This window comes from Equus caballus, chromosome X, assembly GCF_041296265.1.
Source record: "Equus caballus isolate H_3958 breed thoroughbred chromosome X, TB-T2T, whole genome shotgun sequence".
Lineage (NCBI taxonomy): Eukaryota > Metazoa > Chordata > Mammalia > Perissodactyla > Equidae > Equus > Equus caballus.
In genome coordinates, this window is record NC_091715.1 from 19,976,838 (window position 1) to 20,048,926 (window position 72,089).

General features: G+C 39.1%; 1 pseudogene; it reads left to right on the plus strand.

Annotated features, from left to right (window-relative positions):
- Positions 1-29,172: 29,172 nt before the first annotated feature.
- On the plus strand, positions 29,173-51,920 carry LOC100061211 (aldehyde dehydrogenase, mitochondrial-like; annotated as a pseudogene).
- The last annotated feature ends 20,169 nt before the right edge of the window (positions 51,921-72,089 follow it).

A 72,089-nucleotide genomic window follows, 5' to 3' on the forward strand; every position in this document is an offset into this window, starting at 1 on the left:
TTGTTTTATCCCCTTAATAAGCCTATTGTTATGCTCATTTTCAATTTGAGGAAACTGAGACACAAAGAGATTTTGATAACTTGCCCATAGTTATACAGCTAGTACGAGGCAGACCTGGGAGTTAAATTTGACCAGTTTGGTTTTAGAATCTGCAAGTTTAACCACTGAATTATGCCTCTCTATTTATATTGTGCCTATATGACTAATGGATAGTAGCAGAAACTGTAATCATTAATTTTAAATATATTTAAATCATGTATGTGAATTTGAAAAGGCAAGAGAGAAGGCCAGGACAATTGAGGAGTGGATAAATATATTAAGATGGAATAGCACATAAAATGATGGTGGAGATATTTATGTGAAGCAATGTGTCAATTCTTGCATATTTTCTTAGAGAAGCACTGTCTAATAGAAATATAATGCAAACCACATATGTAAGTTTAATCTTTTTAATAGATTAAAAAAGTAAGAATAAAGAGGTAAAATAATTTTTTTAAAGATTTTATTTTTCCTTTTTCTCCCAAAGCCCCCTGGTACATAGTTGTGTATCCCTAGTTGTGGGTCCCTCTAGCTGTGGCATGGGGGATGCCTCCTCAGCATGGCTTGATGAGCAGTGCCGTGTCTGTGCCCAGGACTTGAACTGGCGAAACCCTGGGCCACCGCAGCGGAGCGCGTAAACCTAACCACTTGGCTATGGGGCTGGCCCCTAAAATAATTTTGGTAATACGTTTTATTTAGCCATATACATCCACTATGTTATTTTAACATGTAATCAATATACAGATTAGCAATGAGTTATTTTATATTCTATTTTTCATCCTAAGTCTTCAAAATCTGGTATATATTTTACATTTACAACACATATCAATTTGGACTGGCCACATTCCACGTGCTCAATAGGCACAGGTAGCTGGTGGCTGCCGTATTGGACAATGTGGGTGTAGCAGACTAAATGTCTTAGGAGTGACCCTCTTATTTTTTGTTTCCATGTGTTATTCTGAGTTTCTTTACTTTTTTTTTGTGTATACATTGTACACTGTCATTTAGTTCATCTAAAAGATTTGATGGGCTATTCCAATGCCTTATGAAACCTGTTGTGTTAATGGCAGAGCCCAGGAACTATGGACTTTCTGCTGCTTTTTGAAACTGTATAGATTTTGATTTTTCTATACGGTGAATCTGATCCTGTTTTTCGATGGATCACTTTTTGGAGTGCACACGGATGAATTTCTGAGTACTCTTTATTTTGTTTCAAAGCCTCTGCTTTCTTTCTTGCAAAGGGAGCCCATTTGGGCTAATGAACTGAATTCACTGATCTCTTTCCTCCTCCACAAAACACCTTAAAATCTAGTTCTACTTTCAGAGGAGTTTCAGCAAAATCGATGTCTGTTGTGATAGGTTCTCAGGGTCTGGGTAATTAACTTCTTTCCACTGAGCCTGAGGGATCCATATCTGGAGAGCAATTATTTTCTCCAAAGCTGTTATACTTCTGTGGTGTCTACTTGCCAGAGGTTAGACTGAAGTACATTTAGTGACTTAAAACTGAAATGAGAACAATGGTATCAAGTAGTGATAGAAACAGATTCCTGAAATAAAGTCTGGAAATCCATGAACATTGTATTGGTGTTGTGTAGTTCTCTTAGCCGTCAACTCAACAAGAGGTACAAATTTAGTTTAAATATATGTATTTAAAATATATATTATATAAATATATTTATAAGTATATACATAAAGAAAAAATATATAAAGGAAATATATAAAGAAAGCCTAATAATTACATTTCTCCACTTGAATTTTAGGAAGTGTTTGGTAATTGGAAGCAGTCAGGTGGTAAAACAGGTCAAATTAAATAACTTACTGAGAATCTAGGTAAATGTTGAAAGAATGTTATTTGTAAAATTAATTTAATAAGACTTTTCTGACTAATAGTTTCTCTTGCTGCAATGAGTGGCATTGACTTGGGAAGAAATTATAGCAACGTCTTGGTCAGTTAGACAAGATGCAACTTCGCTTTGTCTGTTAACTACTATAACAACAAAATAGATTGTTATCCGAAGGGACTTAAAATTGTATGATTCTCATACTAAGTGACCATGAATAAGCAAGAACATTTTTTAGGATATCCTAACCCTCATTCGTTGAGTTTACACAGAATTTTGGGGTTAATCTTGCTACCCACTGGATGTCACTGTTGCTGCACCAAAAATGTCAAGTTTTCAAGCGTTTTCTCAGTCCCCCAAAAGGCACATAAGGAAGCTTCAATTAGAGATATCAGTGATAATGCTGTGAGATGGAACAGAGAAGACCAATAGCTAGGTTTTCAGTTGATAATTAAAATGTTAGTCTGTATCATTCTTGATTTTCACCACAATGACAGTCGATAAAACACTTTCATGTTGAGACTAGAGACTTTTGTGGAGTGACCCAGAGCTGTCTTTGACATCACGGTGGTGTTTTCATCATTTTGAAGCAGGGCAGATGTTTTTACATCTGTTCCTTCTTGTCCCAATGAGGGTTGAAGGGAGTCTTGCTTGATTGAGTCCCCTTAGATAAGGAATATGGAAATTATATTTTTAACCTTGATGTGACTGGACTGCTAACTAACAAGTAGAGGAAAACATCTTTCTTTTGATTGTTTGTTTGTGAAAGCTTTCCACTCCAGTGGTATAGAATTCATCCGTATTAGAGCTGTCAAATTGTCTCAGGAATTAAGAATACATTTTTTGTTATTTTCATTTTTCTCATTTGTTTACATCTGGTCAGTTGAAATGCTGTCACTTATTGCTGTATAAAAGACATGATAAAGCATTGAGTTGACAAAAAAGTTATGGTCCTTGAAGTTTATTTCCAATTTCCAAGGAATTCAAAAAGTTATATGGAGTTTACAAAGGAGAAGATTTGGATTTAAAATATAAGAATTGGAAATGAATACATTTACCTTTATGTCATAAGATGATCTTGCCTGCCTAGTGTTGACATTATTTAGCTTTCAAACAATGTTATATTTAAGTGATTCAGGGGAATATTATACTTACTGCTAAACTCCCTGAGAGCATGTTGATGTTTTCTTGTTCCTTTCAGCATCTCCAGTGCTCAGTATGGTGCCGATTGTACAGTAGGTATTCAGTAATGTTGATTGGATTGGATTTGACAACATGCTAAGTGAGGGGCTGTTAAGACAGAATAGTAGATGTCTCTTGTAGCTTTAGGGAGCTCACGATCTAGATGAGAAGGCATACTGACAACAAACAGTAAAAGACCCCTCTTATAGCAGTACCATTCATAAGAGTACTATGATATTTACTTCATTAGTTTGTGGAACTTATCTGTGTGTCCGGTCATAGGGTGTTATAATTTAAAGAGAAACAACACGTTGAGAGGCAACCCTGGATGAAAACATCAAATTCATCTATTTTAAAATAGACAAAATATTTTAAAATGTCTTTGCTTTTGTGGGCTTCTTAATTTATTGTCTTTGCTTGACACCTTGAAGTTCCAAGAGGAGAGATGACTCATTTAGGGTCTTGCTACTCAAAGGGAGATCTGCAGACAGCAGCATTGGCATCGCTTGAGGGCTTGCCAGAAATGCAGAATCTCAGGTTCCATCTCAGACCTACTGAATCAGACTCTGCATTTTCCCAAGATTCCTGGGCAGTTCGTATGCTCATTAAAGTTTGAGAAGTACGGATTTGCGGCATCTGTTATGTTAGCAATAGGTCAAGGATATGTGGAAGCCTTTTTCTAGAAGGGGACAGAGGTTTATTGTCAGAACAATAAATACTTACAGTGTTGTTTACTAGAGAACGATTAATGAAGGGAAACAGTAGAAATGTTGTTAGTGAGATTTTTATGAAACAGTTTGGAAAAGGCTCACCAGCACATATAGGGAACTGTTCTGAATTGGCCAATAAATGGAAAAAGTGAGCAAGTCCAGACTGATCCTTGCCCCTCTCCAGCTGCTTAATTTTCATAGGGAGGCTGCTCTGTTGATTCTCCAAGATCAAATGAGCCTTGGTGATTTTTCCTTTTTATTCCCCTCAATCCTGAGGCAACAACAGCTAGAATTTTGCTTCATTGCAAGACACTTCTTCGGGAAAAGAGCTTGCTCACTTTATGTAGTATTTTACAGTCTAACTCACCTCCTCCCACAGATTACCTTCATAATGAGAGGACCAAGGACCTGTGGATTCTGCAGAACCTTCGTTTGACAAGATGCCTATGAATGGTGATGCACAGATGGGCTGAGATAAGCTTAATTCATTATAGCACACACACTGCAGCTTTGTTTATTATTAATGACACGGCAGACATTTTCCTTAGCTCTGGAACTGAATAAAGCAATAACCCCACCATAAGGGAGACAGGAATTGGAAGATAATAAATATTTATCACCAAATCTGTCTTTTTCCTAGCAACCACAAATGGAGGAGGAAATGAGCGTCTAATTTTTTTGAGAGCCAGTGCCAGGAAAACAAAAGCTTTAAAAAAAATTCATTAATCAAGCAGATTGATTGCTGTGGGTTCTAGAAATCTCAATACAGTTTTTTTAATAGAGGGAGATGCAATGATTGAGCACGGTTGAGACACTCTTTGAGACCTGCAATCTTGGCCAGATGCCACTTGCAAAAAATGACTATCATCTATCAGGAGTATTAAATAGTACAATCTGGTGGCTCTGTTCATGGAACAGCATTATTTTTTGTTTTCCTGGGCTAAATACACACTATAGCAACAAAGCCATAAAACTGCATTGTCTCACACAACAAGTTGAGTTCATTTCAAGAAATTTACTAACACATTGGAATTGTGTTTTAAAGATTATATATAAATAGAGAGTGTTATGGACATAATTTTTTTTCTTTTTCTGGTTTGGGATGGTGCCTTTGAAGGAGTCTGAGGTCTTCAAACTCTATCAGAAGGACAGCTCAGCTTCTCTAGGACCACGGACCAGTTTCCTCAATTTATTCATTTCATTGCCATTGTTTAATGCTAAAGAGGAAAAGACATAACTACTCTCGGCTTCTAATCATATCACTGCAACTGATAATCCACGTGACTTCGAACAAGTAGTTCTGTCCCTCGGGGCCTCAGCTTTCTCGTTTGATAAATGTAGGGATTAAAAATGGAGCTCCCTGAGGCCCCATCTTGTATTAGAATTCTGATTCTACAACTCCATTGCTAGCCTTGGTTTTCTCATCTGAATCCCTATCCTTGGCGACCCATATAACTTTGGCATCAAGACTGTTGCAAATGTATTTCTTATTTGTAATCTTATACCTCACTGTCCTCTTTTTTATTCAACCGAGCTGTATTTTCTTTGTTTTATATTATTTGACATTCATCAGTAAACCATGAAATAACTGATTTGGCATCTGTCTCAGTGGATATGTAATAACTTTAATTAAGGCAAACAGCACAGCTGCTACTGAGATCCCACTGAATTTTCTTTGTGGCCGTGTTTGTTGGGAGATGTTTTTACCTAGTTCATCCTTTGGGGCTAGGTCCTCACTGAATGAGAAAAGAATCTGGAGGAAATAATTCTGTAGCTTCCTCCACAAAGATGACTGATAGAGATGAGATAGCAACAAAATCCGTTAGTTCTAACCATCTCTTGTTCAATATTTGTGGTCTAATGTCTTTCCTAGGTGTTGTATATGGAAATGTCTACTAAAGAGAATATTTGTCTCAGTGCACCAGAGACAAAGGTATATACTGCACACATATTGTGTACCAAATTAATAATTCACAACACACTGGATTAAATAATCATTGGGCCAGATTTCATGGGGCGAATGAACTACTCTCAGCACAGCAGATAATGCATTTCCCATTTTCCTAAATTTGTTCCTGACCATTATAATGCTATTTAATGCCCTGGAGGTACAATTACTAAATGGCACACTAGTAGACTGAACAAGTTAATGCACCTCTCAAAATGTCTATCTTATACCCAGGGAGCAACTAAGTCCCCATATTACCGCATCCAATATATTACAGAAATGTTGATACGGCCATCACTATCAACGTTTCACTCTTAGAGCTTCTCTTCAACTTTGTTATACTGTTAAGATATGACTTCCTCAACCAAAAAAGAGGCTCATTTGTAGAAATAAACCATATCTATCCCTATGGATTGGTGTGAATTGAGCTAGATTTCTAATTTTTTAAAATGTACCTATTTCAATATCCAAACTATTCTTGAATTCAGTACCATAAAAGAGTATTTAGTAATATTATCAGTGATGATCATTGGACCAAAACACACATCTTTAATACTGCATTTTCTTGAGTGGTGATTTTAAATGAATTTATTCTCCAGCATTCATTCAAATACCTGTACGTTTCTGGGCCAGTATTCTGTGCAGCTCTTGCATTTTCAAGATTCATTTTCTAATCAGTGAAATCATTTACCTCTCTCAGATGCTAGGCCAGGAGTAATGGCACTGAGAGAGTCGTTAACTATAACATGCTGCTTTTTCTCTCATCTTTCTGGGAAAGGCAGAAAAAAGGATACTTTAGCATCATCTCTCTTCACCCAAAGAAGAAACCGACATTAATCAACATTCAATTCTGCTCCCAAATTCAGCAACTCAGTTGTCCATAGTGTCACAGTGCTGTCTGTCTCATGGACTTCTAATCATGAAGTCTTCTTAAAAGAATGGCAGTAGTACCTTTGGTATATCCCAGGTGTGATCTGGTACACTGCCCAGCACCTTATCATTTCTCCAAAAGGGAGAAATGATAATGATGGGCAAAGTGGTGGCATCTTTCTTTAAAATTCTCATCATACAGTGTGACTTAGAGCCTTGCAAAATGCCTGACCGTATGCTCTGCTTTTACGACGATAAAATCAATATGTTTGGGAAGATTTACATTTTGATCAAGGAAAGGAACATGGCAGAGCAGTGTTGGCAGAAATGATTTAAGGAATTGAAAAATCGCTGACCCTCTAAAATGCCTTAGGAGAGCAATATTAGAAAACCAGATGAAATAATAGTCTGTATTAATGTATAGTTGTCTAGCATTTGGGGAGTGCAATATGGAAGCCAAATTTTTGTGCATCTTTCTTTTAAGACATCTGTGCGTTGGTGAAAATGTATAAATTGGGAAGGGCAAGACCATGAAATTGACAATGTCTGTCTAATTCTAAGTTCAGTCTTGTCTTGTCTCATCTTTCCCATTAAATCTGACTGTTCCCAAATGTCTTTCACCAATTTTTAGTGGTAACCAAGGAAACGGTAAATGGGATTCATTTCTCTAGGGATTGGCACACTAGAATTTTTACTTCTGTTAGGATTTCTGTCTTCTCATCATTTCTTATGGTTAGATTAAAAGTTGACTTTTGATTTTCACCTATTGGAAAGACCATGAGAGGGCTTAAAGATTGTTTTAGAATAATTTTGATTTCGCCAAAGTACTCTTTCCTCAGGTTGATCGTTATCTGATGCTTTGGGAAGTTTGAGCAACTGTTTGTTATCCTAATATAAGGGAATAGAGACATAAATAATAGAAACCACAAATAACACACAGATTATTACAATTTGGTTTTGAATGAAAAATTACAGCATTTTCATTTAAAATATTGTAAGTGAGAGATCTGGACATCCACCAGTGCTTACAATATCTTTTTTTTTGTCGTTATAGGTTAGGTCTCCCTTTTTGGGTTTTTATAGCACTATACTCTCTATTCACCACTGTTGTATTTTTAATCTATCGATTATTGTTTGCCTTTCCCTCATGAGGGCAGGGACAGAGTCTGTTTCTATTCATTGTTGTGTCCCTTGTGGTCTCAAGCAGTGCCTGATACACAGTGGACTATCAACCCTTTGATGAATGAATGGAATGAACATTGTTTGTACGTCATCATATTTCATAACAATCTTGTTTTGAAATAGCAAAGTAAGACATACTTCTTGTAAAAATAGAAAAAAAAGTAATGTCTTCCTCTGATTGCAGAATGATTGAAGACATTTTGGGAAATATAAAAAACAATGCAGGGAAATAGAAATTACCCATGTTCTTACCATCCAGAGGTAATTGCTGCCAATTTTTGGTGTATATGCCTATAGTAACTTTTGTTTGCTGCATTCACCCATATCTAAACATATTTCTTCTCTCCCACCTGTATGAAAAATACCCTTGGTAAACTGCTTTTCATTCAAATAGTATATTGTCTTTCCCCATATATAATTATTATTCTATCACATTGTTTTATTTGTTGTAAAATCTTTCCTTAAATGGATTTGCTGTGATATATTTCGTGAATCTCTCCATAGTGGAATGTGTGTGCCACAGAGGGTGGTGTAGAGTAAAAATGTAGTTTCTATTTCTTTTTACTTTTATATAAAAATAAGAAAGAAATTAGGCTTTGTTATTATTTAATATACAAGTTGACATAGATGCATCCATTCAGTTTACATATGAGATGACTATGGGTTCTGTTTGGCCAAGCGGAATCTGGGAGAGAATTCCAAAGGGGCTTGATGGTGACTCATTTACTTGTTGTTTCAGTCTTTTGTGTATTTTCAGTTGATTTGCGCCCCATTTAGTGGATTTATGGATTGGATTATATCCAATCTGTATTAACTATATTATAGATTAACTAATCTGTTGGTTTCCAAATGGAGAAGGAATTTTGCCAAGGAATTGAGGATTATGAGACTACTCAGAATGCACATACAGGTGAACCACAAGAAAATGGCAGAGCTGACTCTTCTATCCCTTGTGTGAGTTCTTCCTTAGCTGCATTGTTGGGTATGAGCAATGATGCCTAATCAGATCTGACAGTAGAATACTTCCTAGTATTTATTCACACACAAGCACACACACACAATGTATATCTTCAATATGAAGTTGATGTTTTAACACTATGTGAGAAAGTAACTGATTTTCGAAAGAAACTTGTGTAATGGAGAGTGCATTTTAGGAACAGATGTTTGGGAATGTTTCTTTCCTCATGACAGTTTTGTCACTGAAAACCAGTGTCACATGTAATTCTCTCTCTCACACAAACACACACACATACACGTTGAAATTTTCTAACACCTGAAAAACTTCAAAAAAGAATTTGGGTGGGATTTGAAAAAGTTTGTTAAAGATTTAAAAATTCAGCACATTCTGGGGCCGGCCCCATGACCTAGTGGTTAAGTTTGGCATGCTTCGCTTCAGCAGCCCAGGTTTGGTTCCCAGGTGTGGACCTATACTGCTTGTTGGTGGCCATGCTGTGGTGGCGACCCACAGACAAAACAGAGGAAGATTGGCACAGATGTTAGCTCAGGGCGAATCTTCCTCAAGCAAAAAGAGGAAGATTGGTCACAGATGTCAGCTCAAGGTGAATTTTCCTCAGCAAAAAAAAAAAAAAAAAGGGCACATTCTGATTAGTTTGCAAGAATAACTGATGAGCCTTAAGGAAGATGGAAATTTACTGGCCTATTTGCCCCCAAATGGCAAATGTGAATGGTTATTGGGAATAGAAAGCAAGTATCATGATTTGCTAAGCATGGGCAATGATGTGTTTTTTCCATTTGGAAGTACATAGTTTTGTGATATGTCTTTTTCAGTTACAGCATTATTAAAACTAAGAATTGTAACAAACTGAACTTAGAACCCAAACTTCAAATTGCTACATTAGAGGGTGTTGAACTAAGATTTTAAAAGATCAAGCATATTCAATCACATTACTCTTCCTAGAACAGTGATAGCATGATATTTCTGGGTGAGAAAGAGGTTTCTGGTACCATTAAGAAATGACATGAAAATTACTTCAAAATATTGTTTTTATGATGTTTATTTCTTTTTAAATAATTTCTATTTTTGGGAAAGTTGTGACGTATATGACATTTTCAGTTATATACCTATATTATTTATAAATAAAATAAATATATTGAAGATACTATATATTTTTAATGATGAGTCTGCAATAAATATTTAGGATGACTTCCATACACAAAATGGAAATTAGGGTAGGAAATAAATGGGATAAAGACTGCCAAGGAAATTATAATTTGTAGCTATATGCAGGAACTAGTCACACTAATTCTCTTAAGAAAATGCCCTGCTAAGCAACTTTAAGTCTTCACAACTTAATAGCAACACACTGTATCTCTTTGGGAATTGGGACGAAATCCAGATACACCTTCGACCTTATCATCTTAAGACCTGGTCAACTCAAAGATCTTGATTTTGATCCCTCAGACCTCACCTCAACTGTAAATTCCTTCACTTTCCTACATTTGTGGAATGTGCTCTTCATCTGGTCTCTTATTCCCTTCTGTTTACACTTGGCTCCTTGTTCATCTAGACTCAGCTGCTTCAAAACATTCATAAACACCCTAAACCTCTGGCCTCTTTGACCAGTACCTGTCATGTCTTTTTCCAAGCCTCACTCATCCCCACTCCTGCTCCTAAACTAGAGAAGTTACAGTAAGTGTATGTTTCTATGAAGCTGCCAAACTGTTTTCCAGAGTGGTGGTACCATTTTGCATTCCCATTAGCAATACATGAGTTCCAGTTGCTTGCCTCCTTACTAGTACTTGGTATTGTCATTTTTTTTGTTTTAGTCATTCTTCATCCCCCCAGTTTTATTGAGATCTAATTGACATATAACGTTGTATAAGTTTAAGGTATACAACGTGATGATTTGATATACATATGCATTGCAAAATGATTACCACAATAAGGTTAGTTAACACATCCATCAGCTCATATAGCTACTATTTTTTTTGTAGTGAGAACATTTAAGATCTGCTCTGTTAGCAACTTTCAAGTATATGGTACAGTATTATTAACAATAGTCACCATGCTATGTATTAGACCCCCAAAACTTATTCATCTTACAACTGGAAATTTGTACCCTTTGACCGATGTCTCCCCATTTCCTGTATCCTCCAGCCCTTGGCAACCACCATTACTCTCCACTTTTATGAGTTCAGCTTTTTTTAGATTCCACATATAAGTGATATCCTACAGTATTTGTCTATCTCAGTCTGACTTATTTCACTTAGCATAATACCCTCAAGGTCCGTCTGCATTGTCACAAATTGCAGGATTTCCTTCTTTTTATGGTTGAATAATAATATGCTACATTTTGGTTATCCACTCATCCATTGATGAACATTCAGGTTGTTTCGATGCCTTGGCTATTGTGAATAAGGCTGCCAGTGAACATGAGGTGCAGATTTCTCTTTGAGATAGCGATTTCATTTCCTTCAGATATATATCCAGGAGTGGGATTGCTGGATCATATGTTAGTTGTATTTGTAATTTTTTGAGGAACTTCCATACTGTTTTCCATAGTGGCTGCACCAATTTACAGTCCCACAAACAGTGCACAAGGGGTCCCTCTTCTCCACATCCTCACGAACATTTGTTCTCTTAGTCTTTTTGATAATAGCCATCCACATAGGTATGAGGTGATATCTCATTGTGGTTTTGATTTGCATTTCCCTGATCATTAGTGATGTTGAGTATCTTTTCCTATTCCTATTGGCCATTTGTATGTCTTCTTTGGAAAAACATCTATTCAGGTCCTCTGCCCATTTTTTATCAGATTATGTCTTTTTGGCATGGTATTGAGTTCTAGGAGTTCCTTATATATTTTGGATATTAACCCCTTATCTGATAGATGGTTTGGAAATATCTTCTCCCATAGGTTGCCTCTTCATTTTGTTGATTGTTGCTTTTGCTGCATAGAAACTTTTTAGTTTGATACAATCCCACTCGGTTATTTTTGCTTTGTTGCTTGTAGTTTTGGTGTCACATCCAAAAAATCATTGCCAAGACCAATGTCAAGGAGCTTCTTATTGTAACCATTCCAATGGCTGTACAGTAGTATCTTCTGTTTTTGGGTGGAGTGCTTTATAAATGTCAGTTAGGTCAAGTTGATTGATAATGTTCACTTCGTCTGCATCCTAGCTGCTTTGGGTCTGTCCCACACATGCAGAGCTGAGAAGTCTACACACAAAGTTAAGGGATCCCATTCTCCAGCTCTTTCCTTTCCAGAATTGTTACTGTATTGTATGGATCTCAGATGTCCCTCTTCGTGGTCATTTTGCCAGAAAGATAGCATTTCTCTTGAAGTTTTAATTTCCTGTGCTGCTGCCATGCATTTTTGTGTGACTATCACTGCCGTTCGGACAAAGTGATGAGAGAGAGAGGGTGAGAGAGAGAGAGAGAGAGAGAGAGAGAAACCAAGCTAATTCCTCTGTTTAGAAAGACAGAGCTTCTCTCAGACTTTTGGCTGTCTGTGTTGCCAGTGCATAGTTCCATTACTGACGTCCTCCACAGAGAAAGGCAAGGAGAGAAAAAAAAGAAAAAAGGAATTCTCTTACACTCTTCCACTTGCAAGCACCCCTTTTCCTGAACCTCTGATGAGGAATATGGGGTTTCTCTCAGAGGTTTTGCTGCCTGGATCCACTGCACAGTTTTGTAATCGGTATCAAAGCTGGAGGTAAGAGGGAAAGATATGTGGAAAACTCACTACCGTATGGGCTACTGCTTTAAATTTTGACTTCTCTCCTAAATTTTCTTGCTGTTGTTTACTTTGCGGAGTCCTCAGGAAGTTGCCGTTTTTTCCCTCTCCAAAACCCCAGTACATAATTGTGTATCCTAGTTGTAAGTCATTCTAGTTCTTCTATGTGGGATGCCACCACAGCATGGCTTGATGAGCGGTGCCATGTCCACGACCAGGATCCAAACCGGCAAACCCTGGGATGCTGAAGTGGAGCACACGAACTTAGCCACTCGGCCACAGGGCCGGCCCCCAGGAAATTACCTTTTGTATTCAGAGTGTTTAGTTGTAATCACTGTATTACAAGTATTTAGTTCTAATCATTGGGAGAGAGGGACTGTAGTGGGCTTATTGCAACTTGGCCAGCACCAGAAGTCCTGATTTGTGTTTTGTGTTTTGAAAAGATCAATCTATAGAGCAAGGTAAGAGGGGATGCAGTGAGGTTAATGTGTAGGTCACTATAATAGTCTAGTTAACAAATGGTGATAACTTGGATTAGGAAGGTGGCAGCTGAAATGATGGGAAAGTTATGGTTTCAAGAGACGTGTTGGAGGGAAAATTAATTGGATTCACCAATAAGTTGGAAGCAGGGAATGAAGGGGAAATGTAAAAGGTGATTCCTATAATTCTGATTAGAGAAAACAGATGGATGGTAGTACCATTTGCTGAGATAGGAAATGCTTGAAGAGGACCCTGTTTGAGTGTGTGTTTGTGTGTAGAAGGAAGGGCATGGGAGGTTATGAGTTCAGTTTTGGACGTGTAGAGCTTGAGGTGCATTTGAGATAACTAAGCGAAATGTCAAGTAGGCAGATGTATACATATATACAGCTTTAGAACCTACAGGGGAGCTTTAGGCTGGAGACACAAATTTATGAATTATCTACATAAAGATGGTGAAGTCATGGTTATTATTTTACATAGAGAGTACTGGGAAGAAAAGAGTGTCCAAAACCATGTCTTGAAGAACTCAGACATTAACAGCTTGGTAGAGGATAAACTATGACAAGGAGACTTAGGAGGAATGAACAGAAATATAAGAGGAAAACTGGAGAAGGGGATCTGTTGTGGAAGCCAAGAACAGGGAGTATTAAGACAAATTGTGTTACAGCGTCAAATGTTCTTGATATCAAAGAAAATGAAGAGTGAAAAATCTCCCCTTTGAGTTTAGCAACGTGGGTGTCATTGGTAACTTTAGTACCAGCCCCTATGGTGGAGTGGAGAAGTGGTAACCGGGTTAGGATGAATTGGAGAATGACTAGGAGGTGAACAGATGGAGATCAGGGTAATGGGCAACTCTCAGGAGAAGTTTTGCTCTGAAGCAGGAGATAGAGATAAGTCACTATGTACTCTGAGATATGGGATGGAAGGAAGTATTTTTTTTAAATGGGAGAAACTTGAGCATGTTTAAAACTTATGGGAATGATCTAAGGGAGGAGGTTGAATATATAAGAGAAAGAAGGAATAATGAAAAAGTAAGTTTCTAGGGAAGGCCAGAGGAAAATGGGATCCAAAGTTTCAAGGAATTGGCCTTACATGGGAGGCAGCCTCAACCATATAAAAGGGTCAGGCTGGGGAGAGCACTCAAGATGGACACAGATTTATGTAGGTTTTTATGTTTGATAGCAGAAATTGAGGGAGCTCCTGTCTGGTGACCTCTATTTTGTATATTAAATAGTAGGTGGTATCATGTTCTGAGAGTTAAGGGGGAGGTAATAAGTGTTGGATTAGGGGACAGTCTGAAGTTTGAGGAAACTAATGCTATGGAGAGTGGGAGAATGAGCTGTTCAAGGAGGTGTAGGAAACCATGGCTCCTTTTAACTCCATGCATCAGACGTTTTGACCTTCTTTCAATTACTGCGCCCTACCATGCTCTCCTTCTCGTCTGAACTTTTACCTGTGTCATTACCCCTGCCTGGAACACTCCTCCTGCCACCTTTGTCCAGTGATTCCTGCTCATCCTTCAGGTCTCAATTTAGATGCACTTCCTCTAGGAAGCCTCTTCTACAATTAGGTAGAAGAGGTTAGCTCCCTGGGTATGTGCTTCCATGGCCACCCTTACCTTGTTCACCAGTCTCCGTTGTTGTAGTTGCTTGTCTAGCTGGCCATGTCTCCTACCAAACGGTCGGCTCTCTGACGTTCAGGGACCACATGATTAGGGATGACCATAACGTGATAATAGGGCCTGCCACCTGATAGGCACTTAAGATACAGCTGCTGAATGAAGGCAGTAAACTCACTGTGACAAGAGAATTGGTCACATGGCTAGAGGAGGGTGAGACTCTTCACAGTGGTCTGTCTGGATGAAAAGTGTAGTGTGTAAGAAGTGCTGTTTCATTAGCTCAGACATTGGCCACTTTGCAGCTGAGGCATGAAGGAAAACATCAGGGAGATATAAGACTAAGACTTATTTTTTCTACTGGCAGTTAGTTCTAGGGGGAACACTGACCCATGCTTCTCCCAGCTGCCCTAATAACCTGATAGTGCTGAAAGGGGGGCACTGTGGGTGCTAGAGGGTGGGGGCACTGGCTAAAAGGAATACCACTGTTCCGAATGAGGCTCTAATTTGCGCAAGACCAAATGTGGTCATGAGTCTTGGTGGCTGATTTCAACTCTGTTATTTAATGTTGCTCATTATTTCAGCAACCTGAGAATAACAGCTGGACTGTGTGGGATGAAAGTAACTTTTCAATGCAAGCAAACAGATCATAGCAGTTCTCTTGGAGAAATAGCACTTGTTAGTTTGCAAAAATAAATCCCCTTTTTTGTCCTCGTTCTTAAAAAGTGCCAAATTGCAAGATGTGCATGCGTGTGTGTAAGATGAGGCAAGTACAGATTTAAACTAGAGGAAATGCTTTGAAGCTAGGCTGGCTCCTTCTCTCTCAAAGGCTGATAAACTACAAATGCCATTTAGGCACTGGATTTATAGTTACTTTCGTGTATGCCCTGAAACTCACTTATCTTTGGGGGATACTAGTTCACGGAGAAAACAAGTTAGTACTGAGAAGTTCAATTACTCTCCTAAAATATCAATAGCATAGTGGTAAGAAAGCCAAAACAACACTCCCCATTTCTATATTGGATGTATTCTCAAGACATCTATAAAGGCTTGCTACAAACAGCAAGAAAGTAATAGCTGTAAATGTTACTCAGTGGAAGGGTTGGGAATGGGGGTCCCTCATCCTAGTCTCCAGTTTGAAACTGTGACTGGTGCTCCATCACTTCACGGCATGACCTGCTCTGCCTGTATTTTCCTTTCCCTTTGTTTTAATTATTTTTCATGGTGTATAGGATTTATGCTGTTTTCCATGTCTTTGGTATAAGATTTCTGTTTTGTCTTGTTTCTGGAGGGACTGTCTTCCTTTAGAAGACCCAGCTTTGGGTTTCCTGAAGGACACCTGCTGAGTCAGGGATTTTAGTATTTCCTGGTCTGCTTTAGTCCTCCTCAGTGGCACAGGAATGCAATCAGCTGAAGAATCCCCTAGGAGAGCTGCAATTTTAGGGTTTCTATTTCCGTCTAAGCTGCCTCATCTATTTTGGGGTGCATGGGGTTGATTATTGAAATCCTTTCTTTGGAGGTATCTGCCTTCATTGATACCTTTACAGCTCCTCAGTGCGTTTATAGAGTGTGGTGAGGACTTGTGTCTGGGATCACTTTGTCACAGGAGGCCAAAGTAACTGAAAAAGAGCTTGGCTTTGGTGAAGACCTACCTTTGACTTTGAGAATACATGGGTTGTTGAGTCTTTCTGCATGGCTAAAAGAAATTGATTCATAATATAAGAAAGGACACTAAATGTTGCCATTAATTCCTTTCAGATTTGAAAACAGAAAACGAGGAGAGCTGTGATGTCATCCACATGTCTGATATGCAGTTACATAGAACTCTGATATTTGAAAGAAATCCTTTACTGCAAAGAGCAGTTCCATGTAACAAGTCCTCATTTACAATCTATATATAAAGAGGAGGTGGTGTGTTACAGTGGTTGAGAAGAGTACTTTGGAGTCAGAAGGTCCAGGTTCTAGCTATTTGGACTTGGGTAAGCCATTTGACCCTCTTAAGCCTCTGTTTCCTTATCTGTAAAATGGAGAAAATAATAGTACTCCATGCATAGGGTTGTTATAAGGATAAATTGAGATCATGTGATTAAAATTTGGCACAGTGCCTGACAGTAAGTGCTCAATAATTATTCATGTAATGTAACACAACTTATTGCTGTTTTTTCAATTACCTTCCAAGGCAAGTAGATCCAGTTATATAAAGAGCTTCTTGTTCTGCTGCATACCTTGATAGTTTGGGGTAAGCAAATTTCAGATTAGAGGTGGTAGAGAGCTGTGTTCCTCTGCCCACCCCTTCCCTGTCACTATCCTCCTCCTCTGTTTTATTGGTTTTCGTAGCATTTATCACTACCTATTGTGGATTGAATTGTGTACCCTCACAATATATGTTGAAATCTATGTTAGTTTTCTAGGACTGCCGTAACAAATCCTACAGACCGGGTGGCTTAAACAATAGAAAGTTATTTCTTCACAGTTCTGGAGGCTGGAAGTCCAAGATCAGGGTGTAGGCAGGGTTGGTTTCCTCTGACGTCTTTTTGCTTGGCTTGTAGGTGGCCTCCTTCTTCCTGTGTCTGCGCATGATCTTCCCTCTGTTTGTCTGTGTCCTAATCTATTCTTATGTGGACACCAGTCCTGTTGGATTAGGGGCCACTCCAGTGACCTCATTTAACCTTAATTACCTCTTTAAAGGCCCTGTCTCCAAAAACAGTTACATTCTGAGGTACTGGGATTAGGACTTTGACATGTGAATTTTGGGGGAAACACATATATGGAAGAAGGCCATGCGAAGCTGGAGGCAGAGATTTTAGTTATACTGCCACAAGGCAAGGAATGGCAAGGATTTCTGGCTGCCTCCAAAAGCTAGAAGAAGCAAGGAAGGATTGTTCCTTAGAGTTTTCAGAGGGAGCATGGCCTTGCCAACATCTTGATTTCGGACTTTTAGTTCTCTCCAGAACTGTGGGAGAATAAATTTCTGTTGTTTGAAGCCACCCAGTCTGTGGTACATTGTTATGGCAGCCCTGGCAAACTAATACACTACCTGACATTGTATGTTTGTTAGTTGTCTTCTATATCCCTCATTAGGATGTAAGTTCCATGAGGGCAAGAACCTGCCTGTCTTGGTCACTGGTGTATTACCAGCATAACGGAAATTTACTGAATGAATGAGTGAATGAAAGCAATCTTGAAAGGAGAGGGTGAGGAACAGAGATGGGAGAAGGAAAAAGGGGAGGAAGGCATTGAAAAGGCAAATGATCATGAGTCTCAAATATACTAATCTACTACCGAGTGGACTTCTGGTGGTAGCTGGTAAAGGGGTTGATTCCTGTCCAGTTTAATGTGGCAAGAGACAAAATATGGAAATTGGGGTCAGAGGAGCCCTGGGAGCTTAAATTCCTAATGAGCGGGAATTGAGGGCATTACATTGGACTTCCTTGGGTCATGGAAATAGCAGGTTCCAAGCCAATTATACCTAGATCCTCAAGGAGCAAGGGGGCCGGCTGACATCTGGTTTAGTTAAGATATGTAGCCTCCTAGATTCATCCTCCATGTCTCGACATTCTCCCATGATATTTCTCTCTTTATCAGTTTCTTCTGAGTTTGGGGAAAATTTCTCAAACTTCTGTTCTAAATCTCTAGTTTCTGCAATAGCTCACCTGGCTGCAGTATATTTTTCATCTGAAAGCAATCTTTCCTGACCTTATGTGGTTCTGTTGTTAGAAATGAAGTGTCATTTCAATTTTTATTATAAATCCAAATGACATATTTTTATGTTGTTCTCCTTTATTTTTTAAAATAAGTCCCTTAACTTTTTAGTTGTGAGTCCTCAGAGGGTCTCCATATTTCAAACTATTCTCTCTCTCTCTCTTTCTCCATCAAGTTTTTTCTATTCGTTCTTCTTGATATCTATGCTTAACCATTGCTGGGATTGACATGCCAGAGACGGCGTGGGTCCCACTTTGAATATTTTAATGCAAGACACAAGGAAAAGTTTATATTTTCTATTGTTTTACTTTGATAAATAGGGGTTTCATTTGACTGGAAGGAATAGAAAGAGTGTTTTTTAAAGGAGACAGACATGGGGCAGGGAAGCGAACTTCTGGGCCAGGTATTTTCTCCTTCATGTTTGTTGTAGCAAATGGTGGGTCCTGCCCCATTTCTTCCAAGATCATGATTGTCTTTGTTAACGGGCTGCTGGGGCAATGCCCTTGCTTTTCCGAGCCCCTTTGTCTCACTGAGCTAACCCTGGCAGTGATGTCCAGTAGTCTCTCCCTGCCTCATGTACAAGTACTTGCGTACTTCTGGAAATGTTTGAGGTTTCTCTTTTCCATGTGGTTCATAGCTTACCTGTTCCTATTTAGAGCTGCTCTGACCTTGGGAGCTTCTGTGAAATCTCATCCATTATTCCCCATGTCTTGGCCCATTGGTAAATCCTTAATCCAGTCCCATCTACACAACATGCCACCCAGGGTTGATATAGATTTTCCCATATTGTCTATTTCTTTGGTTATTATAATGAGAATTTTTGAGAGAAAGAAGTTAGTTGCCTGGGATCAAGTTGCCGTCTTGAAAACGAAATTGAGAAAATAGTATGGTAACTCGAGATTTTACAGTTGAGGTGGGCCTTAGAGGGTGGAAGGGGCACACATCATCTGTGGTTAGAAAGTTCTGAGTTTTAATCCCAGCTTGACCTCTTTCTGGCTATGTGACCTTGGTCATCTGACCTCTCAGTGTCAAACCCTATTTCTTACATCTCTGTGATCTATAGGAATGGAAAGCATTTATATAGGTGAAAAGGAGGAGGGAGGGCATAAGATGTAGGAAGCAAGAACAAAGGCACAAACATTGGAATGATGGTGATCCGTCGGGATAAAAACAAGCTGAGATAGCGCAGATGTTGCGGTTGCCTGTCGTACAGCCATTCCCTCTTCTTCCTGGCTGGAAAGAGCCCAATGTTTTCAGGCGTCTGCTCTCCTTTATATAGCTGTGGTGGTCCTTCTCCACTTGCCAAGCTTGGGCATGGGCATGTGATATGGTAGCCAGAGAGTCACGAGGGGACATTGTGGGGACTTCTGTAAAAGCTCTTCTTGTTGTTGAAAAGAGAACACGAGGCAGAAATGCCTTCTCTTCTTGCACTATACACTGTTGCATGTGATGTCTTGAGCATAGGAGAGGGATTATGAACACAAGCGCCCTGCTGAGGATGGACTGATAGGCCTGGAATGTTAGAGAGGAGAGGAGGAAACCACAGTACTTGAAAATGTTGTGAAGACACTGAATTAATCAATCCTGTAATTTCTGTTTCTCCAAATTTCTTCAACTAATAAAGCCGATGGAACTGTGTGGAGTTTCGTTTTTTATTTGCAAACCAAAGCATACAAAATGATATGAGAGACAAATGTATATTTGGCTAGACAAGGAAGTAAAATTTGGCTAGGTCAGAAGGAGGAATGCCATTATTAAGAGCTTTGAAAACCAGATAGAAGAGTTGAAGTTTGGTGTGGTTGATCACAGGGAGCTTCAGAAAACTTTTGAACAAACTGATCTTGATGAAAGTAGCATTTAAATAACATTCATTTGAGAATGATGTGATGACTAAAATAATGAAGGAAAGAGTCTGGATTTAAAAAGACCAAGTAAAGAGTTTGGCAGTGGTCCAAGTATGAAACAATGGGCACTGGACCGGAGTCTCGTATTAGGGGAAATTACTTTGTACTTTTGGTTTAATTTTTCCTTCTTTTATATTTTCCCCTGTAGGGCCTTGTGGAGAAGGACTTTGTGTTTTTGAGACAGGATGCATATCATTTGGGCAAAGTCTTCAGTGTAAAAGATGTTATCAAGGAGCAGATTGCTGGCTTATCAAGAAGAGGAATGAATGCTAGGGAAGTGGGATATAGAAGATCAAAGAAGAATTCTTTCTGAGATGCCAACAGCACTATCCCTACCAGTTCTATAGGCTGTATTCACTGAGATGGCCAAACCAAAGAAGGAGAAATCGTTGCTTCCTAGTGGCACTTAGGAGCATCCAGCAGCACATGACATCTGCCTCTTCGCTTGAGAAGCCTCTAAGGTTGGAAAATCTATTCTGCTGTAGACTTTGGACACCTCCATATATACCTACCTGTGTGATATTCCTTTATGAAGAAAACATATTTCTATTTAATTCTTAGCTCAATATGAAAATTTATAAAATAGAGTCATATATTCAGGTCCCACATTAAGCTAATCTGATATTTGGACATTTGGATTTAAGATAAAATAGTGTTTTCATTATAAAAATGTTCACCAACAGTTTACTTTAAATAGTTACTCTTTCTGGTGTACATTAAAATATAATTAAATTCTCAGTTGACTTTACTAGCAACATCTTTATTTTGTAAAGTAAACTCCAACTGCAAAGAAAGTTATTTTCATGCTTAGTAAAGACACATTGTTCTAAATAATGATTACAATGGAGAAATTAGAAGACCCACATAGCTTTTACCCAGCAGGGAGTGTATTTTGAGACTCAATAAATTTAAGATAATCTGATTTTTAAAAAAGCACATTTCTTCTCTATATGTAATTGTACCAGTTAGGGATTGCATTTGGCTGAAAATCCCAGAAATGCTGAGAAACAGTGGCTTAAAAAATTAATGTGATTATTTGTCTAATGCTTCAAAAATCTGGAAGAAAGCAACTGGAGGATACCATCAAGGAATAAAATTCTTTTTCCCTTCCTGTTATACTGTCATAACCAATGGCTTTTTCACTTGAGTACTGCATAAGATCCAGACAAGAGGCAGAAGAAAGAGGGAAAGGAGCACCAGCTGACTTTTACTTGTGTTTAATTGGGAAGCACTGAGTCACGTGGCCACCCCTAGATGTCAGAGAGTCTGAGAAGTGAGATCTCAGCTGTCCTGACTTTATAGTACAAGAAGACAACTAAGAAAGGCTTGGAATGATATTGAGCTGGACAATTTAGAGTATATGCTTCAATAATATTACTTTGAGATAAGATGAAATGTCATATAAAGACACCTGAAATTTCAGATGGCAGACTGTTTAGCTAGGTTTTGACACAGTGCACTTAAAATACACTTATATTGTATGTTAGTCTGGGGTTGATCAATAAAACAGAGCCATTCTAAATAATTTGGGAGTGAAGTGGTTTAATATAGGAATAAGAGCTTAGATGAATGTTGAGAAACTGTGAGAACAAAGGTCAGGAAAGCTGCAGCCTCCAGGAGGCCAAGGAAGCAGACCTTAGAGGCCTCAACTGGAAGCACCAAAGTGAATTATTCTTGAAAGCTTTGTGGGTAACTGGTGTGATCCTTAGTCTCTGAGAAGCTCTCACCTGTGTGTCCAGCACAATGGCAGGCACATAGTTGGAGCTCAAAAACAGCTTGTTGCTTCCTTGTTCAATAGGTGTTGAATTAATAAAAATACTTTGGCTCTTGAAACTCACATGTAAGTGTTGAAATCCACATTTAAATCCAGACATACCCAATATGTGGATGAGAGTTCAGTCAGGGAAACAGGAACCACTCCAGGTATTTTAGTCCTAGTTCTCTCTCCTCCTCTATCTAGAGCATTTCAATATGTCTATCCTTGATTATGCTGATTTTCTCCACTGTGATGTCCACTCTAGCATTCAGGGAATCTATATTTTGTTTTATCTCATTGATTGTGTCTTTCGTCTCCAATATTTCTGATTGATTCTTCTTTATAGTTTCAATCTCTTTTATGAAGTAGTTCCTGAACTCATTAAATTGTTTCTCTGCATTCTCTTTTAACTTCAGTTTTTTGATGATAGCTGTTTTGAATTCTCTATCATTTAGATTACATATTTCTGTGTCTTCAGGACTGATTTCTGAGTACTTGTCATTTTCTCTCTGGTCTGGAGGTTTAATGTAATTTTTGATACTGCTAGAGGGCATGGCTTTGTTCTTTCACATTCTGGTATTATTTGGTTGCAGTTACCACCTATGGTCACTGGGTGGGGGTCAAGAGCTGCATATTCTGAGCCCTCTGTGTTCTGCTGGGATGCCAGGTGCTGGAGCCAGTGCTGGGCAGGTTGGGGGGAGGGGTGCTTTCTGCATGCTCTCACAGGCTTACTCTGTCTGCTCTCCTGGGGTGTTGGCTTGATGAAGTCACCCCTGCATTAGCTTTCACTTTGGTAGGGGCTTTCTCCGAGTCTGTGAGGGACCTCAGGGATCTTTGATGTTCCCACAAACAAGCGTCCCCTCCCCGCTTCCTTCCCTCTCAGAGGCTGCATGCAGTTCAGGATCACAGTCTTGTGGGGAGGAAGCAGAGTTTTCTTTTACCCCGTTCCACCTCCGAGGGAGGCTCCAGCCTTTCCGCCCTCTGACGTGTGGCTGTGTGGGTCTCTCAGACATCTTTTGTGTTGTGTGCATGTCCTCTGTTGGAGTATGAATGTCTTTTTTGTTGTATGGCGGAGGGGAGAGATTGCCGGGAGAACTCACTCTGCCATGCTACGGACGTCACTCTCCCCAGGTGTTTCAAATAGAGGGAAATCAGTACAGGGAATTGGTTACATAGGTGGTGGAAGAGCTGAGAAGCCAAATAGGGGATTGTGAGGCAACACGAAATTAGCAACATTAGGAAGCTGCTACTAACCCTCGACTGAAAGGCAATGGGAATCAGGAGTGTTATCAGAGCACAGTAGCTGAGGTCCCCTGGCAGGAGCTAGGAGGAAAGAGTTTTCCAGTGGAGCTGGAGCTGTGAAGACAGAGTTGCTGCCCTGCAGCAAAGAGAGAGTTGGGGAGAAGTATCCTGGCTTCTCCCTTTCTCCTACCCTCCAGTCTTGTCCCTGTGCCTCCCATTGGCTGAACCAAGCCAGAAGCCAGTTGACTGAAGAGATCGGCCTGCAGGGGTCAGCCTCTCTGTAATATAGAGCACAGCAGGGCAAGTCAAGAAATGGATCTGAGAGTAAATAGAAAATGACTGGCACAGTCTGTGTGTGTGTGTGTATGTATGTGTGATGCTTGAGGATAGAGAAGGATCTCAAAGGGGTCTATGTGAACTGGCATCATCCTTGGTGCTTCAACATACCCTTTGTATTTTGCAGAATCCTAAGCTTTGACCTACCAGTGCCATGTACTGGCAGCTTTGTGGCGTGGCTGTTGCCCCTGCGAAGTCCATGCTATTTTCATTTTGCCCTTATGGCAGGTTAAAACAACCAGGCTCTGATATGATCAATACTTGGCAAGAGTACAGTCATGCTGAGTTTTTTAGTCCAGTTTGAGTTCCTTAAAAATTAGAAGAAAAGTGAGATAATTTGCAGGGGTGAGGAAGGATATTTAAGATTTAGAGATGATGACTATTGCAGTTTTCCTTTAAGAAATTCCAAGGTTGACTTAAAAGTTTTAATATGGGGTCGGGAACAGGTGCTTTGTTTAAGAGTTATTTGATTTATTGAAGAATTTATTATATGCTTCATAATACTATCCTAGGTTTACTCAGGAATTTAGTGACTAGAACACTGTATGTGGGAAAGTTGCTATCTGTGGCCATGCAAAGAGCTTCATAGTGTTTTTCATCGTTTATTTTAACATTCATAACTGGCAAAGTGATTTCATTGATTGTCTTCATACCTGATTTTCCTGGTGAGCATTGTTAATATTCATCCTATCTTTGGGACATGTATGGAATGTGAAAGTGGAATGCTGAGCCTTGTTGCTAAGTTAATCCATTTACACCATGTTGCAAACCTGCATACTCAAATTCAGCTTTAAACGTGTATTTGTACATTTGACAAACTCATAAAAATGGCCTATAGTGCATTATGCTAAGTAAGATGAGTCAGACAGAGAAAGAAATACTGTATGGTCTCACTTATATGTAGAATCTGAAAAAGCTGAACTTGTAAAAACAGTAGAATGGTGGTTACCAGTGGCTGGGGGGTGGGGGAACTGGGGAGATGTGTAAGGGTACAAACTTGCAACTAGTGGATAAATAAGTCCTGGAGATCTAATGCACAGCGTAGAGATTATAGACAACAGTACTGTATTATAAGCTTCAAAGTTGCTATGAGACTAGATCTTAATTGTTCCCACCACAAAAAGGGAATGATGATTATGTGACGTCATAGAGGTGTTAGCTAATGCTGTGGTGGTAATCACATTGCAATATATAAATGTATCAAATCAACACTTTGTTCACCTTAAACTTACATAATGTTATGTGTCAATCCTATCTCAATTTCAAAAAATGACCTATAGCAGATAATGTTAGTGCTGTATCTAGATCCAAAAATAAAATCTTTTAAACATTTAGCTTCTAACCACCAGCACCTGTGGCTCATTTTCTGTGGCGTGCTCCCACTTTTGCCCCTCACATGCGGGGAGATGGAACTGCCTGGGAATTTATATTCCCCTGGGGTGGCTCTTACGTGATCCAGCTCAAGTTTGAAAGGTCCAGCTCCCACATCTCTCTGGTCAGGGCAGCTCTGAGGAGGAACTTAAATTCTAGAGCTCCCCTGCAGGATCAGGCTGAAGGAACGCTCCATGGAACTATGCTGGAGACCACCTCCTTGCTTGGCTTTGGAATTCTGATTACTGTGTGACAAGTTACTGCAAAACTTAGCGTCTTAAAACAACAAAAATGTTTTAACATAATTTCTGACTGTCCTGAATCTGGGAAAGGCTTAGCTGGGTGGTTCTAGCCCAGGGTTTCTTATGAAGTGGTTGAGCTGTCAGCTAGGGCTGCAGTCATCTGAAGCTGGAGAATCTGCTTCCAAGCCCACTCTCAGGGCTGTTGGCTGGAGACCTCAAGTCCTTGCCATGTGGGCCTTTATTACATGGCTACGTGAGTGTCTTCAAGACATGGCAGCTGGGTCTTTCCAGAGCTAGTGAGAGAGAGAGAGTGAGTGAGTTAGAGAACCCAAGACAAAAGTGGCAGTCTTTTATAACTTAATTTTAGAAATGGCATACCATCACCTCTGCCATTTGTTGCACACAGAGACCACCCCTGGGCCGTTGTGGGAAAGGACCTCATAAGGGTGTGAATACCAGGAGGGGGGAACCACTGGGGGCTGTGTTGAGGACTAACTCTCACAGTTTCTCTTCCTTCCCTGTTCCCTCCTCTCCTTGACTGGTTTTCCATGGCAGGACTGCCTTAAAAAATTCTTGTATACTAATTCTTGTCTTAGGATCTGCTTCTGGGGAGCCTGGTCTAAATTCGTGCTATTTATTTGTCTAAAACAGGTCAGCAAACTATAGTCTGTAGGCCAAATCTAGCTTGTAGACTGTTTTTGTACAGCCTGCAAGCTAAGAATGGTTTTATATTTTTAAATGATTGAAAAAATCAAAAGCATAATTTTTCATAATATATGAAAAAATTTGAAATTCAAAGTCAATAAATAAAGTTTTATTGGAACATATTTCTTTCTTTTTTTTTAAACATTTTATTTTTTTTTCCCTTTTTCTCCCCAAAGCCCCCCAGTACATAGCCATATACTCCTCGTTGTGGGTCCGTCTAGTTGTGGCATGTGGGACGCTGCCTCAGCGTGGTTTGATGAGCAGTGCCATGTCCGCGCCCAGGACTCGAACCAACGAAACACTGGGCCGCCTGCAGCAGAGTGCGCGAACGCAACCACTCAGCCACGGGGCCAGCCCCCTGGAACGTATTTCTTTATGTATTGCCTATGGCTGCTTTCACATTACAATAGCAGAGTTAAGTAGTTGTGGCAATTGCCACATGGCTGCAAGGCATTAAATATTTACTCTCTGGCCCTTTACAGAAAAAGTCTGTTAACTGCTGGCGTAAAATGAACCAGCTTTGTGTGGTTTGTTATGTTCTGAGCATTTTCAAGGCTTTGGCACCACTAGCCTACTTTACCATCAGTCCATAAGTCTTTTCAGGATCCTTATCTTACTCTTAACTCTTTCAAGTGTCCTTTTGTCACTCTAGGTAGACACAAAAATGAATTATTTCTAATTTTCCAGCACCACTCTTCTGTTAGGCGAGGGAGAGGCTATAACATTCTGCAGTAGGGATCTGGCAGAAGAAACAAACTTCTTGCTTGGTCCTATGAGGTGTGCAGTTGTTAAAACCCTAAACAACTCTGGTTTGATTCTCAGAAGAGGGAATGTTTTTATTATATTAAGTAAGAATTTCAGATAACTTGGAGAGCAGCTCTTCAATTATCTTTGATGCTTTATTAACACCTGACCATTTCATGTCCTGAAATTTACTTACAGAAGCACGTAGCATCTTGGGGGATTTTAGTGAGGATGAGATATCATTCTATAACAAAGTTTTTCTTTGCATATCAGCATTATATAAAGGGGGTAAATTAGTCAACCGAAAAATACTTTGTAATTTAAATCAAATGTTCGTTCTCATTCATTCCCTCCTTATTTTTGCCCAGGCTTCTGAGGCAGGCGAGGTAGATTCAATTCCTATTTTACTGATAAGGAAATAGATAAAATGATAGATTAAAAGTTAGCTAATTATATAGTGGTGAAACTGGAGTGAGAATCCAGGCCTCTTGACTTCTCATCCAGTGTTCTTTCCACTAAACCACTTGACTATTTACTGTGTGCTGAGCATTGTATGAAGCACAGTGGGGCTTACAGTGAAATAATACTTACAATAGTACTTATATTTAAATGCCACTTTAAACTCCCCCCTCCCACAAACATTTATTTTCTCTGCTGAAATTAGTATATATTAGATTACTCTTGTTCATGCTGTCTTGTTTAGTAGCTGTCAAGTGAATTTCTATACACTTGAATTTTACATTATAATCGATGTAACACAATTGGTATCTAGAGGGAAAACCTTTCATCTGTTAACTCCTCCTTTATTCCTTCCGTGTTCCCTAAGAAATAGAGCTAAAGCAAGAAAGCCTTTGTAATTTTAGGCTTTGACTAATAACTCTAAATGCAAAGGATGTTTTAGACCTTTTTTAAATTAAAATGGGGAAGCGGCTTCTTGGTTTGAGAAGTCATGTGGGTTTTAAAAGGATGAGAAACAGCAGTTTTAGTGATAATGGGAAAAGAGCGTTTCACGTGAGAGCCTCGGGGTAGAAGCTGACCTAATTTACCTAACTGGCAAATATGGAAAACAATTTAAAGAATTTATCTCTATAATTTATCTTACCATTTCGAAAACATGCAAAGTCTTTTTTTCTGATTATAAAGTTAGTATATGCTCATTATAAAAAATATGGAAACTGCAGAAAGTTGATAAAGACTTGCCCATGACCTACCTAAGGGCATTTACTATAAATGAACATTTTCGTGTATTTCCTTTGAGGTAATTTTTTCCTCTCTGACTATAATGCTTGGGTGAGTCTTTCAGGTTTTTTGGCCTAGATTCTGGCCCACAGAGCCAACTTGGATACTGGGGAGAAAGGTTATAATACCTTTCTCCCTTTTACCAGTAGTTCGGTTCTTGTCTGACTGGAAGTACTTCTTCATTGAAGACAGCCTTCACATCATGTGTCTATATTTTATGCTTATGAATCATCATATTTCTTCTCATTAGGGTTATGAGTTCTGTGAGATGACTAGGGAGGTGATTTTTTCCCTAGTACCACAGGAATACTTTTGACTGACAGCCCTGAAAAGAGAATAAAGCCAGTCTTTTTAATTTGCTTTTAATCCTGTTCATGTATTCTGTTGATGCATTTTGATCATCTTTTATTTTCATAGTGAATCATTTAAAAGAGAGATTATCATGGACTTTTCCAGAGTGAATGGCAAATCCTTTCCTTTGTAGTGGCTTCCTTTTTTAACTCTAATATTCTTTTATGGTCTCCTATAAATATTCAATGTGTTGAAATTTTTATTTTTTGAGTAGAAAAACTAAGTGAATCTTGTGGGACACACACACACACACACACACACACACCCCTTCAATATCATCTTTGCATGGTTTGGTGACCAAGGTCTGATATTCCTAAATGGTAAACTCTTTGAGGGCTGTGTTTTTTTGATAAGACTGTATCCCTCATTTTATGTATGAGATTAGCAAGATATTTTCTCCCCTTAATCCCAACCCTCTATGAACTTTCACAGAAAGTAAAAGTCTATCATTCCTGTTTGTGAGTACGTATATCATTGAAGCTCAATTCACGAATAGCATGGCAAGGATTCTACTGCAATGCACAAAGAAAGTGGTGGCAAAGTTTGAAAAACTTGGGGCAATAATTATGGATAATTACACACGAGAGGCGATCTCAAATATGTCCTTAGGCCTTTGAGGTATAGATGGAAGATCTCCAATAGTTTCTATTATACCCCCATAAGGCTTAGTGTCAGCATGACTTACAAGTGCCATTTTCTTTGGCTAGCATTTCCTCCTCCTCTTGCTAGTGGTCCTTACTCGCATAGTTCCCATCACCGGGAAAGAAATGTCGAAAGACAAATGTTTGAATTCACATACTAATTTAGTGAAGCTAGATGAAGAGTCAAATGAATGTTTGTTTGATGTTAGTCTTTTAGGGTTGCCAAGCCATCTGCCTCATTCAGCAATGGTCTCATTATTTTTCAAGCTTATTCTGCATTTTGTTGATAGATTTATTTAATGGATTTTTCAGTTGCTGTTTGCCAGTCTTGCTCCCTCTTTCAAAAAACACCAACACAACAAGAAATGATCCACGATGGTCTTGCTGCATTCTGATACTGCCCGTAGGAGTGGGGTGGAGTCATTTGGGAAGTTGAGGTACCATTTTAGATGGAGACATCTTTCAAGGAAGAGAGTTGACAGTTTAGTCTGGGAAAGAAGCTTTCCAAAGGTAGTTCTGCTTAATATGTGTGAGTTGTAAAAGCTGGCGAGTCCAATTCTACGGCTTAAGTTGCTAACATCTTATTTATACATTAGCTTTTTCAGCCATGGATCCTCTTCCAGCATAGAGGTTAATATCTTACCCTTACAGGAGCACTTAACTCAGTGCTGGTGGCTAGAATCAGAACAATTATATTTGTCATCTACACAGGTCTTTAAAATATATTTTATTGATGTTTACTTATAGCCTATTTACTTCCAAAAAAGTATTAAGATAGATCACATGGAGTAAAACTGAAAGCTAGGATAATTACAAGGAAAAGATAAGATCCCCAAAGTTAGAGAGGTTAATTAAAAAACAGTAATTTAAAATTATGTAATTAGTGGCATAAATTTGGAGGTTAGGGATCTGTGACAAACATTTGATAAACTCATTTCCAAAAAGGATATTTTAATATAAATTGTTAAAGTAGATTTAATGACCCCGTTCAAACCTTATTTATAAGGTAGAAATGGGGTATCATAAAGTGGATGATGGCTTCCAGAAGGTGGGAGAGGTGTTCTTTCCTTCCTTCCTTCCTCCTGGAGGAGGCCAGATGGGAAGTTATTTCTTCCTTTTGGAAAGGAAGTCTGAAATGATGGAGAGTTCCCTGCCCCCTCCACTGTCTTCACTCTGGACAGCTTAGACAGCCAAAGTGAAGTGAAAATGGAGAAACTCGTTTCCTAGTTATTTTCTTTGAGTGCAACATTATTTTGGTTTAACAATTTCCACCTCAAAATTCAGATATTTCTAGAGAATATTGAGTTTTTCCATCATCCGTATCTTATGGGGCGTTGGGGAGGAAGAAATGATTTTGGAATGAGGGACTCTGGGGGAAGGATAACCATTGATGGATGTCCTGCAGCTTGGAGCTTCTTAGAGCCATAGATCATTATGAGGGCAGGATGGGAAACAGAGGAAAAAGGATGGCTTTTTAAGAGGGTAGGATGAGGAACAGAGCTGGAAGGAAAGGCAATTCAGGAAGAAAGAAGGAAAGGCTTCCGAGTAGAGTCTACTTTGCACTTTTGCCTCAGGTCTTGGAAGTGGGTCAGAGCTGCAGTTACTCTTGTGTGATATTGAGAATCTGCTCATTTCAGCCCTGAATACTGCCAAAGGGCCTCTGCCTTCACACCGCGAGGCAAATCAGCCAGGTAGCCAGTCACCTTATACGAAAGAGCTCAGAAAATCAGTGTGGCTCAAACCCAGCCACTGGTTGTTTGACTGTACTTCCTGGGAATAGATTCTGACAGTCTTTAAATTGGAATAAGACCCTAAAGTGGAAGGGTATCAGGAATCCACATGCTGTTTAGCCCCTTCCCTTCAATTTGGGAGCCCCAAATGACCTGCTTAATGCATTGTTACACTTAGGCATCAGTCTAACAACTCAACGCCTGATAGATGAAGAGCATTAGGGTTTTGACAGAGACCGAATCACCTCAGTACCACTTCCGTCCTCTCAAGAAGCACCTTGGACACACGCACCATTGAGAGTTCAGTGGAGAAGCTGCAGGGCTTATGATTTGTTGGATGGCAACAAGGACATCTTGCTGAATATAGTTTGTGGGCTTATGAGCACCACAGAGGATACACTGCTTAAGGCCATGCTTGGCTTGCCCCCACTTATAGTTTCCTTTCTCATGTGGCAGAATTGTTTTTACTTCCATTGCAGCTAGAAACATACACAGAGATTTTAAAAAAGTTTTCTGAGTTTAAGGGAAGAATGAAGACCATCGCTTGGGGGATTGTGAAAAAAAAATCAAAGTAAAGAAGGTCTCATAACTTGTAAGTCCTAAGCAGTGCTCTATAGGAGTGAAAATAGGCTGTGTTTATCTTCCAGTGGCATGGTTTTCTATGTAGTTTGTGTTTTAGTTCTGGAACTTTATATAAATATAAATAAAAAATATAGTCTTATAGCCCCTTGTAGAGTTATGGAGTCAGGACACACATACATTACATACAGGGTAAAAAATAAATTAAAAAAATCGAAGGATGATATCAGACTCTTTCTGTTTCATGTCTATATTATATTCATATCTATACTCATAATTCTATATCCTGAGATGGTAGAGTGAGGAAGGAAGCCCTACCAGATGGCTGCACCCTTTTCTAGAGCAAATCTCTAGGATATTTAACTGAAAAAGTAAGGATTTAGTCATATACTTATTCCTTTCAAGCATCTTGCTCGAAGTTTTGATAGGCAACTGAGAATTTTTCTAAAGAGGTTCTGCTTGACTAAGGATATTGACCATCCACCACTGGGCAAAATTCAGTTTAGCTGGATGAAAAACAGGTTTTAGTTCAATGACTGAAAGTAATTGCGTTTGTGAGGAAATATGAATTATTCCATGTGAAAGTGTGGTTCCTAGGGAACATGGAGGAGGGCTTCAAAAGTTGACTGTCGGGTGGATTCATAGACTATATATGCATCAAGGATTTTAGAAGTCATCAAACTATATGACTTTAGTAAATAATGTGGTCCTTGTTATTCTTAGTTTGCTCTCTCCGTTCCACTCCTTCTAGGATCCATTCTCTGTCCCTCTCTGCCCTTACCTGAGTCCCGGAGGCTGACCACCAAGTCTGCATCACCTAAGCTTCCTTTCCAGCTGGCCTGTTTGGTTTAGCCAATGGGAGACACCAATAGGAAATTGGAGAGAGGAGGAGAGAAATGGTGTTTTCAAGTTTTGGGCTGTGATTTTGGCTTTGGGTCATTCTTTCATGACCACAGCTCTTGCCAGGAAAGTCTCTCCTTCATTCTCACACTCACTGGGTCCCTGTAACACCGTCACCTCTTCCTCCTGCATCTGCAGGACTGAGGGTGGAAACAGCTTCCCAGTATTGCTAATGTCTGGGTGTTTCAACACTCCTTATTGATTCCCTTCACCTTCCCAACTCTTTCGAAGTCTCTTGAGCTACCTGAGCTGACTTTTATCCTGTGAGACCTTGACAGCTATAAATGTGAAGTACTTGTTTAAGATCGCATTGTGAATTAGTGGCAGATTTGGTAAAAATCCACCTGGGACTCCTGATTTTTGTGTCTAGTGCTCTATCTATGTGACATCCTTACCTGTTTGTTCTAACTCTTTCAGAAAGCTTTTGGAGGAAAGGCTTTGAGACTTGAGCAGCCATGAATGCATTTTTTATCCGGACTGGCCTTGGCTGGTGCTTCTGTCCATGGTCCTAGAGATTTGCAAGGAGGCATATGCTCTGGAGAGTCCTGTCTCCTCCAGCTGCAAATTGCACTGCAACTCTAGCCCAGATGTAATAGGAGAGAATGTGGCATAAGCAAGGATGGTGAAACAGTAGGAAAATGTATTGGGATGAGAGACAACTGGGTTTACCACTGTGGAAGAATTCCTTGAGTTCTTTTTCCTACCTAAATGTTTTTCAATTTTTAAAATTTAAGGTACAATTTACATAGAGTAAAATTTACTCTTGTGGTGTGAGTTTTGACTCAGCTCTGGGAGTTTTGACAAAGACACGCAGTCATATAAGCTTCATCACAATCAAGGTATGAAACAGTTCCATCACTCTAAAGAATTCCACCCAGCTGCCCATTTGTAGTTAGACCCTCTCCACACCCGCAGCCCCTGTCAACCACTGATCTATTTTCTGTCCTTATAGTTTGGCCTTATCCAGAATGTAACTATAAATGGAATTATACAATATGAGCTTTTGAATCTGGCTTCTTTCGCTTAGCTAATACTTATGAGATTCATCCATGTTTTTGCACATCTTGGTAGTTTGTTCCATTTTATTACTGACCACTATTCCATTCTATTTATGTACCATAGTGTATTTAGCCATTCCACATCTCCCAGTGGAGGGAAATTTTGATTGCTTCCAGTTTTTGGATATTCTGAATATGGCTGCTATAAACAGTCACACACAGGTTTTTGTGTGAACATAAATTTTCATTTTATCTAGGAGTGGAATTGCTGGGTCATATGGTAAGTGTATACCTAACTTTATAAGAAACTGCCAAACTATTTCCCAAATTGTCTGTACTATTTTGCATCCTCACAATTCTGTAATTTTTGTTTATAAAAGAGCAGCAGACATTAGAACCATATAAATAAATATCTTCTTAAAATATATTTTAAACCTAAGTGATTTGACAAAACAAGCTCTATATTTTCTTTAATTCATGATGCTTGGCAAATGCTGAAATGAGTTTTCTGAACTTCTTAACCTTATTAGGTTCTGCTCTTTGAAAAGACAAATCCACACATCTAAGGGGACTTTCTGGGCCACAAGACATAAGGCAAGTGATGAGAAAGATGAAAAACAGCTGAGGAGCTTTTGAAAATAAATCTCTCTTTCCAGCTTCTAGCAAAGGTGACCCAATCATGAGGAAGACATGAAACTTTGGGTTCTCCTTCTTATTACTGTGGGAAATAAGAAAGACACAGAATATGGAAAATGATGATGGTGAGATGAGGAGCCTTCCCTCTTGTCATTTGTCTGTGATGAAGTTGTTAGGAGGTTTCCAGGTGCTTGGAATGCAGTTGGTGCCCAACTTGTCTGTTTCTCAGTTTGGAGTAGCCTATTGATTTTGCTGTTGTGGAGCGCCAAGGCCAGAGAAATGGATAATGCATGTTACAACAAAACACAACAATCTCCCCTTCCTGCGACCTGCCACTGCTGGCTGTGTAGGGGGCAGCTGCCTAGAAGATGTGAATAATTGATTTTTCAGCTGGCACCCCAGTGTCAGTTATTTTCATCAGTCAGCAGGCGAGGACATTCTGCAGCTTCTGACTGTCCCTGGCTCTGAGCATGTGACATTTTTGCTTAAGAAGGCCCGAAAAGCAGTGACTGTTAATTGCCTGCACTTAGGAAGCAAGTTTTCCTGGGCTCTCCTTCTCTCTCCTCAAACCCATTGGGAAGTATATATTACTGGGCTGGTTTTTATCCCCTGAACTGAATTGGCTGATGAGCTCTGGGGAGCTGTGATTTGTCATCTATCATTATTTTCAGCTCTCAGATGACTAATGATTAGAAAGCTGATCAGGTGGGGGCTGTAGTGTTAGAGGCCATGGGGCAATCACCCTGGGTAGTTCTGAGTATCAAGTAGCCCTTACTGTGTAACAGTAAGTGTTCTCCTCATGTTTCTAGCAAAATCAATTGTATAGGTGTCCACTGAGATGGGGAAGAGAAAAGTCTTGCTTGTAGGTTTTTCTAAAGGGAGTCATTTTAGGGCTTGGAAAGAGTTTCACTGCTCTAAACTAGAAATGAGGTGATTGGCTTTTTTATGACTGTAGAAGTGATAAATGAAATACATGAAGAGTTATACAAAAACTAAAGTATAACATTATAAAGATATAAAAAAACCTCCATGTCAGCAAATGGAATTATGTATCATTGTTTTAAAAACCTAAATAGTATTCCGTTTATGGAGGAATCATAGCCCTTGTCCCTAGAAAATGGTGTATTTTTCTGTTTCTTTTTTATTTGCAAGAGTTCTTAATATATCAATGACATTAAGCTTATGCCGTATTTATTTTGCTCATATTTTCCAGGTTTTCTGTAGAGTGTAGTGATTTAGAATTTAGACCCTGGAGCCAATACTGCTTGGGTTCAAATACTAGCCCTGCTACTTACTACCTTGATATCTTATATTATTATCCGGTGCCTTAGTTTGCTCACCTGAAAATGGGGAAAATAATAGTATCTACCTCATAGGACTGTTGTAAGGATCAATGGATTAAAATAAGCAAAATACTTAGAATAGTACTTGGTGCTTAGTAAACACTATAAGAACTCTTATTTTTACTATTTGTTTAATGTATATATTTATTTGTCATACAGGGGTCTTAAATTTTTATATATTCAAAGCCATCAATCTTTTCATTTATGGTTTCTGCCTGTAGGTCATGCTTAAAAAGATCTTTACCTAAAGATTATTAGAAAAAGTTTCACCCATATTTCCATATTTCCTATTGGTATACTTTTAACATTCAAATCTTAAATCCATTTGATAGAAAAAACTAGCACTTCCTTTTGTGGCATTGTGTATTGGTGATGCTGTTTATAAACATCTTGGAAATGACTTATGGTGATAACTGTTCAGTATGATTCCTAATGCAGTTTCTTGTTCAGGAAGGTTATTAATGTATTTGACAATCACAATTAGGGAAGTACCACAGTCTCTCTGTAGAAAAATTTGAGTTTGGTGCAGCTAAAAGATTTAGGTACGCAATTCTAGGGAATTTTCATTTCAGCAGTGTCATTTTTCATTAGTTGTAAATGGCAGAAAAGTAGATACCTGAGCCTGGATCAGAGTGTTGGGGTAGGTTGAAAAGCATAGCTACGATGTTTTGCAGTTCGTCCCAACAAAATGTGGAGTCTGTTGCTGCACCCCTTGTGTCTGCGTTGACCATGTAACTTGCTTTGACCTTTAGATTGTGATAAGCAAGTTCTGGAGCCTTTGTTCTCTTTGAGCACTGCATTGGGATCACCATTCCATGAAGATGTCCTGGATGAAGGGCCATGTGGAGAGAGGGGCTCAGCTATGCTATCCGTCCCAGCTGAGCCCAGTCCCCAGCTGATCTTCCAGCCAAATACAGCCACGTGCATGAGTCCAGGAGAGGTCACAGAAGAACTGCCTAGGCAACCTGCAGAATTGGGAAAAATAATAAATTGTTGTTTTAAGCCTCTGAGTTTTGAGGTGGTTAGTTTCTGGTAATAAGTTGAGTGCACAATTCTAGAGGATTTTCATTGCAGCTGTGCACATTTGTCTTAGTTCGGACTGCTATGATAAGAACACCATAGACTGGGTCGCTTAAATGACAAGTATTTATTTTTCACAGTTCTGGAGGCTTGCAAGTCCAAGATCAAGGTGCCGGCAGATTCAGTGTCTGGTAAGAGCTTGCTTTTGGGTGTGTAGGTGGCCATCTTCTTGCTGTGTCATTACGTGGTAGTAGGGGTGAGGAAGCTCTCTGGGGTCTATATAAGGGCACTAATCCCATTCATGAGGGCTCTGCCCTCATGACATAATCACTTTCCAAAGGCCCCACCTCCTAACATCATCACATTGGGGATTAGGTTTCGACATACGAGTTTGGGGAGGATACAAACATTCAGTCCATGGTAAAGTTTTCATGGGGAGTGTGTGACAGAAAAGAAATCTAAGGCTTTAACAAAGTTCTCATTATCACTAATTGCCAGTAAGAATATCTCTATCCTCGGCTTTCAGAATTTTGTCTACCCTAGATTTTGGGGCCTGCGTTTTGGAGGAAGAGCACAAGGGTACTATTTTGGAACCGAGCCAATGTTAAGAGCACTCTTTGGACTAGCTGTGACTTTGTTACATCCATAAGCTGCTTGTTGTGATTTTCATATGTGAACTCTTACTAAGTGTCAGGCAGTGTTCTGATTCAAAATTCCTAAACCCATTGCCTCTGAGGTTGTGAAATTGCCTTGGGATTTGGGGTTAGAATCAGGAAGACTTCACAATGCAAAGAAGCTATTTTTTGGAGTTGACATAAATTGTATAAAACATAGGAAACCAATTCACCTTTCTAAGTCTCAGTTTCCTCAACTGTGAAGAGAAGGGCATGAATCTTAGGAAATGTAAATTCCTTTCCAATTCGAAACATCTATCATTCTCTTGACCATTACATTTCTCCTGAGAATTTTATAAGTGAAAAATATTGCATAATGTTATTTGAACCTTGTAACTTTAAGAACGCCTTCATTATTCATTACTGCTTTTATGCGTTGCTTTCAATTTCTAATTCCTATTATTTAGGCTGAATAAACTCAAATACAGCAGTCCTCGCTTATCTGCAGTTTCGCTTTCTGTGGTTTCAGTTACCTGTGGTCAGTGATGGTCTGAAAATATTATATGAAAAGTTCCAGAAACAAACAATTCATGAGTTTTAAATTGTGCGCTCTTCTGAGTAGCATGATGAAATCTTGAGCCATCCCACTCCTACCCATTCAGGATGAGAATCATCCCTTTGTTCAGTATATCCTCGCTGTGTATCCTACTGATACCTGCCCATTAGTCACTTAATATCTGTCTCAGTTATCAGATCAACTGTCATGGTATCACAGTGCTTGTGTTCAAGTAACTCTCATTTTAGTTAATAAAGGCCCTAAATCACAAAAGTAGTGATACTGGCAATTTGGGTATGCCAAAGAGAAGCAGTGAAGTGCCCCCTTTAAGTGAAATGGTGAAAGTTCTTGACTAAAGGAAAGGAAAAAAAATCGTATGCTGAGGTTGCTAAGATCTATGGTAACTTTTTTTTTTAAAGATTTTATTTTTTCCTTTTTCTCCCCCAGAGGCTGCCAAAAATATACATAGTTGTATATTTTTTTGGTTGTGGGTCCTTCCAGTTGTGGCATGTGGGATGCTGCCTCAGCATGGCCTGATGAGCGGTGCCATGTCTGCGCCCAGGATCTGAACCGGCGAAACCCTGGGCCGCTGAAGTGGAGCTCGCAAACTTAACCACTTGGCCACGGGGCCGGCCCCTATGGTAACGTTTATTGCATTATGTTGTTATAATTGTTCTATTTTATTAATTGTTGTTAATCTCTTACTGCGCCTAATTTTTAAATTAAACTTTATCATGGGTACGTGTGTATAGGAAAAAACATAGTATATAGAAGGTTTGCATCCATGTTTTCAGGCATCCACTGGGGGTCCTGGAACATATCCCCTGCAGATAAGGGGGGGCTACTGTAATGATATGGATTCACTGGTAAATTCATCACTTTTACCAATAAAACCTGTACATCATGTACTTAACCCTTCAAAATGAGTAAGCTAGAGGATAGCCTTTATTTAACAGGGTGCATAACAATCAGCCACAAAACTTTAGTGGCTTTAAACAGATGTGATTATTTCTCACAGTTTTGTGGATCATCTGGGTTGCTCTTCTGGTTTGGGCCAGCATTGCCAGGACTGTATGGTCTAGGGTGGCCTCATTCGCATTTGGTGGTTGGGTCGATGTCATCTGGGGTAACAGGGATAACTTGGGCACATGTCATCATCCAGCAGGCTAGGCTAGGCTAGGCTTGGTCACGTGTGGTGTTTTCAGGGTTCCCAAGAGCAGCAAGAAAGAGCAAGCTTCAGTGTGCAAGTACTTTTCAAGCCTCAACTTCCATCACATTTGCTAACGTCTCATTGACCAAAGCAAGTCACATGGCCAAGCTCAGCTTTCAAGGAGTGGAGGAATAGATTCCACCTCTTGATGGAGGGAGGTGCAAAGTTATATTGCAAAAAGGCATTGATACAGAAATGGAAAGAAGTTGTGGCCACTTTTGCAATCTCCCGCAGTATCTGAGATTATGTATTTGGCTCTTGACCACTGCTACGTCATTTCTCACTGAGCAGCAAATATATCTTAATTTCCTGAACAGAATTCCCTTGGAAAAGCCATTTCCTTCCTTTTTATAAGACTGAGAATAACCTCTATTTTACTTCAAACATATAATGTTAATTTTAGAAAATTTACAAAATGAAGACAAGCATGAAGAAGAGAGTAAAGTTAATGTCTAATTCTACCACTCACAAGTAAAAGTTACCTTTTACTTATATAAGATCCAATGTTATAAAGATTAAGGAATATTCTCTTATTATATATCCTAGTATTGTGGTTACATAAAATGCTACATATATGTAATAAAATGTACTCACAAACCCTTATGGGTCCATTATTTTAAAATACTTTTGGCCATTTTTCTCTAGAACTTGGCCATAGTGAGTCTTTTAATATATTAATCAGCGTACAGGTTAAACAAAAAGACTCCAAATAGTGGCTTGAATAAGACATGTAAGACAGATGCTTAAGGTGCTTATTTCTGTCTGAGGTGAAAGTCCAAAGGGTAGTTTAGGTCGGGCAGACATTTCTGCTCTACCAGGCCACTCAGTGACGCAGGCTACTGGGTCAACTTTGACCTGTTCAATATGTGGCTTTTAGAGTTTGGTCCAAGTTGGCAGCTGTAGTTGTGGCTACTTTTCAGACATCGAGAAGGGAGAAAGAAGTTGTTCCTGGAAACATCTTTATCTCTCAGATGATCTGAAAGTTGCACTTGACTTTCTCTCACATCCCATCAGCCTAAACTTAGTCAAACAGCTACACCTAGCTGTAAGGGTGGTGGTGTACCAAATAAAACTTGGGGAATCTGTTACCAAAAGAAAGAAAAAGAAAATGGATATTGGGGGACAATTAGCAGTTTCTTTTATCTTAACCTAATTGTACATATCTAGATAACATTTTCTCAAGCATCTAGCCCTACTGTGCTGATTATCTTTTGCTTTGTTCTGCCCTGTGTCCATTCCTCTCTGTTGGAGTAATGGCACTTCAATTTTTCTTTGGAAAACTCTCAGACCATGAAGTTTGGGTTGAGCCAGTATGCCTCTCCTCACTATACTTCCTTTCACTAGAGGATTTGGGTATATGAACTTGTCCTGATCAGTGGAACTCAAACCTGGGTGTTCTTATTGGAAATATTGAGAAGGTAAAGAAGCTCTCTTTCTTCTGCTGGGACAATTGAGCTGTTGGAATGAAAGACAGGAAAGAACCTACTGAGAAAAATAGAGCTGAAGAATGGAGAGACAGAGAGTGATGGAATCCTGAAGACATTGTTTGAGCCCCTGGTTCAAGCCATTCCTGAAGCTGGAATATCCCCGGACCTCTTAATTACATAATTAAAAAATCCCTTTTCTTTTTGCCATGTTGTATTAGATTTCTGTCAATAGAAACTGGAAAGACTTCTGATTAATCCACTCACCATAATCCTTCCTAAACTCCATTTCCTTTAGATCTCATTGCTTTTTCATCTAGGAGTGTTTGAATTCAAATTCTGTCATCTAAGGTCAAGACTCTTTCTTTCTTTCTTTTTTTTTTTGAGGAAGACCAGCCCTGAGCTAACATCTGCAGCCAATCCTCTTCTTTTTGCTGAGGAAGCCTGGCCCTGAGCTAACATCCATGCCCATCTTCCTCTACTTTATATGTGGGACACCTACCACAGCATGTCTCGCCAATTGGTGCCATGTCCGCACCCGGGATCCGGCGAACCCCGGGCAGCCCAAAGTGGAATGTGCGCACTTAACCACTGCGCCACTGGGCCGGCCCCAAGGCTCTTTCACAGTGTGGCCTCACTGACAAATTTATTTTTGAGTCTTTCCCAATCTTCATGTCTTTGGTGGAATGATATCACAGGTTCTGGTATTTGGCCTTAGGGGCCACAAACCATTACTGAATTTCTCTCTTCCTCCCAATTTTTCCATTCTCTTTAACCTTTCTTCCGCAATACACAGTGTAGAAAGGAGGATAGGAATTGGGGAGGGGAGAGAGGAGAGTCATGGTGGTAGAGGAAGAAGACCTTAAATAAAATTTTAAAAATTATTTTGAGCCATTAACTTACCTTTGTTCCAACTCTTCAATTGCAGTCATTGAGTGGTAGAATTGGTCCAAAGAGTCATGGTAAATTGAAAATTGTCAGTAAAAATGATGTTACTGGTATTGTGAGTAGCATCAATAGGATGTTTAGAGGGAGGCCAGTGGCATCCAGCAGAGTCCAAGCTATTTGAGTGTCATTAAATTCATTATATGGCTTTTTGTGTTGCTTTCGCTTTTATTCCATTTCCTAACAATTTGGAGGTTGAGGCCAGCTGTTTCCCTATGCCTAGATTTCTTTTTGTGATGTACCTACCAGCACTGTGGTATGCAGAAATGCTGTTGATTCATTCTAAGATACCAGAACAAATCACTGCAGTATCTACTATACCTTCCATTATGGTAACTGATTTTGAGGCTCTGATGTAAGATTTTTAATAGAAATATAGAACATTATAACTAATTAAGGGAATCTCAGATTAAGTTATTCTCTTCCCTTCTCCTAAAGTTTAAGGAATTTAATCTCTGATAAATGCTCATACAAAATTAATGTTCCTTGAGATAGGAAGGCCAATTAGATATATGGTATTGATTTCAGTCTTCTGATAGAAAATCTCGTAAATTAAAAATTGCTATTGTTTCATTAAAATGGGGGGCATAGTGGTGAAGCTCACAAGTTGTAAAATTACTCTCTTCGTGTATGTACTACATATCCATTATGAACTGTGCCCATTTCTGATCACATGACCTGCTATTGGCTGCTTCTGACAATACCCTTGAGTTGAGTGGTGGGTAAGAAGGGTGGGGAGAAGGGGTGGCATAGATAATAAACATCTCCTTTAGACTGGCTAACACCCTTGGACTCTATTATTTGACATGCACTAGTAGAGCTCCCTGTGGTAATATTTTGAATAGACTTGAAACTCCATCTTCATGAATTATTTTGACCAGTGTGGGTGAATTTCAGCACTATATGAGCATATTATAGTCTTATTTTAAAAAGACATTCTTCCCCATCCCCATAACAGATCTTTTAGCTGACTTTTTGTTATTTTCCCTTGTTATTGTGTCTCAGCAGGAACCATATTGGAGAAAATCAGCAGATGAACAGAGTGCTGCCGGTGTGCTGGGGCTTTTGTTTGTGTCGGTGTGCCAGTGTAAACATGAGCAGCATTTCAGTCACCCCCCCAGTGCTCATTATTTGAAGCCATTTCCACAGCATGGTATCCCACAATATTAAGGAAAAGTTGAGTCCACTATTACTTGAATGAAACTGAGAATAAAAGAACCCATTCTTAGTGGAGAGAAAATTTGTCCATGCTCAAACTGAAGGAAATCACCACAAATAGGCCATATATATATATTTTATTGTTACACCCAAGCAGACTGATTCATTGGACTATTATACGTACTCAGTCTTTGATTTTTTTCTGCATTTATCTTGGTTATCTTTTGTGGATTTTCTTTTAATATATTTTTATTTCTATGAGGGTTTTTTTTAGGGTTAAAAAATCTCATTAGCATTCTCCAAGCCCTTAAATGTAACATGGGCATCCCTTTTTCATTTTATTTGCAAATCTTACTTCTAGTGGCCCTAAAGAAATACAATAGGATGAAAATGAATAATGTGATTGAAAAAACAACTCTCTTCTCCCATTTGGAGATGATATTCTTTTTTTTAAATGCCCTTTTTTTGTCGTTGTTGTTGGAAAATGAGTTTTGTAGGTCAACCCACATGTAGCCATTTTATTGTTTCCACTCAGCCAATCAGAATCACAGCAGGTGGGAAATCCTTTGAGTTATCCAATCAAAACCTTCAATGTTTGATACCATTATAACCCTTTTTAAAGAGAAGACGGATGTGGATTAAATCTGCTTGTGGTTGGGTGTGAGTGCTAAGAGCAAGGTGAAATCTGTGTTTGAAAGCTGTTAGCACTAAGCATAGTCCCAATAGAAGTTAACTACATCCTTTTCAGGAAAATAATAGCTATTATCTTTGCAATGATGATGTTCTCTCTCAGAGATTGACTTTATTACTAGATGTGCAGCTCAGCAAACTTTTATTATGAATATACTATGCTCTAGCACTCTAACGGGCTGTATAAATATTTGTAAAATTTCCTGTTCTCCTAACAGTCTTGTATATTATTGTCCACATTTTATAGAGGAAAAATATTGAGGCTTGAAGAGATTAACTAACTGAGCATCATGAGCTGGTAAGTGACAAAACCAGAATTTGGACCCATGTCTACCAAATATTAAAATTCATGTTTTTTTCCAACATCAAATTGCCTCTCTAACCATACAAAATATGCATTCTTCTCGAAGAGAGGCTCTTCACTTTGACAGTGGCTCAAATATCCATTTTAGTGGAAAACATTCTGTGGGAATTGAAAGAAGGTAAGAGAAACATAAGCTCCTCTGCCATTGGTATTCTGAAGAGTTTCTCTGTTGATTTCAGTCCCATTTTAGAATATTGCATTTAATTACCTGTCAAACATATATCTTAACTTTCTGGAGGCAGGAGGGTCAGCCCAATTAGTGTTGTTATTTTTCCGTTTAGTTTTCCGAATATACCTAATGCATTTTAAATCTGTTCTCAACAATAACAATTTCAAGTAGAAAGCTTCTTAAGAGTAAATCTTTTGACCCTGAGAATCTTGAAGGAAATTAATTTAATTTTATAACCAAATTGGAGAATCGCTAAGAACATCCGACGCTGAAGTATTTCAGTCCTCTTTATTTATCTTTCAAGGTAAACAAATATAATTTCCAAATCCCTTAGACCATGTTCTCTGCTTCCTTAGTAGAGTCTGGGGATATCTTTTTTTCCCCTAGAAATTGAACAAGTCCAAGAGCTTTGTAATTTTCTTTTCAAAGTTGAAACTGTTATTCTATAGGCTGTTTCCTTCTGCCTCTGTTCTTGCATCTTTATGTCATACTCTCAAAAAAGGAGAGCCTCTTGCTTATGCTCTTGAAGGTCTTTGGAGAAGGAGAGAGAATCTCAGTTTAGTTGGCTAGGAGATAATGTTGATGAGGCCAAAGTGATACAATTATGTTAGGAACCAGTTAAGATTTTTGGCTCAGTTAGCAGAAATTATTTCCAACTGGAACATTCAGACTTCTAATGAACAGAACCTTTATCATGGTATCTGGATTCTACCAATGAGAAGGATCTCATTAGATATTAGGCATCTGTACTAGGGATACTATGCTTTTTACAAGCTTGTCGATAACTTATTTGATGACTTCATTATTTCAGACATTTTTTTTTTTAAAGATTGTCACCTGAGCTAACAACTGTTGCCAGTCTTCTTTTTTTTCCTTTATTCTTTTCCCCAAAGCCCCCCCCCCACCCCCCCGTACATAGTTGTATGTTCTAGTTGTGAATGCCGTTGGTTGTGCTATGTGAGACGCTGCCTCAGCATGGCTTGATGAGCAGTGCCATGTCTGCGCCCAGGATCTGAACCGGTGAAACCCTGGGCTGCCGAAGCGGAGCGTGCAAACTTAACCACTCAGCCACAGGACTGGCCCCTCACACATTTTTTTTAATGAGAGTTTTTACTTCATCTCTAGAAAATGATGTACCTCTTATCTGCTGAATACGTTGAACACTCTTCAAACACTCTCAAACCAAATGTAGGTTACTTCAGTGAATTTTTTGAATAAGCCCTGGGAATTGGTCCAGACATGTAATCCCATTTACCATCCTATTAATTATTGCCCTGGAATCTAATGTATTTTCTGAAATATGAATTCAATTTCCTAAGGATTAGACATAATGTTGGAGTTTTTAATGCAAAAGTTTTGCTGACAGTTCAACTCCTTGTCTGTAGCTGGGATAAGCCCAGTTTCACTCCTGAAATTCATAATGTCAACATGATGTCATATTTTACTTTAGAGGTTTCGAAGGTGTGTTTAAGGTTACTGTCTCATCTGACTCTCAAAACAACCTTGTGAGGTCGGTGAAGGAGATACTTTTGTATGCTTTTTCTGCACGTGGAAACTGAGAAATAAGTGAGTAGGTCCTCATTTAGTGCTTAAGCAATCTTCTGACAGTTCACCCAGTGTTTCTCCACTTGTCAGTGCAGTTTGATAAATCCTTCTTGTAAGTTATATTTATAGTGATTGTGTTAGAGGATAACTGTTAACAGATTTAAGACAAAATATAATAAACTTATTTCATTGGTACCTTCATCTGATCTCAGGTTCACAGAGGAGTGAGGAATTATTACTTGAACACTGAAATGATCAATGTTTTCAAGAATGTTGTAGGTATTAATTTCCAGGTTCAAAGTCCTTGTTAGGTTCTCGTAAACATTGATCTCTCAGGTATTTGCCGTATAAATTCTTTATTGCTCAGTAAACTACCAGTGTGATAGCAGCAAGCAGGGTAACAAGGGTTTGGGATTTTGTGCGTGAAATGGACTTCACGAAACCAGTTTAACGTAATGTCTTAAAATTTGTTTGAATAGTCAAACTTGGTCCAGAATAGCCACTCACAAGTCATGATGAGTCATTAGTAAAAATATTCAATATACGGAAACCTCCTAACATAAACTGATTTGTTCTGACCAAAAAGAAACATATGGCCACAGGCATTAATTATTTTAATAAGTAATTTGCAGTATCTATGTATATTACACTGAGGAAGATATAAAGAAGCATGACTTTGTAACAACAAGGAGCTTATGATCCAGTCATATATACCTAATGCAAATCATTAAAAAATAATGCAGTAGCCCTCAATTGATGTTTATCCGTTACTGACAAATGGCTGAATGGCTTGGGGAAAATCGCTCCAGCCAGTGGTAGGGAGCCTTGGGGATTCTCTTTCCATTTTTAAAAATTGTGGTAAAATGTACATAACATAAAATTTACCGTTTTAAACTTAAGTGTGCAAACCAGTGGCATTAAGTACATTTATAGTGTTGTACAGCCGTCCCCACTATCCACTTCTATAACTTTTTATCCTCCCAAACAGAAACTCTGAACCCATTACCCAACAACTTCCCATTTCCTCCTCCCTCCAGCCCCTGGTAACCTCTATTCTACTTTCTGTCTCTATGAATTTGCCTATTCTAGGTACTTCATATAAGTGGAACCATACAATAGTTGTCCTTGTGTGCCTGGCTGATTTCACTTAGCATAATGTCTTCAAGGTTCATCCATGTTGTCAGAATTTCATTCCTTTTTAAGGCTGAATAAAATTCCATTGTGTATATATATACATACTAGATTTTGTTTATCCATTCATCTGTTGATGAGAAATGTATGTTTAGGTACATCCCTTCTCTTCTGCCCCACTTTCTTGACTGGTGGCTGCCTGAGACCATTCCATCACTGTTTCTTCCTCTTCTTTTTTTTGGTGAGGAAGATTGGCCCTGAGCTAATGTCTGTTGCCAATTCTCCTCTTTTTTGCTTGAGGAAAATTGTCGCTGAGCTAACATCTGTGCCAATCTTCCTCTATTTTCTATATGGGGTGCCACCACAGCATGGCCTGATGAGCTTTGTGTAGGTCTGCACCTGGGATCTGAATCTGCAAACCCTGGGCTGCTGAAGAGGAGTGCGCAAACTTAACCACTATGCCACTGGGCTGGCCCTCATCTCTGTTTCTAATTACAGCGTCAATCCTAGGCAAGAATGAAAGGGAAGGAGATTGGTCTGGATTTAATAAATAAAAATACAGTATGTTGAATTATATTTGAATTGCAGATAAACAACAAATACTTTTTTAGTATAAGAATATTGCATGCAATATTTAAGATGTACTTGTATTTAAATAGTAGTTGTTTATCTGAAATTTAAATTTAACTGAATGTCCTATATTTTATATGGTAACCCTAGGAGGGAGGTCAAGTTCTTCAAACATTCCCCTCAGATAGCTGGCACTGGTACCCTTCCCTATGCTCTGCCCTATTGATTGACCAATGTTGGGAGAGTTCCCCATTCTCCACCTCTAGCCTCCAAGGCTGAGTCATGCTCAGGAGTTTGAGCTTGAGGAAAGATAGGCATGGTGGGAACAGAGATCTCAATTCCCCGGTGCCACAGGAGGGATGTTACTGGCACCTCAGATTTTTACTCAGCGTACTTTCCAGTAGAAATTTGAAGTTTAAGGCATTGTCTACCCATTATCCAGTTCCAAAGCCACTTCTACATTTTTAGATATTTGTTACAGCAGCACCCCACTTCTCAGTACCAAAATCGTTATGAGTTTGCTAGGGCTGCCATAACAAACACCACAGACTGGGTGGATTAAACAACAGAAATTTGTTTTCTCACAGTCCTGGTGGCTAGAAGTCTGAGGTCAAGATGTCAATAGGATTGGTTTCTTCTGAGGCCTTTCTCCTTGGCTTGTAGATGGCGATCTTGTCCCTGTGTCTTCACATGCTCTTTCTTCTGTGAATATTTCTTAAATCTCCTCTTCTTATAAGGACATGAGTCATATTGGTTTAGGGCCCACCCTAATGATCTTGTTTCAACTTAATTACCTCTTTAAAGGTCCTGTCTCCAAATACAGCCACATTCAGAGGTACTGGGATACTAGGGGTTAGGACTTCAACATATGAATTTTGGGGGGACACAATTCAGCCCATAACAGTTACCTCCAGATAACTTTTTATTTATAACATGTATTTTGAGACATTTATTTATTTATTTATTTATTTTTTTAATTTTTATTTTTTTTTTAAAGATTTTATTTTTCTCCTTTTTCTCCCCAAAGCCCCCCGGTACATAGTTGTATATTTCGTTGTGGGTCCTTCTAGTTGTGGCATGTGGGATGCTGCCTCAACGTGGTCTGATGAGCAGTGCCATGTCCGCGCCCAGGATTCGAACCAACGAAACACTGGGCCGTCTGCAGCGGAGCGCGCGAACTTAACCACTCAGCCACGGGGCCAGCCCCGAGACATTTATTTTTAATTGTGAAATAAAACACTTTGTTGTTTTAAAAAAGAAATCAAGGTATCAGAAAATAGGTGGGTAAAGTTATTTTTTATATGGAATAAGTGTACAAATGTGATGAAACCACATTTTTATATCTATTTCTAGAACCAGATTGATCAGACATATCAGTAAGCTATTGCCACAGTGATTTTTGTTGTTAGTGCCATTGAGTCGGCTCCAGCTCCTAGCCACCCTGTGCACAGCAGAGGGGGACCCTTCCCTGTCTTTTTGTGCTGTCCTCTTACCTTCCGGCACTCTCAGACAATTTATAGGGTTTTCACACAATTATGCTGCACAACAAATTACCTCAAAACTCAGTGGCTTAAAACAACAATTTACTATTGTTCACACATCTGTATATTAGCTGAGGGGCTGTTACTCAAGGCTTGGCTTGGCTGGGCTTGACTCAGACTGCAAGTTAGTTCAGGTTTCTAGATGTCTCTCCTCTTTCTTACACCAGTGGGTTAACTGGGGCATGTTCTTATGTATATGGCAGAAGTACCAGAAAGGTGAGCGCAAATACACAATATCTTTTAATATCTAAAAGTCTTAACAGATGCAGTCATTTCTATCCACATTCCATTGGCTAAACCAAGCCTTATGGCCAAGGCCAACATTAATGACATGAGGAAATTCACTGTGCCTCTAGTGGGACGAACTGTTAAGTAACTTGGCCAAGGTGTATAGATACAGGGAGGAGTGAAGTTTAAGACCAGTAATGCAATATGCCACTAACTGAAGTAATGGAGTTCATAGAGACTATCTACAGGCTCTTAGCTTTAAGATCTTTTCTAAGTGGAAGAACTGAGACCAAGACCAATACAGAAGATGTAGGCTTAATTTGTCCCGGTGGTTAATGTTGTTGAAGAGTCTGTGGGCCCAAGTCACAAATGTACACGAACCTGGACCTGCTCTGTCCTAATACAGGCTCACCCAAGGAGAGCTCTCCTTCTAGACACTTCTTTCCCATCTGCACTTGGCTGTGTCTCCTCTTCATAACTTGTAACCCCTTTTATTTTCCACTGCTGTGAGACTCTCACACGTATTAATAGCTGGTATACTGGCTGAAATGAATGGTACATTTTGGGAGTTGAAGGTAGGTAGACGGTTTGGGGTCAGCTTGCAGAAAAGGCAAAAGAGCTGGAAATTCACTGTGCTAAGGGAGCCCCTGAAGTCTGGTTTCTTATGGGAACTTAAGACAGTTTTTGGTAATTAAGTAAAAAGAAAGTGTTAAAATTGTCTTTTGTAAGCTAATTAAAGATGAAACAGAATAAAGCCAAAGGAATCTTTCACAACATTAAAAAAGTTCATAAGTATTGTTTATTTAATTTTGCATTTAAATTTCTGTATATTCCCATGGTTCAAAATTCAGAACAATATAAAAAGGTATACATTCAGGATCCCTGTTCCCACCCCATCCTTGTCCTCCCTGATCCCCACCGTTGCCCCTATGAATGACCACTTATTTTGGTTTCTTATTTGTTCTGCCAGTATTTATGCTGCTGCAAATAGATTTTCTTTTCTCTTTCTTACACAGAAGGTAGTGTACTATTTGCACGTGCTGCATCTTCCTTTTCTCATTAATAGTATACCCTGGGAATCTTTCTGAATAAGTACACAGAGAGCTTCCTGACTACATAGTCATTTATTGTGTGAATCTGCTACAGTTTATTGAATCAGCATCCTCTTATTGGACACTTGGATTGTTTCCAGACTTTTGGTATTACAAACAGCGTTACAAGAAAATAACCTTGTACACATGTTCTTTCTTCTGTGTGCAGGTATACCTATAAATGAATTCTTGTAAGTGGGATTGCTCAGCTAGAGGGCAAATTTATTTGTAATTTTGATAGATATTGCTAAATCATTTTTCCTAGGAGTTTTACCATTTTTGTGCTCTAACCAGCCATGTGTAAATTACCTTCATACAGCCTTGCCAACAGACCGTGTCTGTTGTCAAATTTTTGCATCTTATGAGTGAGATTGAACTTATTATCACGTTTAAGGGTCATGTGTTTTCAGCTGTAACTAGACATGTCTTTTGCCCATTTTCCTATTGGGATATTAATCTTTTCCATTTGGAGTTCCATAAGTCTTTTTTTTTAAACATAAAATGGAGATTAGCACTTAGTGGCATGAGTCAAATAAATTCCCTAACATTATTTGTCTTTTGACTTTGTTTATGCACTTTTTTCCATGAAAAAATTAGTTAATTTTTATTTCATCGACTTTTTTCTTTTAGGCTTTAGGACTTTAAGTTGTAGTTGGAAAGGCTTTTATCAAGCCAAGGTTATAAAACCATTCTGTTACATGTTCTTCTAGCACTTTAATGGTTTAAAGCTTATTAAACACTTGATACACTTGGAGTTTATCGGGCTATACAGTGTGGAATATAGATCCTACAGTTTTTTGATAGCTACCAAGATATCTTGTAGTGCCAATTCCTCTTCATTCTTCTTTTTTAGAGTTTTCCTGGTTATTCTTGCTTCATTTTTCCATGTACACTTTAGAATCAGCTTGTCTACTTCAAAAAATATCTATTGGGGGCTGGCCTGGTGGCGTAGTGGTTAAGTTTGTGGGCTCCTCTTTGGCGGCACAGGTTCACAGTTTCAGATCCCAGGCGTGGACTTGGTACCGCTCATCAAGCCATGCTGTGGCAGCATCCCACATAAAACAGAGGACGATTGGCACAGCTGTTAGCTCAGTGACAATCTTCCTCAAGCAAAAAGAGGAGGATTGGCAACAGATGTTAGCTCAGGGCCAATCTTCCTCACACACACACAAAATCTATCTGTCTGTCTGTCTGTCTATCTATCTGTCTATTGACACACCACCCATATGCCCGCACCCACCGCAGTGTGTTGAGATGCTGCACTCACCACCACTGGCCTTGGGCCCCACCTGGGCTGCTGCCTCCTGCTTACCGCCGCCACCCAGGCCCTGCCGGCTCCCAGTGAGCAGCCTGAGGTCTTCTACAACAAGATCTTCATAAACAATGAGTGGCATGATGCTGTCATCAAGAAAACATTCCCCAGTGTCAATCCATCCACTGGGGAAGTCATCTGTCAGGTAGCTGAAGGGGACGAAGAAGACATGGACAGGGCAGTGAAGGCTGCTTGAGCCACCTTCCAGCTGGGCTCGTCCTCACGCCACATGAATATGTCCAACAGGGGCCGGCTGCTGAACTGCCTGGCTGATCTGATTCAGGACTGGACCTACCTGGCAGCCTTGGACCCTGGATAATGGCAAGCCCTACATCAACTCCTACTTGGTGGATTGGATACCTATGGTCCTCAAATGTCTCTGTTATTGTGCCGGCTGGTCCAATAAATACCGTGGGAAAACCATTCCCGTCCATGGAGACTTCAGCTGTACCAACCATGAACCTTTGGGAGTGTGTGGGCAGATTATTCCATGGAACTTGCCTCTCTTGATGCAAACATGGAAACTGGGCCCAGCCTTGGCAACAGGAAACGTGGTTATAATGAAGATGGCTGAGCAGACTCCACTCTGCCCTCCATATGGCCAACTTGATTAAGGAGGTTGGCCACTTAATCCAGGTTGCTGCGGGGAGAAGTAATCTCAAGAGAGTGACCCTGGAACTGGGGAGAAAGAACCCCAACATTATCATGTCAGATGCTGATGTGGACTGGGCCTGGAGCCCACTTTGCCCTGTTCTTCAACCAGGGCCAGTGCTACTGTGTGGGCTCGCAGACCTTTGTGCAGGAGGGTGTTTATGCCATGTGCATGGAGCTGGGCATCACCCCTGCCAGTTCTCATGTAGTTGGGAACTCCTTTGACAGCTAGACCAAGCAAGGGCCACAGATGGATGAAACTCAGTTTAAGAACGTCCTTGACTGTACTGAATCTTGGAAAGAGGAGGGGACAAAGCTGCTGTGTGGTGGAGGGGCGGCTGCTGACCGTGGCTACTTCATCCAGCCCACTGTGTTAGGAGATGTGCAAGATGACATGACCATCACAAAGGAGATCTTTGGGCTAGTGATGCAGATCCTGAAGTTCAAGACCATAAAAGAAGTTGTTGAGAGAGCCAACAATTCCAAGCACAGGCTGGCTGCAGCTGTCTTCACAAAAGACTTGGACAAGGCCAATTCTCTGTCCCAAGCCCTCCAGGCTGGCACTTTGTGGGTCAACTGCTATGATGTATCTGGGGCCCGGCCACCGTTTGGTGGCTACAAGATGTCTGGGAATGGTGGGGACCCGGGAGAGTATGGTCTGCAGGCATATACTGAAATGAAAACCGTTACAGTCAAAGTTCCTCAGAAGAACTCATAAAGAGCCATGCTGGCTTCCTTATTCATCCAGTGACGGAAAGTTCAATGAGATCAGCAACAAAATCAAGAAAAATGACCCTTGCATGCTAAAAGTCTCAAAAGACAAATTCTCCCACAAAATCTCTTGGATCAAGAAATTTGAATTGATAAATAGGTTGGGCGAGGGGTGAAGAGTACTACTAGCTTTCAGGGTGATTTTTCAAAAATAGATTCAACTGTCTCATCTTGTCCATCTGATACACTTCTGTAACTTGACTTTATGGAGGACGAAAAAGCCATTATTTAAAACTGTATTAACATTGAGTCGATAGCTAGTGACTTGTGTTGTCTTCCGAACTAAAACTCATTAAAAACAATGCTGCTCTTCAAAAAAATATATTGAGGGGCTGGCCCCGTGGCCGAGTGGTTAAGTTTGCGCGCTCCGCTGCAGGCAGTCCAGTGTTTTGTTGGTTCGAATCCTGGGTGCGGACATGGCGCTGCTCATCAAACCACGCTGAGGCAGCGTCCCACATGCCACAACTAGAAGGACCCACAATTAAGAATATACAACTATGTACCGGGGGGCTTTGGGGAGAAAAAGGAAAAAAAAATATTGATATTTTTATGAGGATTATATTAAATTTATAAATTAATTTAGGGTAATTGATATATTTATAATACTGAATTTTCCTTTCTAAGAACATGGTATATCTTTCCATTTTTCAAGTCTACTTTTGTCTCCTTTGAGATTATTTTCAAAGTCATTCTCATATAGGTTTTGTACATTTCTTGGTAAATTTATTCCCAGGCAGTTTATCCTCTTTGCTGCTCTTGTGTACAAGGTCTTCTCTTCCATTATGTTGGCTTATGTAGTTGTCTGTGTGTAGGATGACTGTTGCTTTCTATGTGTTCATTTTATATTCCACTTTCTTTCTGTTTATTTTCCAGTTGATTCTCTTAGGTCATCCAGGTCTACAATCATATCAGCTGCAAATAGGGATAATTTTGCCTTTCCTTTCCAATAGTTATGTCTCAAATTTCTTTCTACTGTCTAATTTCATTGTTAAAAATCTCAAGTAAAATCAATTGCATGATCATGCCTAGAATTAAATTATGATTCAAAAGCTACCAGTTTCATACTTTTTCTTATTCATATCATAGCGAGGTTCCAAATGACAGCAATTTTAAGTGCCATGCTGCTGTGCCTTTAGACTCAGATGTTGGACTTGGAGGTCTGTGGAGGGTGTTTGGGAGCTTTAGGCTGGTGGGAAGATAGAGGGATCCTCAAGGCAGAAGGGATGTCAGAAGCACTGACCTGATGCAGAGATGACTTCAGAGCTATTCCTGGACTGGGAAGGCACAGCAGAGTTGCAGTGCTATTAGAGTCATATTTCACTCTGATTTACTCCTGATGTTTGCATTTCTCTGGTAAGGATAACTCCCCCTTCTTCTTCCGCTTTCCTTCTGCCCTCATGCTTGCCCTCTTCCTTCTCGTGCTGCTTCTCTTCTTCTCTATTTTGTAATTAACAAAGTTTAAGGAGGTTTTCTGACATTTGGATTGGATTTAAATCTTATACCATCTTGAAGACCATTTAAAGTAGGAGCCTATGGGAGGCCAAGAAGGGAAACCCAGAAGATAGTGGGGGGAAATGTTTAAAAAACTATAAATCTGTTACACAGGAGGTAACGTGGCATGTGAAATCTAACCCACTGAGGGAGTGTCTTTTACATTGGACCTCAGTCAAGAAGTTACTCTTCCCTAGAAAAATCTAGAAACAAACACTCCTCCCACTGCTGGCTGCCAGGCAGAATGCTGAAGACATGCAGGTTAGAGGACCCGGAGGGAAGCCAGTGTGGGTGAGGTGGTGGGGATTAATTAATTAGTGGAGGGCATTTTTGCAGAGTACAATGAAGCGTGCCATAAAGATTCAGTACTTCAAGTGATCTTTGTGTGACTCTAGACAGAGATTGAGCACACCTGCAATTATTACTGCAGGTCCACATCGAATAAAATCTCACCCCAGTGAAAACTGGTGTGGGACCAGAAATATGTGAGCCATGTAAAAGGAGATTCCACAGAACCTGGGCAACACGGGAAGGAAAGATGGAGAGGATCAAAGCAAAGACAGTTTTCCCATCCACATTTGCTAATGGTGTGAAAGGACTTGTAATTAAAATAGGAGCCATAACATTCCATTTGTGGTTTGTTATATAATTTTGCTTGCTCAACTGATTGTTTATCAACTGTTTCGTTCCACAGTGGGGATCCAGTCTTTGTTGTTGTTTTCAACAAAGTCCTGCTTTGTCAAGTCCTCTAGAAGTTGTTATAAATAGTCATTTAGATTGGGAGGGACTAAGAGACTACACAAGCTGAGATTCCTGGACACAGAATATGTAAAAATAGGCAGCAAAGAAAACCTCCTTTATAGAATGTTGCCTTTATAAGTTTATTCCTCTATGAGTGTTTCAGTGCCAGCTAGGCCTTCACAGGTGTTAGCCAGAAGGAGAACAGGGCCTGAGGGAGAGAATTGTGGAGGACAGAATTGTGAGGTTGTAGATGTGTAACTTCTGGTTACTTAATTGTTGTGATCTTGTGCTTTTTCATTTGTAAAATAGAAATAATATCTACCTCCTAGGAATTTTATGGGAGAATAAATAAATAATGTATGTAAAGGATTTAGCCCCATACCTGGAGCCTACAAGTACTCTACAAATGGTTATTAGTATTGTATTATTACATCTGCATTTATAATAAAAGCTTGGCTTGACCTCTTACTCAACTTCCACTTTATTTTTCTCAACTATTTAAACTAAGACGTGGAGCAAAGTTAATTACAACCCTGGGTTTCTCAAATTCCTGGAGGACTATAGAACAAAATTGCAATATCAAAATTCTGGTATGAATTGAATAACTTCAGTTATATAGCATCCCTTTGACCTGCTCCTATTTGGGTGTTTAACGTTGCAGGATAGTTTTCCTGTCTGGGCCTAAATTGAAGGAAGGAAGAATAACTGCTTTTCTTTTTTCTTATAACTGTGAAACCTGTAGATGATAGTCCTGCATTTGAGGAGAATTTTAGAGTATGGCAATTTTGGGAACAGAGGAGTCCCTTATAAAGCTCCCATGACGATAAAAACCAACCCATCCCCTTAAATGTTCTCTTTCTCTGTGTCTGTTATGTTTGCTGATTTTGTACCTTTTTTCCCCTTCAAGCTGTATGTAGTCAACAACTCTTCACTGAACCGGCAAGGATATTCTCTTCTCCAGAGAACTAATAGTTGCAACTTTTAACCCTAAGGCGTGGTTATCCTATAAATTATTTTTTCTTCTCACTTATTTTATGTATCCTTTTATTTCCTTGATTTGTTCTCTGGCTCTGTTATCAGAAATCTATGACTCCTAGTCTTCTTGTCACAATAACGTTAGAAGCAGTAAAGAACACTGTCTTGGGGTGATTAATTTAGTGGGATTCTTCCGATTGATTTAATCAGTACTGGGCAGGAAGAAGCAAAGCTTTCCTAATTCTTCTACTTGTTCCACGTCAATTAAATTGGAAGTAGTTAGACAACCATGTAAATGTCTTCTCTTATCTTAGTGGCTTTTAGCAAAATTTACAACACACAACATCTGTTCTCTTTGCCTGAGTGAATCAAATTTACCCTCTTTTATCTTCAAGTTTATCAATAGAAGGTGGAGGAAAAGTAACAAGCAATTAGGATACTTCAAGCGCCTTGCCTCAAGGCTAATCAAACACATACTCTATACTTTGGTAATAATACCTTGTAATTTGGTGAATACAAACCTTTTATTATATGCCTTTAGTCATTTGTAATATGACTACATTGAGTTTCATTTATCAAAAAGGTTAAAGAGCTAATTTACTTTAGGTAATTTCTTAACCCAAAAAAGAACTTGCCCTGCTTTTAAATGTTTTCATTATCTGCTCGCACAATTTAGAAATGAATTTTAGAAATTATGAATTTTAGACCACTGTGATGACAATGGAACCAACAATGATGGCAGAATCTATCTCAATAAATCATGATTTTTTTGATGGGAGTAATGCAATTTAAAAAATAACAATAGCTAACATTTAGTTTCTACTGTGTTTCAGATGCTGTTCTAAGTGCTTTATATACTTCAACACTTAACTCTGTCCTTATAACAATACGTTTATGTTCCCAATTTTTACAGAAAAAGAAATGGAGGCTCAGATTAAATGACTTGTCAAGGTCTCATTGCCATTAAGTGCTGGAGTTAGGATGTGAATTCATGGTTAGCTTCCCACCCCACCCTCGTTCAAGTACAAAAATCACTCTGTGCAAAATGTAGTGGATTGAAATGATTTTGATATTGAATGAAAATGTTGCTATTCTTACCTGACCTGTAAATCTGCATGGCCTCCTCGTAAATCTAGCCCAAAGAAGGCCTTCTGTGAAGTTGCCATTAAACATTGTCATCTGTGGAGACTGAGGCCCAAATGGTTTCCGATGAGTGCGTCTGAATGAAGAAAAACCTTAACAGATCGTGAGCAATGAGGGCAGGCGTTGTGTTTATTTTCTTTGCGAGTCTGTTTCCAGGACCTAACATTGGACTTGGCACGCAGTAAGTGCTCATAGAATTGAATTCAAACCCAATTTGGTCTATGTGCAACTTGGTTTATATATTTTTTAATATCACTTCTTTTGTTTTGGTAAAATTAATATTTGCTAATTATAAAACATTTGAGCAACAGGGAAAAGAGATCACCCCAAATCCCACTATCTAAAAAGAATCACTATTAACATTAGTGACCATCATTCCAAATGTTATTCTGTGTACCTGTATAGAAAGGATGATTAGATAAAATACTTTAAAATAGGATTATACTACGCAAGCCATTTGTTAAATATAATTAATTCTAATTTCACCTGAATTTAACAAAATTAAAATACAATGAAATAAACCCAAAGGAATTGTTACAATTTAAATCAATGTTTCTTTACCACAGAGTTATTGTTTCCTAAGTGATCCCACGATCTCTCTTAGGTTAAAACAAAAGAGAACATGAAAAATTAAGAGTTTTGTGTGTGTGTATATATATCTGAGATCAATGTTATTTGTACTATAAGCCACAGTTGAAAATTGGACATTTAGTGCTTAATCTCTTTTTATTATCTGGGGACATGGCAGAGGATACAAAGGATAGGGGTTCAGTAAAGGAGTGTGTTTTAGTTAAAATCCCTGGGGTTTCCTCCACCTAGATGGAAGGGATGGCCCATTCGCCTGGGGGAGGGCCTGGATACCATAGACTTTGGATCTGTTCCCCAGTTCAACCTGCATCTTCAGAGCCCTCGCTTCACCCAGAGTTTAGCCTCTTAACTTCTTCTGTTTCACCTATTTCTCTCCAGCAGCCATTTCCACTGTGCCCCTGTGAAAAAAGGGAAAAGATAGTAATACAGCTTAGTTAGATTCTCTCCATATTTGGGAATTCCTGCTTTTGGTGATGCACAATTTGTTGTCTGAGGGGTGGGGAAAAATTAAGTGGAAAGCCTTGCCACACTGTGTTGGTTTGGTTTGGAATTCTGTTTCTTTCCTTTGGTATCAATTTATGAAGTTTATGGCATTGGAATGTACTAGTTTCTTTGTTTGGTTTAGACTTAGCAAATTTTTTTTAATGTTTTTTCCCTTCTTTTTGTTAAGTATCAGAGAAGCGATTTCCCACAAATCTTTGTTTTTCAAAAAGGTGTTTGGCTGATATGGTGCCTCCTATTCCCTAACTGTAACCAAATTTCAACATTATATAGGAACGATTATTACAATATATGCAAACATATAATTCCTTTGTGGGACCAGGAAATATGAGGGAGAAGTATTACTTTGCTTAAAGCTAGTCTGCTTATTTTTATTGAATTTTAGGGTTTTTGGGAGACAGGGATGATATTTTGAGATTTCCTTTAGTCTGTGGCTGACCTAGAATAGTGAAGTCTTTCAAATCACTTTATACATCAATAGGGCTATATTTTTCAGTGTATTGTTTATGGACCATCACTCCAAATGGCCAGAGCCTAGAAGAAACTAGAAAGTCTGATAATCCCCTGCCTGGAAGATTGAGGGAGGCCTTTAAAAAGAGATCGCACAATGTCTTGTCGTTTCAAACAGCCCTGTCTGGCCTAGCTGCAGAAAAGAGGACTGTCTTTACAGCTTTCATCTTGGCCCGTCACAGCCACAGCTGCTGTATAACATCGCTTATAAAGGAACAGGCTGCCGCTGAGTTGGAGCCAAGGTGGTTGATAGAAGAAGGTGTTACAAAACCAATAGCCGGGCGAGTGAGAATTGGAAGCATTCGAGAAAGGGAGTGGAGGAATGCAGGACCACTCCCCGCGGCCCGCCAAGCCCTCTGGCACAGCAAGCCCTCTGCGTACTGCTGTTACATGCCAAGTTTTACCAACTGTGAAATTAATATTTCTACACCATAATATGACTTTTTTCCCCCAAGGGAGGATTAAAACAGTAAATATAAGTTTAAAAAACTCCCCAAACAAATCCAACTAAGCTGGGAACTGAATCCCATGATTGAGATACAACTTGTGGTTTTTGGCAGTGTTGAAACCTTTTTGTTTTTCTAGGTGCACAATTTTAAAGGAGCACTAGATGGGAATTCCCTCTTCCTCTTTTCTCAGTTCTTGAATTTTGCTGGCAGAAGTTTGGATGTTGTTCAGCATATGAGGCTCTTTACACCAAAACCAAATGTCCTTTGCCCGTCTGATGAATTTGAAAGTGCCTGTCACCTTCCTATCCGCAGATGAAGTGTATGTGAGCAGACATAGGTGCTATTCCACGGTGATTGAGTTATGGAGGATGCATAGCAAACAAGGTTTCTGTCAGTAGAACTTGGGGCTAACAGTATCCACTTCTGGCCACTTCCTCTTCCCTAGGAAATTAGTATGGCCAGAAAGAAATTATAAAATCTTTTAAATTATAGAAGAAACATAATAGATCCTAGCAGAGTTATGCAGAAACACCCCAAAGATATGGTGCGTTGCCTTTTCATTGAGGCTAGGCCTTAGGCCATCGAGTAAAATACTGGATCGTTGAAGGTGGCATAGAGAGTGGGGAGAAAACAGGGTGATAGAGGAGGATAATGACTGTGTCACTAGCATGATCTTGAGGAGAGGGTGCCCTGGCTCAATTACTGCTCTGAGAAACAGGCGTATCCCATTCCATCCCTTCATCATCCAAACCCAGACGTTATTATAGAGAGTGACGGGGTAGGGGGAGAGCACTATTAACAATTAATTCAGGGCATCAGTGCAAATAGGACTGTCCTGGGCAAATACTAACCCAATTCCTCTAACTCTGGTGCCGTCTTTACTAAACAAGCTTTTGATTACAATTGGCCTTCCTATAGAGTTCTGTCTACAGAGAGAATGTGATGACTATTCATTCATTCAACAAATACTTGTTGAGCATAACACTGAAGTTTTGCCTCCATGGAGCTTACAGTCTAGTAGAGAGATAGTCAGTTAAGCGTCTACTGTACAGTATGATCAGTGTTGTGCTAGGGGAAGTATGAGGTAGCATAGCTGGGTCACTAATAGGACTTAGAAAATTTTCCTGGAGGAAACCACTAGTATCTGTGTTGAGATCTGATCTGAAGTGTGATGAAAACTTATTGGGCAAAGGAAGTTAGGGAGAGAGTTTTTCAAGCCCAGAGTGTACACAGACCAGAGAAAACATCATTTATTTTAGGAAACAAAAGATTTGTGTTAGGCTGAAACTTAGAGTGAGTGAAGGAGAGGAACAAGGCTCGTGGAGGCAGAGATGGGCAAGGGCCACTCTCAGAGAGCACACTCTACTCTGCCGACTGCAAGGCAGGGCGATGCCTGCCCATCACCAGCGTGGACACACACGCCTCTCACTTTCCGAGCTAGAATCAGGCTGGAGCTGGCGGAAGGGAGAAGCTTTAAATTGAGTAGGAGTTGGACCTTTTGATTTAGATTAGATTGGACTTTTTACAATCATTTCTTATTTTTATGAAAGTAATATACTTAAACACCAATGATTTAAACAGTACTATCACACTTATAACAAAAATACGTGTCCCTAGCCCCACTCCTTTGTGCCCTTCGATTTCTACTTTCTAGAGGCAATTACTTTCAACTCAATGCTTTTAGCTGCTCTTCCAGTATTTACTTCCAAATTCTTGTTATATCCTGATTTTTCAATTTTGAACATTCTCTGCTAACTGTGTGCTGTGGTAGATGCAGAGTTAGCTATCTTTCATTACTACCTTTGCCTGCCCTCTTCCCCCATCACATACATGTACTCGTCCCCCCTCCATCTTCCCAATATAATTGTCTTGTGATTTATTTTTATTAAATCAATATTCCATGCTTATTGTGTCTCTGTAAACAGGCAAATTTACAGCCAAGTTATATTTCCTTGTATTACTTCTTACTCTTCCTGGGATTAATAATTGCTTAGTTTTCTATGTACCTTTCAATAATTCTGCCCCAAACTTTTGAACATAATTATTGATATAGTCAGTGAGGAGATCTATCAGTTGCATTTGTTTTTCGTGCTTTTCTTTCTGAAATCCCACTTTCCTGTTCCAGGCTAGTTGGATTGCTTTCCAGGCCCACTGCACAACCTGCATCCTCGAACTGCCCTTTACAGATACCCTGGGAATTCCTTTTGCCTCTGTCCTGTATTAAGATCTCTAATCCATGCTTCTTTCCAATTTAGACTGGACTTCTTCTCCTCAGAAAAGCTGTGGTATCATCTAGGGATGGAAACAGGAGATTGATCCAAGAATGCAGGTCTGACAATAATGGTAGGAGAAAAAGTCACTTCCTGCTTTCTCTCTACCATGTCCAGTTTATTCAATGAACTAGTTATATAAGTGAGGGGCTATATGATCAGACTGTTTTAGAAGCATTCATTCAGCATCTTATGTTTATTGATATATGTTAGGCAATGGGGACACAGTGGAGATGAGACGGGCATGAGGCCTGCCCTCTTACATCTAAACTCTATCAAAGTAGATAGACGAGTGGGCAGTTAGAATCCAGCATGAAAGGCAAGTACAGGGTGCTGTGGTGGTACATGAGGGGGCACTTAACTCTGCAGTAGAGGGAAGGGTGGACTACACAAGCAGACATAAAAGGTCACACGTTGTGCGATTCCATGAATATGAAATGCCTAGAATAGGCAAATCCATAGAGACAGAAAGCAGCTTGGTGGTTGCCAGGGGCTGAGGGGGACGGGTGGGGGGAGGGGAGAATTGGAAATGACTGTTTAATGGCACAGGGTTTCTTTTTGGGGTGAAGAAAATGTTCTGGAGCTAGATAGTTGTGATAGTTGTAAAACATTGTGAAAGTATTAAAAGACATTGAATTGTATGCTTTAAAATGGTTAATTTCATGTTATGTAAATTCCACCTCAATTGCAAAAGTAAGAGTATGAGAGAAAGAAGTTAGGAAACTACTATAGCAATAGTCCTGATATGAGAGACATTTTTTAAGTATTTTCTTTATTTTGAAAGCATCATATTTATGTAATTTGTGAATAGACATGCACATGGTACAAGGTTCAAAAAAGGACAAAGAGGGGCTGCCCTGGTGATGTAGTGGTTAAGTTTGAGTGCTCTGCTTTGGTGGCCTTGGGTTCTCGGGTTCAGATCCCGGGCACGGACCTACACACTGCTCATCAAGCCATGCTGTGGTGGTGTCCCACATACGAAATAGAGAAAGATTGGCACAGATGTTAGTTCAGGGCCAATCTTCCTCACCAAAAAAAGAAAAAAAATAAGGACAAAGAGTTTAAAGTAAAATGTAAAATGTGAGTCTCCTTCCTTCCCAGTTCCCTTCCTTCAGAGGAAAGCATTGTTATCAGTTTCTTATGTATTTTGAATCTATGCATAAGTGTGTATATTTGTGTGTGTGTGTGTGTGTATATGTAGTGTGTGTGTATACATATGTATGTGTGTATTCTAATAAGATATATATTGTCAAAAATCCAGAAATAATAAAAATTCAAACCAGATCAGTAAAATAGTATTTAGTAAGAGTTTATTGTATACAGAAGAACAGTCCTCGAACTGGGAGTCTTCAAACCTAAAACTGATAGGAAGCTCAGAAGCATGTTGTTACAGGATGGCTTATAAAGTGAAAATAAGGAGGTTCTTTAACCTTTACAATGATTGGTTAATACAATGGGGATTTCCAGATAGCAGGGGATTGGTTAAAAGTGATTATCTTATACCATTTTAGGAAGATGACTTAAGTTTCTTTTATGATTATCAGAAGCATTTATAAGAAATAACCTAACTTAAGTTTTGCTTGTGTTCATGAAATAAGCTAGATTGGGTTTTGCGTATGTGCCTTAAATAGTTTTGTTTGCTTGGGGGATTTTCAAGCCTGGTATCCATTTTATTATATTTTAAGAGTATCACCTTAAAATCAAATTGTAGCATCCTGTAAACAAGTCTTGCATCTTGCTTTCTTCACTTATCTCAGAGATCATTTCATATCAATACATTGACTGTTGCCTCATTCTTTTTAATAGCTTCGTAGAATTCGATTATTGGACCATAATTTATTTAACCAGTTCCCTGTTTATGGATATTTATAAATTTAGGCTCTTTTCAGTCTCTTCCTACCACAGACAATGCTATAGAGAATATTCTATATGTATATGTTATTTTGCCAGATGTGAGTGTGTGATAAGGTCTAACGCTAAGGCAGTAGCAACCTGGAGGGAGAAGAAAAGATGAAAGAATGAGAGCGCAAGTATGCAAGGAGGCAGAATTTATAAAATGTGGTGCCATAGGATAGGTGAGGGAGAGGGAGAAGTTTGTATTGCTGTGTACTTCCAGCCCCTAGCAGAGAGCAGGTGCTTAACAAGTATTCTCTGAATGCAGCCACAAGAACAGCTGAAAATTTTCTAGTGTAAATTGTGGGTTCTGGTAAATGATCCATTTTCACACCCACACCTGTTTTGATTTTCATGACCCCTCCTTCTCCACTTTCCCGGAGGGCTTTGGCTTGACAGTATTGACAACCAGAGTCAACGACTTTGATTGAGTGATGCCTTCTGTGACTTCAGGGGTTTTTGTGTTGTAGATTATGGTCAGTGCAGCCGTTAATAAATAATTGCCAATCTGATTGTGGTGTGCCAGTGTTCGTAAGTAGAGTGAGTGTTTTATGAATCAGAACAAACATAACCTACAACAAACCAGGTTTCCAGTTAATATCATGGTTAATGATATTTAACAGCATTGAAATTTTTTTTTTTTAAAGATTTTTATTTTTTTCCTTTTTCTCCCCAAAGCCCCCCGGTACATAGTTGTGTATTCTTCGTTGTGGGTTCTTCTAGTTGTGGCATGTGGGACGCTGCCTCAGCATGGTCTGATGAGCAGTGCCATGTCCGCGCCCAGGATTCGAACCAACGAAACACTGGGCCGCCTGCTGCGGAGTGCGCGAACTTAACCACTCGGCCACGGGGCCAGCCCCAACAGCATTGAAATTTATAGTTGGTATTGCTTTTAATCAGTGTTCAGAAATAGATTTTGCTGCTTTCTCTATCTCTTCGTGTCAAGGAGTATTTCTGTATATTGTCTCCCTTTAGAAACTTAAATTTGTTTCTTCTCTGAAGTCCCTTAAAATCTCCTTTCCTCTCTAATTAACCTAAGATTTAAAGTTGCAGTACGATTATAATTAAGGTAACTTTTGACCCCATACAATAAGCACTCAGTCTCAGTATATTCCTAATTTATGATGTAATTTCTCAACGTTAGTGATTGATATAATCAAATCACCATGATAACTATGACATTTAGTTTAGGAAAATTTTCAACTGCCAATTTAAATATTGTAGAGAGCCTTATTTCATATTGGCATGTGATTCTTTACTTTCAGTACTCAGAAACAAATCTGATTAGTGGCTAGTGTAAACTTCTTGCCTGTGTACATCTAAATATGTCTCTCTCTCTCTATATATTTATTCTATCATTTATCTGCTTTTGGCAACAAAGTGTAAAATTTCTACTTGTGTGGTTTTTATTGACTTCACCTAGGCCTTTTGAGATGATTTGATTTAGACGTAGTAGGCCAGATTCAATCTTATGAAAAATTGTCCTCCAGCAACCTAGCAACTCGTTGGCTGCTATGTAAGTAGAAATATAAGAGTGAGAGCTTTTATAGGCAAACTTTATGGTTAAGGACATTTACTTTTATAAGAAAACTGAAGTAAAACTTGAAAAGAGAATACATAAAGAAATAGGATTGCTTTGCCTCCTGCCATATTGGTTAGCAAAGTAAGTATTTAATGTACCCGGAAGTCTTTATTAATAGCTCAAACAGTTCCTCAGGAGACATTACCAAAACCCTAGCAAACTGACTTGGGCTGCTTCCCTCCTTCTTCCCTGCCCTCCTTTCCTTACTTCTTTCCTCTAATAGACATTGTCAAGTTGTTCTTACACAGGTTATACAAATTCCTAGTTCTTACTGGCGGTGTGTGAGACGCTGTTTCTCCACGGTCCCATCAGCACAGTGCATTATTTCAGTTGCCTTTTCTGAGCCTTCTTTAGCTTGATTATATCTTTTCTAAAGTTTGGTGAGCAGACCTTCATCATTATTCTGGTTATAGACCTGTGGCTATGGAACCAGCTTTAATGTAGTTAATGAGGTTGGAGAAGGAAGATAAGAAAGCTTTTAAGCATTATATATTATATAACGTATACAATATATTTAATTGAAAAATATTGCAAGCATGCAAAATAGTGTAAAGAATACCAGAATGAACATTCTTCTACACCACCACCTCATTGTGCCGTTTTATCCTTTTTGCAACATTTTCTTTAAATCCTTTTTTAGAAGTGAAATATTATATATAGATTTGAAGCTGCCCATAAATCCCTCCTTGATTTCATTTACCTCCTTCTTTCCCCAGAAATATGATTCTCAAGCATATTTTTATTTCTACAATAAATATTGCTTTGTATGTTTCACTGACACTGTGTGAATTCTTCGGTGACTTATTTTTTCCTCAATATCTTGTGTTGAGGTTTATCTATGATGATACATGCCATTTATAGTTTTATCTGAATATGTCATAATTCATTCATCCATTTTCCTGTGGATGGGCGTTTAAGTTGTCAGCTTTCTACTACTGGACACAATGCTACAATGAATGTCCCCCATTAACGTCTCTCTGCCTCTCTTTCGGCATGGATAAGGATGCCTGTAGTTCTAAGAGCTACTACATTCATCTAGGAGGAGGGAATTGCTGCGTCATAGGGAAAGCAGTTCTGGGAAGGTAGTGTTGTGTAGGGGAAGAGTTCGCTGTTCCTGAAACACAAAGGTCCGTGGTATTTCTGGATGCAAATTATGCAGATCCCAAGACCATAAAATGAGTTTCGAGAGGTAGATGGGGTGAAGGGCCCAGTATGTTAGGCTAAGGCTATGGGGAAGCTTTCAGTGATTTCAATTGGGGGATTATTTGATCAGGTTTTCATTTTAAAGACATTGTTCTAGTGGGTTATGTGGAGGGTAAACTGCGGTTGGAATGAGGAGTGTTTCAATTAGTACCCTTTGCATTGTAAGTAATAGAAAATCAAACTGAAATTGAATTAAATAACAAGGGAATTCATTGACACACGTAAGTGGAATGTTTAGAGGTAGCAAGGGAGGTTTGACCAGCAGCTGAATGATGTCATAAAAAATAGTTTTTTCCAACTCTGCCTTGCATGGTGTCTCCACCACTTACTGGTTGTAAGATGGCTGCCAGCAGCTCCTGGGACTATATACTTCATTGTCCATGTCCAAGGTGAGAAAATAGAGACATAAGGAGCATCTCTCACTCAATCAAACCAAAGTTCTGATTGTACGTGTCCACTGAACCAATCACTGGGCCAAAGGGGATAGAACTATTCTGATTGGCTAATTCCATCTAGGACTCTACCCTGAGGCTAGGGGATGGGGTTACTTCAACCTGGATAGCAAGGCTGATAGGTCACTGGGGAGAGGTGATTCCCCAGAGGACACCCTCCCTAGAGGCTGTTAGGAAGGTGGAATGGAAAAATGCAAGCTTGTTAGAAACCCACTGGAGGGGGCTGACGTGGTGACAGAGTGGTTAAGTTTGTGCACCCTTTTTTGGCAGTCCAGGGTTTGCAGGTTCAGATCCTGGGCGCAGACCTACACACCACTCATCAAGCTGTGCTGTGACAGCATCCTACATAGAACAACTAGAAGGACTTACAACTAGGATATACAACTATGTACTGGGGATTTGGGGAGGAAAAAAAAGAGGAAGATTGGCAACAGATGTTAGTTCAGGGCCAATCTTCCTCACCAAAAAGCATACCTAAAAAAAAAAAAAGAATCCCAACAGATATCCTCTACAGCAGAGAAGTGAGCAAGCCTGGAGCGAGAGACATATATAAAGAGGTGGTGAAACAGTGAAGAGATAAGGGGCTTTGGTCATGGGAGTAGGGAGACACAGGAGGAGGTGGACTTGAGAAATATATAGGAAGCAGAACTTGGTGATTTATGATGATGGCGAGATGAGTCGACTACTAGTTAGGCCAGGCTAAGCTACCATAACAAAGAGACCCCAGGATGTAATAGCTTGAACAAAGTTTATTTTTCTTTCAGTTTCAGAGTGTGTTCTAGGTTGGTGATGGTGGTGGTGGGTGGATTTGATTCATTTTTCAGGGATCCCAGTTCATCACACTTGGACTATCTTCAATATATGTCTTATGTCTTCCAAGATTACTTTGATTATTGCCATTCTATTCTCAGGAAGGGGGAAAATGCATGAAGAGGAGAGCACAAGAGATTTTATAGGCCAGACCTGAAAGTGACCCCCATCACTTCTCTTCTCATTTCACTGGAGAGAACCTTGTCATAAGACTACTCTTACAGTGTGAGGAATATGTGGTGTAGGAGAGCATAGATTTTGGTGGACAGCTGGCAGTCTCTGCTACAGGTGGAATGTGGTGACTTCCGTGTTTCTGGCTTGAACAATTGATGATTGATAGTACTAGCAAATGTGTAGAAGACTACAGCAGGAGGATTTGAAGTGGGGGAAAAGGGGAGATGAAGAGTTCCTCTTGGGATATCTTGGGTTTGATGTGCATGTGGGCTATACAGGTAGAAATATATGATTGGCAGATGGCTAGATAAGCCTGGTCTTTATGAAGGAAAATCAGGGTTAGAGATACAGATTGAAGAGTCATCCATTATTAAGTGGCTGATTCTTGGGGTAATTTTTGCTTAAAAGCATTACCTGGCACTCACCTTGAAGCCCATCTGCCTGTTTTCTGCTGCCGACTCCTTCAATCATGTGACATTTCAAGGCAGTTTATCCCTAACCACTTTGACAGCTCAGTACTTGGAAAAGCTAAATTTGTTCTTCAAATCTGGAGATGTCTCTCTCGCGCAGATTGTTTATAAAAATGTCAAAATAATATCAATGCTAGCATGATGGCTAGGGGATCCCATTGTTAGCATGACTCCAACTAGATAAGTGCTTTATAATCGCTGTCTTTGATTGCCTGTCTTTAATTCAGCTCTCTATGCTTGACAAAACAATTAAGATGTTAAACAAATTATCTATGGGTTGCCCCTTATTCAAATGCTTATTTATGTAGTTGTGTATGATTTTTCCTTAGAGAAACTATGTTCTCATTCTTATAGTAAGTTGTGAGTAATGGTATTTCCCATGATCCTAGATTTGTAACTGAGTCTAAGAATTTTACCTGTAGGGGATGGGACTCAAAGTTGTTAAGGTTATTTCTACTGTACCCCTTGTGGGAGGGATTGTGTTACTAGAAAACTCCTTCAGAAAGAGGAAAGATTGGTGCATTTTCTTGGCTTCCACAAATGTTTGCTTTGGAATTAAAGAACTGTAGTATGTTTTCCAGATATTTTCATCTAGTTTGTTGCATGGATTTTCAGTGTTAATTCAAATAATCCTGTAGATTTTGCTTGGACTCTTTCAGTACTGGGCAGCTCAGTACTTTTCTAGGAAGATTGTTTCCTTGATGAAACAACCTTCAGGTTATTTTTTTGGTTAAGCTCAAATCTGCCTGCTTCTAATTCTACTCATTATCTCTAGAATAGCAGATGTCAGCTCTTTTGTATTATGGTATTTGAGCCTTAGGGAAGTTACTATCTGACACATGTATAGGAATGTAGATAATATAAGTAACTGGCTATACATATAACTACCTTTCTGGACTATTTAAGAAAACACTGAAATGCAAATGAGGGAGAGTATTTTGGTAATATTGAGCCCTTTCTAGTTTATATAAAAGTAAATCACTTGCAAAGTCCACACTTTAGCCATTGTAAATAACAAATTGTTTGCCACCCATCTCCGGAGTAAAACACAAGGCCATCAGATATTTGAAGACAGCTCTAACATCTGTCCTTAGTCTTCTCACTGTGGACCATCTGTGTACTTTTATCCCATCCATTTCTCCTACACTATGATTTCTAAACCCTCACTATCCTGGTCCCCCTCCTCTGTACAAGCTTGTCAGTGTCTTGCTTAAATTTCAACATGTTCAGAATTGGACATGATATTACAAATATAGTCTGTACAATGCATAGCTCATTGCTTGGTAGGCATAGTATGTTCTAAAGCAGTAGAAGATTGGGGAACAAGATGATGGAAATAAGAATATTTTTACCCAGCTTTTAAATGTTAGGTGCAAAGAATTCAAGCTGTGTGTGTGTGTACTCTGATCGAAAAAGTGTTGCTGTTAGCAAGGACATGTTATAAATCTTTGCAGTCTGGGTATTGACTGATTACTGCCAAAGTCTTTGAATTATCAAATTGATAATAGGGAATAATAGAATTCATGATTATTGTTCTGTTTATATTCTATTAAAAAATTTGTTTCAATTAGATCCTATATATTGGCTACAGGTGTCAGTAATTCAATATATTCAAATTTGAACAGTTGAATATATTATCGAAAATGGTGTCCTAGTTGTGAAATGTCCTCTCATCTTTCCCTACCTCTCTGAGGATTGAAGGCCACTTCCAGTGCTACTGCCACTTTGCCCTGCTCTTTCACCTGGAAGTGATTTCTTCTTTATTTGAATTCTCTTAGTTCTTTCTTGACACCTGTCCCACCCTACATCATATTATGGATATTTGTCTATGTTTTTAATCTCCCGTAAGAGAAGACAGATTTTTAAAGAGGACCTAATATGTTTTATTCATTCTTGAATACCTCAGACAGCCTAATTCAGTGCCTTGAATCTAGTTTTCTCAGTAGTCACTGAATGAATGAATAAATGCAAGAAGGCTACATATTTAAAGATAAATTTAATATATTTATGGCCAGTAGTAGATTTGATTAGAAATAAAAACATGTAATATAAAACAAAAAAGAGTGTATTTGATAATAAAGTGTAAAAACACTCAATTAATGAATTAACTAATTATAATTTTCTGCTGTGGATGATTTGTTGGGATTGTTTATATTTATGTCTTAGATACGATGTATGTTTTATGATAGAAGAAAAGCAGAATTACACAGGAAGAGTGTTACCAGTATCATCTAGTATATTGTATACAGAATCCAGCTATTTCAGATTTGTTGATGCCTATTTAGATATTTTATTTATTTTTTTCATTTTTTTATTGTGGTCATAATAGCTTATAACATAGTGAGATTTCAGTTGTACATTATTTTTTGTCATACACCATATAAGTATGCCTCTTCACCCCTTGTGCCCACACTCTGCCTCCCTTCCCCCTGTAGTCACCAATTTGTTCTCTGTGTCCGTAAGTTTGTTTATATTCCACATATGAGTGAAATCGTATGGTGTTTGTCTTCCTCTGTCTGGCTTATTTTGTTTAACATGATGCCCTCAAGGTTCATCCATGTGGTTGCGAATCGGACAATTTCATCTTTTTTTTTTATAGCTGAGTAGTATTCCATTATATATGTATATACCACATCTTCTTTATCCAATCATTGATCGAAGGCACTTGGGTTGCTTCCACATCTTGACTATTGTGAATAATGCTGCAATGGACATAGGGGTGCATAAGTCTCTTTGTATTGTTGATTTCAAGTTCTTTGAATAAATAACCAGTAGTGAGATAGCTGGATCATATGGTATTTCTATTTTTAATTTTTTGAGGAATCTCCATACTGTTTTCCATAGTGGCTGCACCAGTTTGCATTCCCACCAGCAGTGGATGAGGGTTCCCTTTTCTCCACAACCTCTCCAACATTTGTTGTTTTTTGTCTTGGTGATTATAGCCATTCTAACGGGTAAAGGTGATATCTTAGTGTAGTTTTGATTTGCATTTCCCTGATGATTAGTGAAATTGAGCATCTTTTCATGTGCCTATTGGCCACCTGTATATCTTCTTTGAAAAATATCTGTTCATATCTTCTGCCCACTTTTTGATTGAGTTGTTTGTTTTTTTGTAGTTCATTTGTGTGAGTTCTTTATATATTATGGAGATTAACCTTTTGTCAGATATATGATTTGGAAATATTTTCTCCCAGTTGGTGAGTTTTTTTTTCATTTTTATCTTGGTTTCCTTTGCCTTCCAGAAGCTCTTTAGTCTGATGAAGTCCCATTTGTTTATTTTTTCTTTTGTTTCCCTTGTCTGAGTAGACATGGCATTCGAAAAGATCCTTTTAAGTCTGATGTCAAAGAGTCTACTGCCTGTATTCTCTTCCAGAAGTTTTATGGTTTCAGGTCTTACCTTCAAGTCTTTGGTCCATTTTGAGTCTATTTTTGTGCATGGGGAAAGATAATGGTCTACTTTCATTCTTTTGCATGTGGCTGTCCAGTTTTCCCAGCACCATTTATTGAAGAGGCTTTCCTTTCTCCATTGTATGTTCTTGGCTCCTTGGTCGAAGATTAGCTGTCCGTAAATGTGTAGTTTTATTTCTGGGCTTTCAATTCTGTTTCATTGACCTGTGTCTGTTCTTGTACCAGTACCATGCTGTTTTGATTACTATACCTTTGTAATATATTTTGAAGTCAGGGGTTGCGATGCCACCAGCTTTCTTCTTGTTTTTCAGGATTGCTTTGGTTATTCAGGGTCTTTTATTGCTCTATATGCATTCTAAGATTCTTTGTTCTATTTCTGTGAAGAATGTCATTGGGATTCTGATTGGAATTGCATTGAATCTGTAGATTGCTTTTGGTAGTATGGACATTTCAGTTATGTTTATTCTTCCTATCCATGTGCATGGAATACCTTTCCATTTCTTTATGTCATTATTGATTTCTTTCAGTAATGCCTTATAGTTTTCTTTGTACAGGTCTTTTACCTCCTTGTTTAAATTTATTCCTAGATATTGTTTTTGTTGCGATTGTAAATGGGATTGTATTCTTGAGTTCTTGTTCTGTTAGTTTGTTATTAGTGTATAGAAATCCTACTGATTTTTGTGAGTTGACTTTGTACCCTGCAACTTTGCTGTAGTTATTGATTATTTCTAATTGTTTTCTGATGGATTCTTTAGGGTTTTCTCTATATAAAATCATGTCATCTGCAAACAGCGAGAGTTTCACTTCTTCAGTGCCAATTTGGATTCCTATTATTTCTTTTCCTTGCCTAATTGCTCTGGTCAAAAACCTCTAGTGTTAGGTTGAATAAGAGTGGTGAGAGTGGGCACCCTTGTCTTGTTCCTGTTCTCAGAGGGATGGCTTTCAGTTTTTCCCCATTGTGTATGATGTTGGCTGTGGGTTTGTCGTATATGGCCTTTATCATGTTGAGGTACTTTCCTTCTATACCCATTTTATTGAGAGTTTTTATCATGAATGGATGTTGGATCTTGTCAAATGCTTTCTCTGCATCTGTGGAGATGATCATGTGGTTTTTGTTCCTCATTTTGTTAATGTGGTGTATCACATTGATTGATTTGTGGATGTTGAACCATCCCTGTGTCCCTGGTATGAATCCCACTTGATCATGGTGTATGATCTTTTTAATGTATTGCTGTATTTGGTTTGCCAAGATTTTGTTGAGGATTTTTGCATCTATGTTCATCAGTGATATTGTCCTGTAATTTTCCTTCTTTGTGTTGTCCTTATCTGGCTTTGGTATCAGGATGACATTGGCCTTGTAGAATGTGTTAGGAATACTTCCATATTCCCCAAATTTTTGGAATGCTTTGAGAAGCATAGGTAATAAATCTTCTTTGAATGTTTGGTAGAATTCTCC